We start from the raw sequence: 72,089 nt of genomic DNA, 5'->3' as shown, positions 1-72,089 counted from the left end.
GGAGCTGTACTAAAGGAATAGTAATTACTATAAAATCAAATGGCAGGAAAACCTAAGGATTTCTCTCTTTTTCTATAACATCATTAGCTGCTTTGAACAATTATTTATCCCTCTCTAAAATCTGTTGTTGAAATACTAACTCTGGATATCTAAATAATGATTACATGATAGCAAATAAACCAATACACTATCAACATATTTTTTGTTTAAGGAAGAATGATTTTAACCTGTATAAAAAGAAAATTGCCTCTTAGCAGTGGTTAAAGAATTTAGGAGACTTCATTCAATCAACAGTAAAGTAGGGGGATGCCATATTAAGAAAGTAAAGAAATATTTCTCTACTAAATTTGTAACTGGCCTATGGAAATCAAAGCTGCAGATGTTCATGAAAATAAGTAGTGTTACAGGAATTCTAGCATGCTATAATTTTATGACTAGTTAAACAAGCTAAGGCACTGAGTTGAAGTAACTCTATCTGCTGCCTCAGGATATAAGCTAGGGGTCAGAAGGGCACTCATGTTAATGCCCCAACAGTACCATAACATTATTGCAGAAGAATAATTTTGTTTGTGGTTGTTGTTGTTTTTTTTTTTCTGAGTGGAATTCACATTCCTAGAAACTTTAGCTGGCTGATGATTCTGGGCAGTTCAGTTTTGTATTTAATACAAACATTTCTGTACTATTTGTAATACCAGTCTGTGCTATTACTCCCAATTTACGGATGGGAAAATGGAAGATGAAGGGAGGTACCCAAAGCTACACAAGAAGTATAAGGGTGAGTGTAGTCATGTGTCACCATCGTTAATTATAAGTCTAACAAAACTATCAACATACAACAAGAGTAGTAAAAATATTTTTAAAAAATTATTATTAAAAGACTTTGCTAGCTTTTGATAGAATTGGTATTTCAGGAATGTAGACTTCTTAAACTACTATGGAATTAAACTTAGCAGGGTTTTGCAAGTGGCTTCCTGGATTGAGAAATAATAACAGAGAAAGTTACATCAAAATCAGACCTTAAAACTTCAAAATTAACATTTTCTCAGAGTACAGTTAGAATGAACCAAGAGTTACATATATAAAATATATATTCAGTATAAAAATAATGGCCTTTACAGACAAAGCTTCCCACATCTTTATTAAAGCAGAAGTTTTAGCTTTTGATTGCAAAAGTCTCTAAGAAATTGTTAAACAAAAGCAAGGAATATATAGTCACAAAGCAGTTCAAACAGCAGTTTTTGTCTGGAAAAACTGTTTTTCAGAAACTGGGGAAAAAAAAAAAAAAAGAGTTCAGAGTGAACACCTCCTCTTTAAGTATTTGATTTCAACATGTCTCAGAGGTCAGACTGAATCCCAGTTTATTACTTCTTACATTTACAGAGAAGATCATACATGAATAGTTGTTTATGTCCATCACATATAATCCCTCCTTTTAGAAACTAGCATAGAGGCTCCCTTAAGATGTCTTAGAAGCCTAGAGTACAAAAGGAGTTGTTTTTTAATTCTAGTTTCAGACTAGAACAAAAAAAAACAACAGTAGACTCAGATTCATAAGAAATTAGAAAAGCACTCTGAAGCCTTGCCTTTTTCATTGATAATACATGCCTTAATTTTTAAAATTATTAATATATTAAAGAACTCTGTTGTATCATCCCTGCTTTTATTTTCTTGAAGTGTAGTTTTTGGTATGCTCTGTCATGATTTCTTGTTTTAACATTGGACAGTTACAATTTTGTTTCAGATGGGTTGTATTTTTTCCATTTAGATGTAATGAGCATAACAGTACAAGGCAGCTTTTTGTAGATTAGTTTAGTTTTCAGCAACTTTTACTTCAGAGAAGTCAAAGAAGGTGAAAGCTACATCTCTTATACATCCATCTAAAATTATTTCCTTCTCAGTCTACAAGGTATTTATCTCGGGTATTACCTTAGCTTCAGATAATTGTCATGGACAGCTTTCTTAGGAGTTTAAACATTGTCTCCAAGTCAGACTGTCCGTTATGAGTCATTGCATTTAGAAAAAACAATCCAATGGGAAGCTAGTTTTGATGACATGTTATTCATGCCTTTGCAGCTCTCAATATTTCACCCTGTTGCTCAGTATGTTGAACTGGGCGGATGCTGCAGATGGCACAGCCCTTTCACTTAGCTTTCAGTTTTATTTAACACACCTATCTCATTGGCTCTGGCATTTGTCTCTTTTATAACCTACAATATGCACATATTCACTAGAACACAAGAAAGATAATACATATTTAGAAAAGTTTTAATGAGCTAATGAACTGTTAGCTTTCCTTTTTCTCCATCAACACAAGGAACCAGTCAGTGTGCAGTGACTGTTGGTGTGCACACATCTCTATGCATGCACACCAACTGTTGTATATAGGGAGAGATCGTGTATCTAGTTTGTGTCATATTTTTTTCCACAGGATAGATAGTTTTTACTAAAGTTACAAGTGCAAGAAATATATGTATTATAAAAGCAAGGAAAATCCTAGTTGTGCAAGGAGTTTGTTCCTGCATCACTGTTGCATGGTTTATTTACTCTCATTGACTTTAATATGACCACTCCCAAGCTTAACATCAAGTATGTGCTGGATGTTCAGATTCTGAGAGGAACCAGAGCATAAAAAATCTTCCCAAATTGAAAGCTAGTTCCAAGGGCTTTTTCCTTTCATAAGAATTTCCTAAGATGTATTTTACTCTGCCTGATGTTATTTCTGATATCTACAACAGTTCCTTCACATGTCACATGCATATGTGTTTGAAATAAGAGATGCATCTACTATATAAATACATTTTAAAGTTGCAATTTTGTATATTAAGAAAAAAAAGGCCCAGCATAGTCACCTAGCCTGAATATGCGTATATGGTACACAAGTTCCTATTGGCTAACAAAGTCTCATAAAGTCCACTTTTGTCTAGTAATAGCACATAATAAACTAGAGAAGGAACAGGTTGCAGACAGCTTCTGTGGGGCATGTGATGTGCTGCATGTTCACACCCTAGCACCCTGTAGCAGCTTGTTTGTACCTTTGTACCTACAGGCAGTAGAATCCTTGTTTCACCTTTTGCTCAAGCTTCATTTAATAGGTGCAAGCAGCGAGGATACTAGAAATAGAAAAGAAAAAAATAGTATTAAATTGGCTAAATTTATTCAGAATATCATGCAAAGCCTTCATGACTAAGGAAGTTAAAAATTCCTTATATGTATCAAAGTATGTATAAGGAATATTAAAGAAGCCAGGAAAATTTTAATATATAACCCGAGTCTTTATAAACAAGAAAATGGTGTGAACACCTCTGAGAAATGAAAATTTGAAAATGCAGATTCTGATCTCCTGATAATGTAATGTTTTGAGATTAAAAATAAAACCCAACAGACATAATGAAATGCAATAAAACACACAGATATGCATGTCTAGTGGTAGTTTCTTCTTGAAAGCATGTAATACTTCAAGAAGTACAATTGAAAAAAGCAGTGCTGTGGAGCAAAATAGGAAAGGAGTGTTTGGGAGCTGGGGACATAGCTAATTTTACTTTACTCAAACTTTTGGGGGCATCATTTGGTTAACATGAATAAAAGAAATGAAGACACAAGCATCTGAAGACACAAGTTTGGAAAGTGCATCTAGATTCTAATAACCTCTCTTCTATATACATAAATAATGGCAGCAGCACAGTTCGCATCATCTAAATTAAGGTATTTAACCAAGGTAGCTATGTTACTAAACTGGCTCCCCATGACTTCAGGAGATGTCTTAAATTAAATTAAAAGCTTAATACTGTCAAAAAGGACTTAGCTCTTCCCTCCACCCTCCTCCTATAACCCCCTCTGCTCTTGGGCACATGATCCCACTGCTTACCTTGAGCAACCTCTGGAACTCATCTGTTTAACCTGATAAAACAGAAAAAAATATCCTTGCCCACCTTCAAAAGGTGTATATTTTTGCCAGGTTAGTGAGTTTAGTTGCCTGACCTTGAGATCAATCAGAGAAACTCCAGAGGCAACACAAGAAAGATGTGGGAGAAAAGAAAAGTAAACTGGAAAGTGGGGACAAGACTGATGCCCTCCATCCAAGAACTGTTAATTTGGCTCAGCCACTCCTCACCCTCTAAACTCCCTGTTTAACCTGTAAAAAGAAGTAAGTCGCTCTCGCAGTTTGGAGGAAGGTCTTGTTTGTCTATCAGCTATATAAAAAACCGAGGAGATTACTTTTCCAATTTATCTTCTTAAACTAAAGATTTAACTTTACATGGTATAAATACCTTGCCTTCATCTTCCCTATTCCAAATCCAACCTCTGGAGTAAGCTGGAAAATATTCTATGGCCTTTAATAACTTTTTTCCATTGTTAATCTTTTCTGTTTGGCATCTCTCTCATCTTTCTGGTGACACTTTCTCCTCTCAGTACTCCTTTCATTTACATTTCCAGGTGTGGGGCTTTTTTTTCTTTTCCATTCATGCAATATTTATTTTGATGTTTCTTTCAGTGTGTGATTTTTTAAATAATTCTTCCCACTCCATTGTTTGTATTTGCAATGTATCTTTTGTTCTAATTATTACTCCTAACTATATAATTGCTTGGTGTTTGCATTCTTCTGCAGTTGCTTTGGCTACATCTGTTTGAATTTTCTACCCTGAATGCTGTTGGCTGTTTGACAACATTGTTCTCTCTACAGTTGCTTACTTTCTGTATAACATTTAATTTGGTGGGTGTTTTTCCAATTATGTATTTTTTTCTATTTCTGTCTCTTTTCCAGCAAATAATGTTGATCTGATAGAGTTTGGTCTGTTACATTTCCTTTCCTGTTTTACAGATGACTGAATTTTTCCCTTGGGATATGCAGTGAAAATTGAAGTAAGAGAGCTGGCTTTGGTCCTTCAACTCCTTTCCCAAAGGCAGATAAAAGTAAAATTTACTATTTCTTAGTAACAGGTTTAAAGAAAAAAATAATGTTGCTTCTAAAATTAGTTAAAATCAATAAGGTTCTGAGAAAAAAAACACCCCACGGGTGAATTGTGCACAGCACTACCATGAGTATCAATGTAGATTAGGCAGTTTTGCTCCTGGCATATGGATATTACTTAATGTAACCACAGTATCAAACAGAAGAGAGACAATAATAGCCAGCTTCCTTAGTGCAATGCAGAGATTTGTTTCATTTACTATATGGAAATAGCTATATCGAACTAATTTAATGGAATAAATAAGAAACAACACAGAGCAACATGTCTAGTTATTTGCATACTTAGTAGACTTCCTGAAGCTCAAAGTAAACAATGTTTATAGTATAAAAATTCCCTGCTTGCAATCTTCCTCTCCACTCTTCACTTGCAGCTTACTGTAAGCATCAAAGTAACAATGTCTTGAGGGTGGATTTAAAGTTAAATACTAATTAATTTGAGCAGGGTTTTTTAAGTTTAAGGGGTAGTGTGAAAGGCAGATTCTGGCATAAAGAACTAAACAGGCAGCAGAATCTGGTGTCTAGCTGGAAATATTGGGATGACAGGTGAAAACTACTGTGAAGGACCAATCTGATGGAGGCCTGTAAATGAAAGGGCAACATGAGGCCAAAAAAAGAAAAATGTTAGCAGAACCTCTGACTGATTTTAATACCATTTTTCCAAAGATTTAATTTAAAATATAATTTGTGTATGACTATTTTATAAATTTATTTTGCATGTATTCTGAGTAGTTGTGGTAACATTCTGGTTACTGCCAAAGCAAGAGTTGATTGTGCACAGTCAGTCCACAGAAATGCTTAAGAAATCAGGAATTTGAACTGTGGATGCAGAGCTTTTTCTCTCAGTTATGAAGTTTTCAAAGTTTGCTCACTTTGTACTTCTGTCCTCATGTGTGGTCCTTTATTGTGATGGTACAGCTATTTGTGAGTCTACATGGCTAAGCAGTTCAGGGAAATTATCTGTCTTTTAAAATAATCCTTCATAAGAAAAAGGGTTATTTTTAACAGAGATCAGTTACTTGATACGTTTCATCATGCAGCCCACAAGCAGTTGTATGAACCATTGTACCAAACCCCCAAATGTGGGCAGGAAACTTTTTAAACAGACTTTGCTACAGAAGATACAGGACATCAAGACAGTCCCTTCCTTCAATCATTTGAAAAGTGAATTTTTGTTTTCACACTTTTTCAGTGTAGAAATGTACTTTACTGCTTCTATGGAAGATACTAGGGAGCAGCAAATATTTCAAGAGTGGTCAGTCATGAATGTAACTGGTAAACTGATATAAAGAAGATCAGTCAGGTGATTACAGTAGAAGAAGCAGAAGTGGAACACTACTTGCCTGATTTTCTTGCAGATACATTCTGTGTGTTTTCTTGGTATACTTGTAAACAGACAGTACACATTTTCAGATGTAGTTCTACAGTTTATTTCTTTTTAGTTACCTTCAGAATTGTATTTACTCCAAGCTACTTCACAAGCTTGAGCAAGTGTTTAATCTTCATCACAACCCGCAGTTCAACAGCTTGAAAGGCAGGAGGCGTAAGAACAAATCATTGCTAGTGAGAAAGTTTCTCTAATTGGAAATTTGTCAGCCTTAAAATAGGAAGTAGATTACAATCTGCCACTAAACTTTTTTTAATGGATGTTGCTTATCCGTAAGTGTTCCTGCTGAAAAAAAAAAGAAAAAATCTCTGAACTGGCCCTTTGGTTTACATCAGCAGAGAGATGTGGAAGGACATGGAAATTAAATCTAGCCTGGACTATTACAGATTACATTTTATTTCCTCCATAGGTTCAGCCTTTAAGAATGTAATTTTACACCTTTAAAAATAACTCTTATTTAGGTCACCAGGACAAAGCTAAGTTACACTGTATTCTTTTGACTGTGAAGGGGGTGTGTACACACTAACCAAGCTTTGCCATAGCTGGGAGGCAGGAGTACTGTATTATAGTAAGAACAATGCTAATGGTTGTAGTCACAGTTATCTGAGACTGCTGTTCCAGACCACGTAGTTCTGGTGGGTGCACTCATGCATTGCCCAAATTAGAAGGGCAGAAAACCTCGGTAATAACAATCTGTAGAAAAGACTATTGTACAGTTTTCTCTTCCACAGTCCCATTTTAATATCACAATTTCATGAGAGTCCAGATATTTAATAATTCCATTTCCCAGATCTTGGATGACAGATTTTCCTAGCACTTCCTACCTTGTGAGAATATCCCAGCCTACCAGCCTGAACAAGAACAAAGCAATGGGAACATAAATGCTCTTTAACTTAGCCCAGGCTCTACTTTTGAAATTATTTGCTGATTCTGGATTTATGTTAGATGATTTCAGAACATCATTGAATCATCTAAAAACATGAGGCTTGTGTCACCAGAAAGCAATTTTGCACTATGGATGAGAGTTAAGAGCTTCATGCTGTCCTGGGGTTTCAGAAGCTCAAAAAAGATTTATTCTTTTTTTAGACATTCCCTGTGTCTTTTATAGGAGTGTAAAATTTTGCAAATTTTGTTTCCCACTTTTAAGGTATCTCTTTGGTCCACTGTTTTGATCTCCTGAAAACGTGTCTCAAAGTAATAAGAAACCTTCATCCTTTTGTTAATGGGATCATAAGCTTTCCAGTGAATGTGACTGAACATACCAAACATACTTGCATGCTGACAGGTGAGGTAGCTATTCTCCCCTTGGGGCAGGGTTGGTGGATCTTAGGTTGTGAGTAAAAACATGTCTGTTGGAGTGACTAATTGCTGCTGGGAAGAGCTTGCTTCAACAGCAGTTTTAGCCAGGCTGTTAAGGAAGCCAGCTTCTCTCTTTGTGTCAAATTAGGATTAAAAATAACAGAATCATCTGAAAAATCTTTTGTCAGAATCCTAACCAGACTGAAAAAAATAACTGGAGCTTTTGAGAATTTAGTTTCAGGTCACCAGAGGAATTGATAAGTAGATACTTGAAGTACAGCTTTCCTTTTTCACTGTGATGATCACTAGTTTTTACATGTGAACTAAAAATGAAAAGAAAATCACTTTGTTCTGGTCTTAGTTTTGCTTCAGGAGTTGGTTTCAGCATCTGGCCCAGCCTAACTTCAGCTGTCTCACAAGATCTCTAGACTTGTGTAGCTGCTACTGTCTCTACTAAGGATAAATAACAGCTCAGAGTCACAAGCAGGGACACTGCTTTGGATGGTTGCAGTTCACACCCACAGTGTCAGTTAGACAAGGATTTCTCCACTTTCTATGATAAGGTGTCTAATATTAATTGCTAGCAGGCTTTCACTGTTAAGCAGATGGCTAAAGAAAGGCTCTCCAGTTTTTTAACATTCTAGGTTGCCAGTTTCAGAGCATTTCGTTGAGCTACTAGTCATGCTTAGAAAATTGGTCCTAGTGAAAGGAAACCATCTGTTTTTCAGATAGGGAAGACTGAGTCATAGATTTTTACTGCTATACCTGAGGTTCTATATAAGAATTAAGTTGCAGATTGAATGAAACATAAGGTTTTAAGGTGAAAAACAGTCATATAAGAATTTAAGTGGTGGGAAGAGTCTCTTTTTAATTTTTATTGTTTTCTACAAGTAATGCATTTTCATCTTTGAATTTCCTGACTCTAAGTTGAAAAAAAAAATAATCCTGTCAGAAGCAAAATTTGGAGAATAGCATTTCTGGGGTGTGATGAACCTTAAATTGAGAGATCAACCAAGAAAAAAAGCAAAATGTAAGATACACTGAGAAAGTAGAGTATGGTTTCCAACTTTGTTGAAATGTGGATGAACATACAGACTGGATTATGAGGAATTTTGAAAAGCAATCTGTATTACACTCAGTTATACTGGATAGTACTCTGAGAAGAACATTTTGTTGTTCTTTTTTTACATCACAGACTTAATATGGAAGTCTAGGAACAAGATCAGGATCAAATAAACAAATGTAATTCCAATTAACATAAGGCCTATGTGTACACACAGCTGCTCTATCAGGGTGCACTGTTGTAAACCTTCAACAAGAAGGCCACAGGAGTAATTACAAAGTAATTCAATTCTTACCCATAACAAAGGACAAAATATCACACTTGATTACACTAGTCTTATTATACTCAAAAAGATATATAGATGAGTACTTCAGGCTGTGAAAATCTCTGTTCTTCTGTACTCACTGGTGTTATCCAGAGAATCTGAAATCACCTGGAAGCTTTTTTCCTGTACAGCTCGATTAAAACCTAGAGATTAGCTGAGATGGATGACTGTCAAGCTTGGAGAGTGCTGTTATCAATGCAGTAAGCAGCAGTGCCTTCCTACTGAATAGCCTTGTCTCCAATTACAGCTCCATCACCTGTCTGGATACCCAGAGGGCTTGTTTCCCTGCCACCAGTGCAGGAAATAGCTCTATCCTTAGGCAGGTGAAGGAAAAGGTAAAGGAGTCTTACTACCCTTTGTAAGAAAAGAGGGGAGTCAGACAAAAAGGAAGGTAAAAATTAATAGTTATGATGAAATTCTGGTTTTGGAAGTTCAAGGGTAAATTGACTGGTCCCTGTACTGGTGCCTGGGGTTTGTTTCCTTTCGTAGTCAGGTAAGGGAAATTTGTGTTAATCCCTTCTGTAATTTCACTGAGGTTCAAGGAAACTCTGGGTGAAGATTCTTACATAAAATATGACCCCCCATACAGCTTGCTCAGAGTTGCACAGTGTGATTGTGATATAGTGACACATTTATAGTAGCAGGTTTTTTACAGTAGCAAGAAGTTTAGAGAGTGAGGATTGCTTTCTATGACATAAAGAGGGATCCATGATATGTTTGACATACAGAAACTAAATAAGAATTTTGCTTCCCTCATCATGAGAACTAACTTCGGGTCTGAAGCAGCTGATATATTTATACGTATTTACCTTCCCAGTCCAAAAAGCTGTGTTGCTTTTTTTCCCCTTTGTTTATTCCAAACATGTAAACAAAAGCCAAGATTTATAAAAGGTTCCCTGAATTAGAAAAGTTACTGGATTTGTGCTTCCAAGGTTGGCCTTAATTACCAAAAAGGTCAGTGACTGCTGTTGATTCCTTGTATCTTGACACTTCATTGATGTCTCTAGAAAAGGAAACCTGAAGTTTAGGAGTCTAGAAGACACAGTACTGACATTGAAAGCTCATCCCTGTGAAACCTCCAGTTTAATTTTTTTATGACTGATTATTTATTCCAGTGACTCATACGCAGTTCCTGAGTGCCTGTGACAGAAGTTCTCCAGGAATTATCCTGAGATTTACCTGGCTCCCTCACAGAAGAGGAGACAGAAAAATTGTCTGGTGTTGCACCACAATATGCAGAGGTAATCTCTAACTTCCCTCAAGAAATTTTATTCTCATATGACAACATGATCAAATCATTCAGGCCTGCTGGAAGTCATCATATTGATTGTTACTCTCAACCTCTGAGAGGTCCTAAAATTACTCTGAGCAGTGCTACATATGAGCTAAAACCAGAAATACTGGGTAAACCATTTATACTGGTAAAACTGGAGCCAGGTGATGATTTCTGGTAATCTCCTACCTCACAAGTGAACAGCACCAATTGTGTATCTGAAGCTCTTTTTTTTCTGCTCTTTGTAAGTACAAGTTTCAGCTTATCTTTTTACTGTCTTCATCCATGTTCCTAGGCCAGCATGTGGTTAAGAGCATCCTGGACAACACTGTGCAAGGTATGAGCAGGTACCTGCTGCAGCTGCAGCACATCAAGTTGCAGCCCTGGGCAGCTCCTGTGATGAACCGCTAGAGGCTGCTCAACAAGCACAACCCACAGCCTCACCCCTTGAGGGTAAATGAGATCATGGGTAGGCTGAACACAAACGTTACTAGAGCAGTTGCCTAAGAGACAAGATATTTTTCCTTGTTGAGATAGTGAGGAGTTACAAGAATAGAAGTAAAAAAGAAAAAAAGTGGAGATTTACTTTTCTTATTTCTGGGTAATTTTATTTATTGTTTATGAGTGTTAATAGTTGAAGGCAAGACCTTTCTGACTGATGATGTTTCTGTTACACATAGGCTGTTTTGTATTAAGTTGAGGGGAAAACAACAACAAAAAAAAAAACGCAGGAAAAAGTTAGAACTCCAGAAAAAACATCAAGAGATATAATCCTTGGCCATCCTTCCAAATAAATACTTGGGATATAAAAGTTTACACATTTTAAATGTGTGTGTATATATAAAAATATATATGCATGTTGTTGAGGAAAGGGTTCCTAACAAATCTGTTGATCCTTCTGTGCTCTTGTTACTTCATCCTCTAAAATTTCTTGTTAAGCTCAGAGGAGAGAGATAAATTGCTTTATATTGACTGGAACAGCAGTCTCTTCAGTGACTACCAACAGATTATTTTGATGTTTAATAAGATCATACAGGGAATCACTGCAGGTATTGTACTAAACCCTGAATCTCTGAATTTCAAAAACATTATCTAGGAACTTTCCAGCTGAGAACAACAAAAGCTATATGAATATTATGAGCTCTGGTAACCAGAATTAACTGCATCTTAGAAATGTATAGCATTTGTCAGAATTTAGAGACGAACTCAAAGGAATAAAGTAACTGAGGCAAATGTGGTTTTAGAATTGCCTCCCAAAATGGAAGTCATCTGAGTCCCGACACTTTCATCAGTCAATTGAGTATTGTGGAGCTGAAGGGACAGTGGTCAGAAGCTTATTAGTAGCTCAGTACCCATTCATCTGAGGTGTTAAATGTTGCATTAGTTAAGCAACAGCAATTGAGAAAGAAGCTGTTTCCTGAAGATTAACAGGTGATGGGGAAGGCTCAATGGCCCGAGGCTGCTTTTGTTAATAAAGGATGGGATGAGGAAGAAAATAGCTGGCTGCATGGTATTTATTCATGAGCAAAGCTGGTCAACAAACAGGTACAGGATGTTTCTAAAATGACTGTTCCAGCCATCAGATTAGAGTCCCTTCTTGAAAATCTGAAACCCTTCGTAGCAAACTAAAATAATACTTCAAGAAAGCAACTCTTTGAGAGTAGAAAAAGGCTGTTTGAAAGTACACGCTGCTGCAGATGCATGTTCAGAACTACCTAAAAGGAACACTCAAAATACACATGCTTGTGCATCTGATGCATTGAAAGAGTGTGTCCTTCATATTATCAGGTTTTTGTGGTATTCTGGGAAAACAAGCACTGATGTTCTTGTCCAAGATCAGTTTGTCTCATACATGAATGGTATAAAAAGTTTAAGGGTAGTGCTATAATCTTTTTCCTCAGTTGTTTTATCTGTGCTATAACTATGACTCTAAAAATTAAATGAAAATGTAAAATTCCAAAGTAAGTTGAAAGTCCCAGAGACTGAAATAGTTGCTGTGGGTGTTTTAAAGTACTGTTAAGTAGCTATGAGTGCATCACCCATTAACTGATGAAGAGTCTGGCTGCTTACTGTTTAATCTCACTTTGTTGCTTTGTCTCCTGTACATGCATCTGAAGTAAGTAACTGTTATCTCTTTAGATCAATATAGTCTGTACTTATAAGAATAAATCCCATCATATTTTACTTAAGACACCTTAATTGTTCTTATGTCATCTCTTATACTAACATTATATTTGTTGACCCTGTAAGAGCATAATATCATAATCATCTTCGCAGCAGCTTGTAGGTAAAACAGCATTTTCAGCTCCAACAAACCCTCCAAAAGAAAAAGATTGTGACACTGCAACTTAATTTAGCTAAAGGATATAGTAAAGGTTTCTGAAAATTCCCCTCAAACTTTACTTGACAAAACAAGTTTTAAACTCCTGGTGACAAACACAAAATCAGCTTTTTACAGTGTGAAAGTGAGAGGGATGTTGCATTGAATAGCAGGTATCTGCCTTCTCTGACAGGAGATGCAAGGAGGCTGCACCTCCTGCTTAGAAGCTCTGGCAAGTAAATAGGATGTATTCTTGTTTTCAGCTGTCAAAACTGTTCACAAAGCAAAGTTTATCTATACCATGTCTGGAACCATTTTACACACTCTTATAGTTCTTTCAGAATGCTTTTGGCAGACCAACTATTCGTGCATATTTCTCTGTTAACTAGTTACAATTCACAGAAAGTATGATTGGCTGTAGGTCACATGAGAGCTGCATGAAGCTGAATTGTTTGCCTTCTGGATCATACATACAGATGCTTGACTGCCCTGAGCTACATACTAGAAAATGTTCAAGCAGAGGATGACACATTATTCAGCTGCAAGTCATGATGAAAGCTAAACTGAGCTAGCAGGTATTTCCCATTTAACATACATGATGTAGTGTTTCTATTAACAAACACTGCCACTGCTGATGTTCCTATAAACTTCCTCCTGTTTGTTGGGATTTTTTTGAGCAACTATTCAAGACGAAGTATTCCTTTTTTTTTTTTTTTTTCCCCTGGCAATTTGAAATACTCCTTTTCTCCTTCTGCCTTATTGAGACAAACAGTACAGTAGTATGTTTGTCCTCTTACCTTGGGTGTATTGTTAATTCACTGCCTAAGAACACTTTCAAAGGTCACCAAATTCTGGGTGAGTTATAAACAAAAATGCCTATTTCAAAAGGAAAGGGGAAATAATATCTATGGTCTCTTCAAGACTTCTATCACCTCTATATTATTAAAGTCTTGTATTTTATTCCTATGTGTCATTATTATATGTATATAAAATTACATATTTTATATTTAAAATTGGATGTGTCTGTTATCCTGTAGTTTTCTTTGTAGTGCATATGAAGCGTGAGACTTACTACTGTTTGAACATGCCTCCTGTGTTTTTCAGATACGTCTACTTGTTTTGATATTCTTCAGGATAAACAGTTCAAATTAGTCCAGAGAACACACAAACCTGGGAGAAAAGTCAAATCATTAGGTAGAATTTGACTCTCACCTTTTCAAGATATTAAGAAGTATTAGAATAAAGTTGAAGGAAACAAAGAGAAGGCAAATGATGCTGTGCAACTGTTGAGCAGAGATGTCTTCTATAATGTTTTGTAAAACAAACAAAAGCAAGAGTGTCTTCAAATTAAGTTAGTCATTTTAAGACTGACTTTGCAAATCTGAATGGTGTTTGGTCAGTACCGTGGTCCAACCACAGCAGTGGTCTAGTTATAGCTTAATGTTACATCCTTTTACAAATTAGTAGGGATTATTATTGGAATGAGTCCATGGTAAAAATTAATGGTGAGATGTCAATTTATAGCATTTCATGGTTGATTTGAAGGTAAGACAGTAAGTGCAGGGCATTGGCATGGAGTGCTGTGCCACTACCACCTGCCAGAGCATTTCTTATAAGAGGTTCATAGTTTCATGGCAAAGCACAAATGCATCGTGCTATTATGTCAACTTAAAGGCCTCCTGCACTAATTACAGCTTTTTAGAGCATACTTCACAGTGTGCCTAAGCCAGTGTATGACCTTGCAGAGATTAAATGACAGTTATGTTCCATTAATATAATTCTGCCCTTTAGCCATGGGTAAAGGGCACAATTTAGGAAAAATGAAGGTAAGTATTAAAAATAACTGAAAACCTGCATCCACTGCATATCTTACAATGGTAGAATAGAGTGCATCCAAATTGTGCAAAGTTGAAGGTTACATCAAGCATGAAACCAGCAATGCATTCTGTATTCAGAATGAATACAGAGGCCAGGAAGTAGAGTATAATTCATATAAAAATAATGGCAGTAAAGCTCTTCCTTTCTTGCTTTAGCTTTCAATAGGAATTCACCCATGTACTATTCAGGACTAGTAAATGAATCTTTACAATGCCCACTGGAGTCTTTTATCTGCTGTCTTCTATTGAGTCTGCATAGCAGGAAGCAGTAGTTGAACTTAAAAGCAACAACTTAGCTCAGTGCTGAATGCTGCCTTCACAACTGACATCTGTCCTGTTCTGATGAAACTTCTTGAGAAACTGTGCAAATGGTAAGAAACACGACATCTTCTGCAGGAATGTGGTTTACAACACATCTGGATCTTTGCATAGCCTGGGAAAAAATCAGTCATGATCGAGCTTTGGACTAAAGCCTGCCACTGGCATTGACTTGATAAACAGTTCTTTTCTACATTCTTAATTGATGAAAGTGTATCCTCATCCCCTTCCAAAAGCCCTGTAGAGGAGATGTCTTTCGAATTGTAGCTAAAGTATAATATCATGCTGTTTTCGAGTAGGAGCAGGTATCCTGAATTTTTGAACCCTCACAGAGATTTCTGCCAGTCGTGTCTTTTGTTGTATCAAGGATATAATATTAAAGGACATGGACTGCAGCTGTGGCTGTGTGCTGGTATATATGTACACGGAGGAGGAAGTAATGAGAGAACATGATATTATAGAACCATTCTGTGTATTACTTGTAGTTCATAACCAACATGTGCTGATCAACAGCTGCTTTGAGTCAAGAAGTTTTTAAGTAGTCTTTGCTGTAGTGGCATGGACTTCATTTTATTAGGGCTTTCAAGATGCAGCCTTATGGAGAGCACATGACAACAGCCTAATCTAGATGGAAAGCAATTATTAAGGACTACATAAGGAGCAACAGTTGCATAGATGTAGTATCTTCAGAGTGAAGCTGCCTAAACATGGAGGCATTGCTGGGAGAGGTAGAGGAAAGGTATCATAAGGAAGCATTTGCATGGAAGGAACATGTTTTTCTCAGGCAGTCTGAAAAAATAAAGGTCCTATGTGCTGCTGGCAGAAGAGTAAGAGTCATGTTCAAATGAAAGGCAAAATAGCTAAGTGTATAATGGCACTACAGCAGATGTCATTTTCATCCTATTAAGGCAGTTTTTCTTTTGAAGTGTCATGCCATTTCATTGGGAGGAAAGGGGAGACAGTAATGTTGGTATGTCCTGAATTATGTGTTAAATAGATAAAAATATTTTATTTATACTTGTAATACTGTTGTGGGAAACTAGTGGTCTCTACAGACATTTGGTCATTTGGGGTTGCTATATACTCAGCTAATATTTTGTATTTTCAGATACTTGAGAGAAAGTTTAAAATAATGTAAAGAAAAGGAAGATTGTAGGAAGCCAGAAATGTTAAAAGGGAACAGATCAAGTGTCTGTCTTTGGCTCAAACTTGAAAACTCAGTGAGCACAAAGGTGAGGAATGAAAATTAATGTATAACAAGGATCTATGTATATATGCAAGTAGATACGCATACATATTGGTGTATAATATGGGAGCATGTGTTTTGGTGAGCTTGCAATCCAAACATGACTATTACCTTGGTTGAAAGAAGGTGTATTTTGATCTAGGAAATACATTAGGAAACTAAACTGTTATATTTTGATTCTTTGAAATTTGAAGTAATTTAAGTGTTTAAAATGGTATGTAGATTAGCTTTCTATACCTTTTTCCTCTAAAGGGCTAAAGAAATTAAACAGATCCCTGATTTCTGATTTTCCTTTGTGCATAAACAGTGCTCTTGAAATAACTGTGTTTTTTCTCACTCGAAGAGAGTGGGTCAAATGAACCCCCCAGTGTTTCACACACACACAAATCTTTCTTGACACATGCTGAAGTTTTTGTTTCACATAAAAAATGAAGACAGCAATTGAGGCTTGATAAGTTTGAGGGCATTCCAATGCACATCCTTTGCCTCAGTGTTCCTTAACCACTGTGCAAAGTGTCATGCCCCATACCAAGCCAAGCTTACTGGTGAAGTGTACCAAATGCTTTTTAATTGTGTTGTGAAAAGACAAATTAAGACTGAAGAGTGACTTTCATATTAAATAGCAACACTTGACAATTATTCTTTTTCCCAAGAACCAGGAACTGTGGGCCCACCATGCAGAACTGTTGACTTAGTTGTCCCTTTTCCTGAAACAGAGTTAACACTTTTTGTCATAGGATTTTGTTTTTCAGCTCAGATTTTATAATCCTGCCTCCTTTGCCCATGTTTTACCAGTCCCTTAGAATTCTGCTAAGAAAGGGATGTTTTCTTTTCTACATAAGAGGAATAAAAGTCTCTTATGCAGCATTTTTTTCCATACAACAATGAAGAAGTTGCTGTTTGACTGAATGTGTGTATATATTGGTTTTGTAAATCCTTCTGAGCCTAGTCTTGAGAAGGGCAACCAATCCCAGTAAAAGGTATTGCTTCATGTGAAATTTCTGCAGAGCTGTGGTATCCATTCTTCCACCCCAGTTGCCCAGGCTGTTTGCATACTGGGGCTTTGGTTGGTAGTGTAGATAAACTGTGCAAATAAATGAAACTGGCTATTATTTGACACCCACTAGTTTTGTTTCACTGTGTATGTGCTCACAATCTCCTACTCCCCCATCTCAAATAGTATATTGTGGCTCTTAGGGAGACTGCAATGACTTTGAAGCAAAGAAGATGCATTCTCAAATGCGTTGTCTCCTCTACTGCTTTAACTCCTGTGCAACCAAGTTGTAATTCCTGGATTATGAATGCTTCCCCAATGCATTTGAGCCTACATCAACCTAATGTGTACTGCAGGCTTCATCCTCAGAAGAGTAAAAGTAACAAAGTAACTGATTCCCAAAATTTAATTTTCTGTACTTGTCTGCCTGTAAATACTTTCCTCTTTAAAGAAAACCTGGAGGAAACCTTCATTAACATGCTGTTGATTTTCTTTCCTTTCTTTTAATTGCTCTGATTACAAAATACTTTCACACCCATGAGCTGGAGGATTTTGATTAAGTTCCCACAGAGTACAATTACACCTACTCCACCTTAGTGCTGTGCTAGTAACTGTATCTTATTAATCATTATTATCATCCACCCAAGCCTTAGAAGCTACTATAATTTATAACATCACAAAACCTGTAAGAAACAGTGGCAACATAAAGTTCCAGTCATAGGACTTTTTTTTTTTTTTGCTGTGACACAAACTTCTACTAGACCATTTGCTATATGCAGTGGCAATACAACAAAAGATGGTTTTGTATCATGAATCAGAGGGAAAGGTAAGGGGGTAAATCTGTGAAACTATGGGAATGACTCATCAGTAAGAAGGCTTCTAATATGAGTGTTCTGTGTGCTTTAGGCATTTTTAGGCAGCTTAAGTTACAGCAGTGAGTTCTGTGATTGATATTTTTTTTTTTTTTAGTACTGAGTATGTGTGTTTAACAATTGTTTATGTAAGTATATTATGCTCAAAAAAACTAAAGATAACACAAAACTTCCTGGAATTCATATAAATACTGAGCACTGACAGGAATGACAAATATTTTTATGTAATAATTTAAATTACAGATGAAGCAGAAAAAGGAGGTTGCAAGTAATCTAGCAACTACACTATGCTGCTGCCTCAGTGCAGGGAGAGGGTTGTTTACATATAATGAACTATTATCCTGCCTGCTGGAACTGACAGCCTGCCATTACTCTAATACAGCATATTTATCAGCCCAGAGGGATTTGAGAGGAACCCACCAATTAATTTTCTTGTAGTCACAAAGCAGCCACCAGTGGAAGAGCTGGATGATTCAAGCCAATGAAAGGGTAAGGTAACATATTATCAGTATCCTAAGCATCAACTACTTTTGAAAAATACATCTCATGGTAAACACTTCCCCAGAACCTTGTGTGAACTGCTTAGCAAAAGCATGGGCAAATGATATGCACTGACGTTGCCAGCAGCCAAGATTTTAAGATCTAGCTGTTTATGCTTTTTTTTTTTTAACCTCCAATTATCTCTCTGGGGTATAGGAGGCTGCTCTTAAGGCTGCACTATGCAGGAAGTGCTAAGTGAGTTCATAAAGGTGTGGCTTAGCTCCCTAGCAATTCCATAGTAACAGGGGAGTAGTAAATTAGCCTTAAGTAAAACAAACAGGCTTTGTGGAAATCTAAAGTTGAGAATGCAAGCTGTTCCAATCTCTTTGATTAAAGCAGCAAGGCTTTGATTGAAGGTGGTGGGCTCCACCTTGTTCCCCTATACTCAACAGGTTCACAAGGGTTGGATAGATAAGGTCTTGTGGTTTCTATAGCAATGCAAAGGAGTGTTTTTGGAAGTCATTTTTTGCAAGATGTGCCGTGAGAAAAAGAAATTAAAGTTACACATTATTTTATCACAAACAATGTTAAGTAAGAGGAAAAGCCTTGCATGATTTATTAAAAATCTCATCACTCTGTACTAAATGGCTCATTTTACACTGAGAGGTACAGAGCAGAACATGTGATACTGAAAAAAATCTCTCCACCCTTTGTTATTCAGTCCTTTTACCTTGTCTTCCCCAAGGGAAACTGTGATCTTACCAGGAGGTGACCAGCACAAGTTCAGCTCTTACACAAGGCAAAGCAGATTGCTGATACTTTCATCAGGCTAGCGAGAATTTAATTTATAGACAGTGTTCCCTTCTCCAGAAATCTACATGGCAAAAGCACACTTTAATCTTACTGTAGATACACCCTCAGACAGGAATTCTTGCACAGACAGAAAGTAACTCAGAGCTCTGCACAGACAGGATGAGGGCCTGATCTTAACGGTCTTACATCCATACAAATAGGTGTAAAATGCTACCCAACATGACTCATCTGTAACAGTGATAATCAGCCAGTCTTCAGTGACAGCTGCAAGTGTTCAGAGTGACTGGCCATAGAAAAACTCCATATGCCCTCAAGCCATGGATTTATGGCACTCCAAGGCAGCAATACCCCTCTTGTTTTCCCATTCCCATGAGTCGCTCTCTTGTTTTTGCCAGGATAACTGTGGGACCAACCCCTGAGCTAAATGAGAAAACACATCCATCTTAAGGAATACCCTACCAAAATGAGGTGTTCAGTTTGGTTGTCACTGAATCTGATCCAGCTTTCTGAAACTGGATCAGTATTTCAAAGCTGATTCACAAAGTAGCCCTGCAAGTAGTAGCATTGAAGAAGCAGAGGGTACAATTAACTAGGGGTGGGATGAGAATGAATAGCTGAGGCTGGATGAACAAGGTATGCCTGAAGTTTATATTTATGTCAAACATTTTATGATGAAACCGATAGCTGAAGAGCACAATTTGTCATCTATGGCAGAACCAACTAACTCTGAACCATCCCCACTTCTTTAAAGGGATATGTTTGTGTATAGTACATATCAGGATTTAATCTATCTGAAAAAGTAGTGAGTAGATCCAACTCCTCTGCCTCCCTGCTTACAGAAAGGAAAACACTAGAAAATGGAAAGGAGTGGTTGACAGACAATAAGTTGAAGTTATGTCCTAGACATGTACTTCACCCAGAGTGTTATCAGTACAGTCACTCTTCTCACTGTGTAGCCACTCCTAGGATGTACCAGGCAACTTTCTCTTATGTGTGCCTCAAGGCTCTTTTCCTCACCATCATATATTTCAGTGTAGAAAAGGCAAAATCTTAACATATGTTAACCGTGTCACACTATCATTGAAATAATTACTTGAGAAAATGAAGAAATGACTGAACAAAAGGTGGCATTTCCTGTCAAACATGGGTGTGCCACATTAGCAGAGGGTTGTGGGATGGAGGTGTGGTAGTACTGGCACTTATAAAACAGCTCTGTCATGGTACATTATCACAACTCCAACCTATTGAGATGGGAAAGGGCAGAACTCAATGCACCTGCTTGCCATGTGCTTAATTATTATCTGTGTTTATAAAGCTATTCTGTGGTTATTAAGTGATAAAATGCACTGAATTGCATCATATGGCATCTTAAATTTAAAATTTCTGCAGTATGCCAAAGGGAAGAATCTAGGTAGAGATGGCATATTTCCTTTTTTTTTTTTTTTCCCCTTTCTTCTTTCTTTTTTTTGCTTTTTGTTTGTTTTTTTCTTGAATACGTTTACTGACTGCAATGTTTCTTTGAGAATCTTCTCTGGAATTCATATGATACTCTAGTATCAGCCAGTTGTATCAGTAAGGACATTACCTCTATCTTACTGCTGTGTATTCCACAGCATATCACATTTATCATCAGGCCAAAGGAGGAAGTGTATTTGCTCAACCATGTTCAGAAGTTAAAGTGAAGAGAGAGTTTGTTTAATAGAAACAAGGAAATCTTTTTTATAATGATTACTCTGCTGCCATAACTGTAACTAATAATACAATTCAGTGTAAACTAGAGTCTTCCATGCAAGCAATTGCATCTAGAGCTGCTGCAGAAAAAGAGAGATATGCAAAAACTGTAGTTGTCTTATCAAGTTGCAAATGGTAGAGTAGAAAATAAACTCATCTGATCTTCCTGGAAACTGGCATGTTAGTTCTGCTAGAGTCTGGCAGGGAAGAGTCAAGTAAGACTTTTTAAGGACCATGTACTTTCAAGACAAAGTAAAAACACAAATTCAAACAAAATTGTATCAGAGGCCTGACTCTTTAGGGAAATTGTTCCATCCTTGTAATTGGATGGAACTGGACATAGAGGATGTTTGAAATCCTCCTGCCAGATCCTAAGTATGTAGTAATTGGTGCTGGAAGTGAAGTGGGGGAAAGTAAACATAATCAAGATGAAAGAAAAATAAAGCATTAAATGATAGGTCTCCTATCATGTCTATTTTGGATGCACATGCATTCATAATTTTATTATATAAAATACTTTGATGAAATGTTTTTAAAGCCTAAGGACTTCATCAGGTAGTTAGTCTTCCTTAAGTTTTGCATGTATATTTTACTTCTGCTTATACTGTGTTGAGAAACAGGCATGCATTAGCATATCTGTATGTGGAATAAGTTTGATTCAAGTATAATGAATAAACAGGCTACAGCTAAATCAGAGGGAAAATAAATATTATAGGAACACAGCTTCATTTTTATCAGGGTTTTTTAGTCAGCTGAGAGCTTGTGACTACAGTCTGATTAAAAAGCTGTTTAGTGATCTCTTCCAAGATACTCTCATGAGGCCAGCATCAGCCAGCTTAAGAAAATGTAACTTGCATAAATTCATCATTAATTGTGTAATTCGTACCGTTGTTTTCTATTGAGCAACTTGCACTGGCAGTGCTGTATGTTTTATATGCAGTCTTTTGTATTCACTTGATGATCAGTTCTTTCCTCGCTGCTATATTGCTGTGATAATGAACTGATAATGGATTCTCAGTGTCCCCTATAGCACTAGACCTTTTGATGTGTAGGGAGTGACATTTACATTTCTTATGTCATCTCTTTGTGTTTTATTTTTACATGCCAGGTGACTGGATTGGATATCCAAAGTTCCAGATGGCTTTGGTCTCACTTTCAAATATCAATGACTTTGTGTTTCAGTGAACTTCTGAGAACTGATCTACAGTGTGAAAGCGTTTATGTGTGGAAATGTGGTGGGCTGAATATCATCAATTCGTTGAAAGAGTGTAAAATTATTTTGTAAAAAGTGAAAGGACTACTAGATTTCCTGTCTTGCTATTCCTATGGCTGAAAGTCTCTGAGTTGGGCTGTTAAATATGAAGTATAAAATGGCCCAAACCAGATGTTTCATGTAGACATCAGCCCATTCTCTTTTTCTGTTATGAGGAGTCAACCACATAATCTTTTCACAAGAGGATATCGGTATATCCTGTTGAACTTTAAATATGCGAAGTAATTTTAAAAGGTATTGTTTATAAAGTTAATAAGATTATTCTATTTAATTGCATTCAAATAGTAGCAAATGGAAGCCAGCATTTTCACTTTTAGCTTTTGCAGTGGATTGTGTTATCAATTTATGCATTTACTCTCTTCCCTAAAGTGTGGTAGTGGTGGTGGCAAGGGTGGTGGAAGTGGAGTTTTTTCCCATATAGTTGGTGTAACAAACATCACATTATATTAAAACTCATCATTAAAAAGCAATATTTTAGTTGGATGTGCAGTCGCATTGACAGACTTGTAAACTGCTATATCCTTTCAATGGACAAGGAGAGGATGGGTTAGTAATAAAGTGTTATAATCTAAGGCTGAACATCAATTTGCTTAAAAGCCTGCCTCAGGAACAATATTTTCCATTGAATTTCCATTTTTATATGATATCTGAGACTAGTAAAAAAGTGACCAATTGCAATGAAAATTTATTTAGGCAGATTCTAGGGGCTATTAATTTTCACACAAAGCGAACTTTCAATCACAGGTAGGGTAGATAGAAATGTTCAGGAAGTACTTGCATATTCAGCTCATTAGGTAACAGAAATCATATCTCATGGCTTGTCTAATTTACCATAGCTTAAAGATCCTGTCTCAACTAGTTGCAGTGAATTATTTAAAAATTTAGCAGTGAGATTGGATTGGCCACTAGGAGAAAGTTTCTCATCAGCAATGCAGTGCAGCATTGGAACAGGTCATCTGTGGAGGTTTGGAGTCTCTGCCCTTGGACGTTCTCAAGACACAGCCAGACAAAGCAGTGGCTGGTTCATTCTGGTGCTGGCAGTAGCCCAGCTGTGGGCACAATGTTGGACAAGAGGACTTCCAGAAATCTCTGCCAGCTAACATTTCAATTACTCTAATTTAAAAAAAGGCTAAGTAATTTATTTGAAGAAAAACCTTATTTCTGATCAGCGAAAAAAAATCTAAATTGTCTGTGTGCTTTTTGGAAACTGTGAATTTTAATATAAATCTATTATAATGTTAATGAAAGACACGACTATGCATGCATGTTTGATCTGTCCATAAATTTGATAAAAGAGTAAATGCTTAGATCTTCAAAACCTGATACCTGTAATCTGGAGAAATCTGGTTTAACAGCATATGCCTATACCCTGATGGGAGCTGAGCATGTATAAAACCTTTGTAGGATTAAAACACTAGATTGATTGTCGTCCCATAAAGGAGAGAAGCCATGTAAAACAATAAGGAAAGTAATTTCATTTTTATTTATCTTGGCTAGTCACCAATTTTGTGTTTAAATTTACCTTTGAGTCAATAGAAATTAAATTCCAAATGATACAGCTTTCTGAGTGAAAGCTTGCAGCATGGCTTGATGAAGCTGGTATCTGCAGGGTAACAATCCATTGGAAACCACCCTTCTGAAGGCATTTGCATATTGCAGAGTTTCTGTGAATATCCCAATGGAAATTATTCCAACGCTTTTACACTGAATTGTAATAATGACAGACCTACCTGGCAGACCAAAACATCAGATCTCTACAAACATCTGGACAGCAATCAAAGAACACTGCTAGGCAGTTGTTCCCATGCCCTTTCCCACTCATTCGCTGTTAAAGAAAGGATGCCAGAAAATTCTTTACATATGGATTTATGTTTCAGGAGTTACAGTAAGCTCCTCCTTAAGAAAATATTGCTGCAGTTACTTCTAATGGCACTCAGGAGCCAAGAATCATGAAACTGTGTAGTGTGTATGGTAAGAATGAAATTGTCACTACACATTTGTCTGTTAAAAGCACAATGCATTGAATGAGCTGCTTCAGTGTTCCCATACAGTCTAACTGTAAAACCATTTATAAAACCATTCTATTTTCCAGTTTTGTTTGTTTGATTAAAAAGAAACAAGCAAAATAATCACAATATTGCACTTTCTTAACAAGAAATGTCCATCTTTAAACTTTTATTCTCCACCCAGTTACATTTATGAGACATTATCCATGTATGGGGCCTGCAAACAAGAACATATATAAATATGCCTGCCCGGATTAAAGCTAAAGGTGAGCAATAACTTTATTTTAGCAAGATCTTGGTTACAAATTAACTTTGCTAATGCTCAGTGTACAAAGGCTTGTTCCGTATGTCGTTTCAGGAAGTGGATCCTGTTGCTGTTCTATGGAGACATGTCATTCCTTTAATTTTTTAGATAAATAACATTGCAGAGAGTGGTATAACCCAGGATTGCATGCAGAGAGATGGAGGGTTGTGGGTGGAAAGCGAGTGAGGTGATGGGAAACCAGTTGCATAATCTGATCCTTGAACATATCAGAAATCCTAGGAAAGCCAACATTGATTTAAATTTTCCTTTTAAACATTTTAGAATATGTTTGAAGTTCATTTAGCTACGATAGTTTTTATAAGCTACTAACAGTAGCATTATATCAGTCAGAACAGTCTAAGAGTAGAAACCAGATGGGTTTTCTAGGAAGAAATACTGCGTTTTATTAGCTAATGAGCTATTATAATTGTGAAAAGCACACAAGCATTTGGACTCACTAGCATTTCATACCATGTGTAGATTTCAAATAAGTTTTCAAGGATCTTTGGCATGGACTTATTTAATATGATGTGTTGCTGTAAGTCAATTATCACACCTTTTCTTTCACATTAGATCCTGAAAGACAGTGACATAGGTGTTGGCATTCTCTGTGCCAATTCACTGGAGCCTGGGAGCAGGAATAGATTATGTGGATGATCTTCTATAGAAATCTACTAATTATAATCCTATTTTATACGAAACTGTTACATGTTAGGCCTGTGAAATGGCACTCATGAAGGCAGCTAACCTGTAGCAGACTGGTCCTTTTTTTCTGTGAACATAGCTACAAGTGAAATCTGTGTTTGCATTTATGTGTACAGACACTGCTTCCCCCCAGATACCCCCCTGATGTATGTGTGTTTGGGAGGGGAGGAGTGGATTTGGGTAAGAGGAACAGTTTTCACTTGAAGTCAGTGTACTTTTTGTGGTTCTTACTATGGACCTAAGGGTTAAGAATCATCCTATACACAGTGATTGGGCTGTTATGCTGCTTCATTACCACTATATCCGAAGGATATGACTAACCAAAAGGAATATAAATGAGTTTTTGTTTTACCAAGGACTCCTAGAAGTGTATTGACAGAGGAAAACGTAGATGTTATGTAAATTCAGCAATGCCAGAAAATACACTGCTGACAACATTTTGAATATGTAGATATCTATGTGTATTACAGATTAAAGTTTTAATCTCTGAGTGTTTGGGAATCTACCCTTTCTATAACAATGATCTATCTTCAGATCTGCTTTTCAGGCAGCTGCACCTGTGAGCAGCAGAGACCACAGCTGAGAGGCATATAAGAACTATCTTCTAATGTTCAGTGAGATACACCTGTGCTCTGCAAAGTTCTCTGCATGGCCACTGCCAGGTAAATACTTGGAATACATGAATTCTGAGATAATTCACATGACACATCATCCTTGAACTGTAGTTTCCTTTCACTGAAATGAATGTAAGTAGTTTTGGTGATGGTGTTAGCATGGGAATCTGTTTGCTGAAGGAGGTCCATAATAACTGCTATAATTAACCACTAGAAAATTTACATGTTAAAAGAAGAAGAGAAAATGTGATGTTCATATTTAAGCCCATCAGATATTCACAGTTAAATGTTCAGCTCTCATTTGCCCATAATAAACATCAGTAGTTAATTAGCAACACCATTTTTCAATTCAGTGAAAACTGTGTTTCAACAGAATACTAATATTGAAGTACAAGCTGAAGATTTAATTAAGCAAATAAAAATTATGACTAGTCTAACTTGCAGCATTTGGCCTTTAAAGTTTAAATTAGTAACTCATCAGTGGTGGCCATGGGAAAAATAGTAATAGGGTCAAAGCAGTTGAGGGGATTTTTGATTTTTATTTCTGCTTTGAAATAAATTTGAGTTTGACAGCATCTCCCAAAATTGTCTCAGTCCCCCATGTTACAAGTATTACTGCTGCTCCCATTGAGCAGAAACTCTTAGAGGAGTATTTCTTTTTAGTGCAGGCAGCTAGATGGTGTTTCCCCCTTGTAGAGTCTCACCTGTGAAGCAAAAAGGTCTAGAGAAAAACTGCCCATCTTGGATTGCAGCTAATGGCCAGAGGATTGTTCTTTATTGAGCAGTTACAGGATAGAAAATACAGAGCTTTGTATTTCTGTTTTGCAAAACATCCTAGATACAGGCTTTCTCAAAACCAAAAATAGTTTTACTAGAGCCCCCTTTTGTAAACCATATGCAGCACAGGGCCTAAAATGCGAAGTGCTTTCTCCCTATAATAAAAAACTCCTGTATAATACTACACTCTTATTATACATTAACGCTGGGACGGGTGGCTCGGCACACACACAGCAGTGGGCACCAGAGGCAATGAGTGAGGGGCAGGTAAAGGCTTTTTTTGCATTTCAATGCGCCTTTCAAGTCATAGGTTGTGTTTCGGTAACCGTACGAATATATTCTTCAGATTTCCAATCACAGGGGGATCCGGGCTGAGTGCGCAGACCCCCACATCCCCCCCTGTGCGCCGGGCCGCGGGCAGCAGCGTCGCTCCGCGGGCGCGCAGCCGGAGACGCGCATTGTCTACGCCTGGCGCGGACGGGATCCCGCAAAACTGAAAGCAGGTAAAGAAAGGCACTTCCTGCAGGCGGAATTAAAGAGAGAGAAAAGGGAGTTTTCCTCTGATCTCCCTCAAAAACCAATCAGGCCAGATCAGCCAGGCGTTGATTCTCCGTCTGTCCCTCCTACACCTTTTCCAAAGGCCCAATGGCCTTGTCCCTCTGGGAGATTGACTAGAGTCACATGAGCCTCACCAAGGGCAGGTAACTCAGGAGAGGGGAAGGGGGAAGGAAAAAAAAAAAAAAAAAAAAAAAAAGGGACACACACACACAGAAAAAAAAAAAAGCCCAAGCCCAGGCTGGGCTTCTGCCATGATGTCAGAGGGAAAGAAACCCACAGCTTGCTAATTTCACCTCCCAATCAGCCCCGGGAAGGAGATCACCGGGAACAGGTAGAGATGCAAGTTTTCTCCGTTTTCATTTTATATTTTGTCTCGAACTCCCTACCTCCTAAATAGCTCCTTCTCTCTTCTTGATATTGTGACTCCTCGTTCGCTCCTTTTCCCTTTGATCACTTGGAGGTAGGGGGTAAGCCTTTATGGGATTTTTTTGTTTGTGTGCCTTTTTTCTTTTTTCTTTCCCCCCTCTCTTTTTTTTGACCTCTGCTTTTGATTGTAGTTGTTTCCCCCTGTGGTCATGACGGCTTCGCACAGTGACTCTTTGGTGGTGTTGTTTGGGGCAACCGCTGGTGCATATGGGGCTAAACTGGGTTCGGATGAGAGGGAACTAATTCTCTTGGTGTGGCAAGTTGTGGATCTACACAGCAAGAAGGTATGGCTTCGACACCCGGGCCGAGGGCGCGTTCCCCGGGCGCAGGGCGAACAGGCTGGCCCGGCCACTCGCCGCTTGCCCGGAGCCGTTTGTTCATTTCACAAATACACCGAGGGGAGGGAGCGGGGCCCCCGTGCCCGGCGGGTCGTTCACTCCTCCGGTTCAGTCGCTCCAGAGGGTCCTTTTTGTTCCGTTTTAAGGGAAAGAAGTAACTTAAAACAAAACAAAGTTGGGTCGCTTCCACCCCCTTGCCCTGTCCCACTTAAAAAGATCCGTAGCTTCAAAGTCGAAGATGTCTGCGGACTTTTGAAGCTTTGCAACGAAAAAGCTGCCCCAGTGCGCTCCAAACGTGCATGCTTTCCTGGGAGCTGTCTCAGGGTAACCGTTGGACCCTTTGCGGCCTGTTGCTGGATATTTTTTTTTAAATTTATTTTTAATTAACCAACGTTTGGATAACCTTTAAGAGAATCTTGGATTCCTTTAACTTTCAGGCCAATTAAAAATATACTCTTATTTTTGTTTGTATGTTTGTTTCAAAAGCCCTATCAATAAACAAGAAATCCCCTAGAGATGAAGGGCTTTGATGAAACAAACATAACTATCCATTTAAGGAATAGATTCAGGAAACTGCCTTAACATTATGTGATCTTCCTTTTACAATTAATAATTCCGGCAAAAAAAAAAAAAAAATAAAAAAAAAATCAGTGCTAACTGCTCAAGGCGTCCCATGAAACCGGCTCTGATTCACCGAAGCAGAGAGCGTGGCTCTCCGGGGTGGGGGGGGGGGGGGGAGGGAAAGAAACCGAGGCAAAAAGTTTCGATTTGTGAAATCTACAAATGCTTTTTCTCATTGTGATTGTTATCGGGAAGGTGATACTGCTCCTTTCTGATTTTTCTGAACGCGTGGTTAAAAAGAGCTGCTTCGGTCGTTCCTCACTTTTGCCCATAATTTCTTAAATGTTCTTAGGTAGGGACACTACACAAATCCCTGGTGAAAGCAGACAATTTGGACTTAAGTGACCAGTGTCGGGAAGTGAGTGGCTTAACACCAGAGGGACTGGGCAAAGCTGAACCATTGGACCGGGTTCTTCAACAGGTGAGAAGTAGGGGCTCTTCGGGGTGAAGCCTGGGGACGAGATTCATTGGATAACAGAAATAAACTTTAATTTTGCCTTTCATTTTGAAATCACTAGCGAGATTCTGTGCTTGTTTTAAAGCTAGCCCAAAAGAGGCCTGAACCGTTTACAGTTGGGACCCTGTAATTCTGAAACTGTTGTATACAACACCAGAGTATTTTAGCTTGTACTCTGGTCCTTGGAAGATCTGGCTTCTAATTATTTTGATGTGTCGATTTTATTCCAGATTTCTCTTACTTAAGGCTTAAAAGAGCAGGCTGATAATTTTGCAGTGCTAATCAAAATTCCAAAATTTAGGTGGTGTGTTTTAATCTACAGGTTCACTGCTAGAATGTGTCTTTAAAAACCTGGCCTTTTCTCACTTGTTATTCTTAAAGTTAGTTGAAATCTTAACAATTATACTTTCATAAAACATCAGTTGTGCTGATTGTGTATCACACTTGCCAGGTGAGCTTAGTTAGTTTAGTGGATTATAAAGTGATTGGATTATTTTCCTTTGATTTCTGTATTTTGCTCTTTGGCTCTCTTTATATTACAATAAGACAGTAAGTGTAAATTTCTATGGTCCTTGTGCTTCAAGAGGCCCTAAGTTACCTGTAAAAAACCAAACCAAACAGACAAAAAAAGTAATGCAAGTGGTGTATACATAGGCAGTTCCTGAAAGTTTGCTTGCATACACTGTTTTTTCTATAGATGAAATCTGCTTGAATGGAAAAATACAATAGTGCATTTTTGTGTAACATAGAAAACTGGCTTTCCACACCTTGTCTGAATCATTCGTAGGTGTGTTTCAGCAAGAAACTTGCTTAGGCAGTAGAACAGGTTTATGTTGCTGTAACTTCTGGTGACACAGATAACTTGGCAGACTAGTTCCTAACCCTCTTTGATAGGGTGGTTAATACTTCACTCTGTACTAAGTATCTTTGAAAACAGAAATGGGCAACTTTTATGTGTCTTGAAATCTGTCAGCATTAGTTGCAGTTGGCATTTATTCTACTTACATGAGCTTTTCCAGAGTCCAAGACCAAGAGGTGATTTTTTTTTTTTTCGGTAGTTTTTTTTGTCTAAGTTTCAAAATAACCCCTGAGAAAATGTGCAGCTGCAGGTTTGATCTTGTCCCAGATCTTGCACTAAAGACATCTGGAAGAGCTTAGCCTAGTACACTCTGTTTACCTTTATAACAGACATACTTTAATTATACTCAATACTTTATGAGAGATTGTATCTTATTGCTGTAAATTGCTCTGTAGGTGGCTCTGCTTTAGCAAATAAAAGGAAATACTACCTTTGTGTGTAGGTGGGTAGAGGCTCTTGAAAAACATCAATTTTGGCTTTTTTGTTCTTTTTGTTTGGCATATCTATGTAACTGAATAATGATTTTGCTGTTAATTGTTCCATGCCAGTTGTGATGTGGCCAGTTCCATCACTGGTCTTCTGGAACACACTTTACCTAAGCTCATGTCCCTTTCCCTGTGTGTTTCCAGACTCCATGAGAGTTAGGAAAGAATTAATTTATCCTCCCACTTGCAGTGGTGGCAGAAAGCAAAATTCCATGTTCCTTAATAGTATATATTTTTCTGTTTTTTGTTTTAAGATAAGTCCATTAAATATTTTAATTGCATCATGTATTTCAAGGATGAGTCAGGTGTCTGTCAGCACATACAGATGGGGTTTTTTTTCCTCAGTTAAGTGTTTTGATTAGCAAAATCTCAGGTGGGTGAAGTAGTTATTTGAAAAGGAGGAGGAAAAGGAAGTAGACTTGTACCTTGATTTGAGATAATGTTAAGAGAGTATGTGAAATTAGCTTTCCACACCCTGCTTGGATTGTGGTAAAAAAGTTGATGATGCAGCTAAAAATCTCTCACTTTAGCATGCGTCTCAGTCACGTAAATGAAATTTCAGTGTCTGCTTCTGACTTTTGCTTTGGGTTCCCAGCCTCTACACGTAAAGGGAAGTGAGAATTGCTCAGCACAAATCCATTGCAACTTTTATCCATGCTTCAGAGATCTTTCCCAACCATTCTGTGATTCTGGTTCTGTGACTCACAGCTAGTAAAAAGTAGATCAGCTACTGTATGTCTGGAGTTTTTCCATTGACCACAGAAAGCCTCCTTTTATGGTGATTTAGTTCACTTTCCAGCAATTATAATGTCCACAAAAAGTCTGTAATCTGTGAAGTCTTTGCTCTGCTTGTAACAGGGCTGTAGTATATGTTCTATACATTTTGTGACAAGTTTTTAAATACTGTACTTGTCCAGGGTAACAGATGCTAGTGCATTTATGGGATCCAGCTCTTATTTTCTGACAGGTTATGTACAGTGCTTTGATAGCTGGGTTTTGGTTGGGGAGGTCCTGGTAATGTACAAATATTAGGGAAATAGTAACTTGAAGGTCATAAAATGTATCCTTTGGAAGCAGTCTGCTTGATGTATTAAGCTATTAATGCCACATTGAACTAACCTCTTGTTAGACCAATAATGGTGAACTTAGAGCTGCTGGTTGAGATGTGTTGCTGTGGTTGCAAAATGGTACTGAGTAGAAAAATGTGATGATTTTATTTTTTTATTTTAACAATTAAGTAAAGAGCTCTTGTTCAAGTGTGTACTTGGAACTGTCTTGAGCCTGTGAGGTACGCATCTAAAGATGCATTGCCTACACTGCTTACTAAAGGGAATAGCTTCCACTTTTCTTCCTGCATTACTGGCACATCCTCGCTAGGTTTCATTGTTCAGATCCTCAAATCACAGGACTTGGCTTATTTAGCATGCTATTTACATTTTTCTAAGTAGTGGCTAAAGCTTTATGGTTTCCCAAGCTTTTAAGGGAGAAAATTATATTCAGGTTGCTCACTGAAACCTTGCAGGAATGGAAACTTGCTTTTGAAGAGCAAAACCAAAATGAACTTTGCCTTTCTCTCAGCTCCATTACTCTGTCATCAAAAAGCTGACATCTTCATGTGCTTCTCTGATTCTAGCCATGCGGGTTCCAAGTTAAAGATCGAATACTAAGTTGAAAGTGTTGTGGATTTCTTCATCCTTCCCATACAGAAAACCTGGCTGAATCAGCATGACTTGCCTTAAGACATGTTAGTTTCCTTTTGCAAGGCAGTATTTGCATGTCTCCTTGACAAAGGATAAGTTAAATAATTTTGGAGAGCTGTCTGCAGTATTTAGTTGTAATTACCATCTTACTTTAAATGATACACATAAAAAGGGAGAGGTTCTCATGAGAGCTGAGTCTGCTTTTGAATCTGTTGAAAGCATTCAAATTTCATCTACGGATGGACATTGAAGTATTAAAAAAATTTATGGAAGACTGTCCTAATCTTGCTGATCTTTAATTGCATTGTACGTTGAATCCAATAGATCAGTGATAGATTTGATCAACATAGAAACACAAAGCTGAGCCTTCCCCCTCACCCCTTTTCCTAAACTATGTATGCACAAACTGAAAATACTGAGGGGTTGTTACTTCATCAGGTGATAGTAAATTACTAGTTCTCTAAAGTATGTCTGGATGCCTATTGATTATCCAGCTGAGCTGCAGGTGCAATTTATTTTCCTCACATATCAACAGATTCAGCAAGAAACAAGCTGGTTAGATGAGCATTTGGAAACAAATGGGATGGGGGGAGAGGTGGAAGAACCAGTGAATTCCTCTAACCTGATAAACCGGTTACAACTTTTTTTTTTTTTTTCTTAAGAGAAACTTGTTCTGCAGCCTCTTCTTCACAAAGTGGTAGCAGAAAGTTTTCTTGGTCTTGCCAGCTGTCACACCTTCATTCGGGATAAATTATTTTTAAAATACTTTTAATACGCCTATGAACCTTCAGACTGTTGGAAAAAAAGTCTGAAAATGCAGGATGGGTTGGTTTGTTGTGTTGTGGTTTTTTTTGTGAGTCTCGTGGCTGATCTTCCAGCTTCACATTATTTGGTGAGTGCATTGCCTCAATAAAACTCCTAACAGAGTCTATATTTTCTGGGTCTGAGTTCTGAAGTTCTGGAGCAGGTGTTTGGCAAACCTTTGGCAAGTGTAACTGAGCAGGCTGTTCTCTCCACAACAAACACTTAGGGTGCAGTTTCACAAGATTTGGCTGCAGCAGTGAAGCCAGCTTCTTTCTTGCCCATGCACCATACTTTGCCATCTTTTTGTTGTGTCAGTAAAACTCTTTGTGAGGCTGTGCTGTAAACAGGATCACTGAAATGAGTAGGTAGGGTGGGAACTTCTAAGCTGCTTTGCTGTCCAAGCTCACGTCCCATGAGACTACACCCTTTGGTTGTATTTTCATGATCCAACATGTTTGATGGTGATACCAGCTTAAGGTATTTCTGCCCCCACATCACATTCTCAAGCTGCAGTTGTATGAGAACTTCTTAGTGGCACCTTTCACTTAGGTAGGTACTGCTGCATGGACCTCCCTCACCTGCATTCTGCCAACAGAAAAGTTTTTGGGGCTGCATATTAAATGGAGCAGGGCATTGTTCCGACTTAAAGGCAGTTCTGGTTTGGAGCAGTTCTGTCTGATGTGCAATGTGGCAGATTAGGTCGTTTTTCCAAGGGCAGCTATAGCACCAAGGTGTGGATAAGCAGAGTGGGTGAAAGGAGAGTAATGTTTTAAGACAGGTTGGCCACAAAGCGGTCTGTATGGTGAAACTGTGGCCTTGGTTTGGTAACAGCAGTGAGAGATGAAGATTACCTAACAGACACAAGGTGGCCTTCAGGTTGTCAGGACAGATAGGTGACAAACTCCTGCTCTTACAGGGGGCTGAGCATACTGTGTGCATGTAGCCTTGTGCAGCTACGTATCTTAGCATTGAATAGCTCCCTGTTTCCATTGGTATTTTAACCAATGCTCATCCAAGTTTGTTTGATACCTAATATTGCAATATTGTCAGTCTTAATTGTGGGGAAGTAAGGACGTGCTAATGCTTCCTGTGGCTGCTGGCTGTTACAACATGCATTTTTTTTCATTAGCAATGAAAATGGATGGCTAACTATTTTTCAAAACCTTAGCTCTCATTCTGTTGTTGGTGATATAGGTGAACTCTATTTCCCCTTAGAAATCCTCTGTGCTACCCAGCTCCCACTACTTTAAATTAAACACTTGTATCTGATATCTGAAAAACAGAGGAAAGTTAATCGCAGAAACAGTTCCTTTATTATGTGTATAATATATATGTATACATTAATATACATATGTAGATCATGTGAATGTATTTATTACTGACAGAATTTATGTTCTGTTAGGTTTATGGGAAAGCTTAGCTTCTCTGAAGGCTGCAATAATACTTTCATCTGAAAAGTATTCCCTTTAACCTTATTTTTGCTGCTATATTTAGGTCTGCTGCACTTCAGAATGAGCAGAGAATTAGATAAAGGAGTTTGTCTAGAGCTCCATATTCTTTTCTTTGCAAGCATAAATCTGTGGTAATGTTGGCTAGCTGGGCTGTTGTCTTGTCTTAAAATTAGAAATGCTAGTATTCATTAGAAGTGAATTTGTCCCAGTGGTTTTAGGATGAGCATGAGAGGACTTTTATGATAGCAGATGCTGCTGCTTGTTCTGGTGCAGTTAAACAGTAACATTCAATCCCTTACTAAGTCTGGGTGGATTAGAATGCATAGGAAAATAAACTTTACTGTGACATGTCCAGAATAGCTTGACATACCTTCACACAGTGTGGTGTTGTGGAGTGTTTGAAAACTTTGTCACTAGCATATTTGGATATTCTCACAGATATATGTTTTATCTGAATACTTGAATTTCTCCTGAAATCACAATTTCAGGTTTTTTTAGAACTCATTGGAAGACAGTAAAACACAGGGTAGAAGCCTTTTGAAACAAAGGTTGTTGGCTTACGTGTTCTTCAAAGGCTTTGAGCTTCTTTCCTCTAGCTTTTTGTAAGTAGGTACTGAAAAAATCACTGGAAATGTATGTGTCAATGAACTGTTGTTAAGATTTTCAAAAGTGTCTGAGGAATAGTAAATGAGGAATGAAGGGTTTACATTCTACCATTTTGACAGTAAGTATACATGCAGTGCATCTACCAGTTCTTAAGTGTTAACAAGGAAGCAGCTTAGAAAACTTTGAATACTCAGGTTTGTCTGCAGATGTCCACTGTTTACTTCTTCCTCTGGCAGCATTTTATTTGGAAGAGTTGCACAGTTCTGGCATCTGTGTATTGGTTTCCTTGGAGGGGTTTTTTCCCCTTTTATTTTTTTTTTTAACAAAACCTGAAACAATCAAACACCCCTAAGTTATATGCAGAAGCTCTTGAATAGCCAAGTGCTTCCAAATGAGGGCAACATCTCTGTCAACGTGTTGCAGCACTTCTTTGCTGAACAGTTAGGTTTAAGAGTGGCACATAGATGCTGGAATTGATGTTGCTACCAAAGCAGTATTGTGGCCAAATGTAAAAATGCTAATTGGAGATTAATTTATTTTTTTTAGCAACATGACGTCAGCCCTGTTTTCTTTTATAATTTCTATGGTTAAAATTGGAACTTTCATGTCTCTTAGTTAAAACATAAACAGTAATTCTCCCTCTTCCTCACATTCATGACTTTGCCATCTCCTGTCTGCTCTGGGAAAGCTTTTTTTTCTTCATAATAATTTCTGCTTTGCATAAAAACTGCAGAGATGTCATTTTCCTCCATGATCAATTTCTGCTAGCTACAACCTCATTTCAATAGAGAAAAATATTGATGCTGTGTAACACAACCGCATGTGTGTGTCCTAAGAATGTACTGAATCAGAATTCATGTTTGCTGTACAAATAATTATTTTGTGCTTTGCTCTAATAGATCTGTGTTGATGTTTTTTAACCTGTTCACAACTTACTCCAGTGTACTTCTATACAATAGTCTTTGTCCTTCCTTTGTTTATAAACAGATGATTTACTGATCTGTCCCTCCTTCATTAAATCCTCATGCTGTGAAGGTAGATGTGAATTACAAATATTACACAAGTTATTGTGAATTGAAATGTAGATGTTCATCACTTGTGATGAGTAACAAAAAAACCCAAAACAAACAAAAAAACCCCAAACCCACAGCCTTGCCACTTCTCCCAAACTTCCATTTAAAAATATAGTGGATTTTCTTTCCTCTTGCTGCCTTTCTCTGTAGAGCTACAGTGGGCAGAGAGGGGCAAAAAGTGTTGGAAAATGGCTAACGTGTTAGCACTAAAATATTGGGAAGAAACTTAATTTTAAGATTAAGAAACTGTTACTTTCTCTTTTGCAAAAACACGACTCCTGTGGTGATTTTGGACACCTGCTAGCTTGAAAGAAAAGATTCTATTACTTGAGTTCTAGGACAGTCTTGGAATTGTGTTATCATTCATCCTTAATTGAAATAAAAACTTGATTAGTCGTATTTCCATCTCTGCCATTCTAGATTCTAGATAATTTTTAGCATGTGCTTTAACATTACAATGAATTGTGTAGACACTGGCACTGTGTGAAGTTAAATGTCTATATAGAAATTATGGCAGAATTACTCTCCTGTAAGGCAATTCTGTTGCAGTGAATTGTACTGGAAGTAGAGCTATACTGTGCTACTTGGAAAATCAAAGAGCAAAAACCACTGGGGATGTTTTGCTTTGTAAGTTGATCTTGCTGTAGCCGTGTACCTGAAAGTTAATTTAGGAGTCCTTTGCAACTGAAGAGAGACACAAAACAGTGTACAGCACATCAAACCTCTTCAAATAACTACTGGATTGGAGAGGGATGCATGAGATTGGGAACTGGAAAATATGTAGCAGCTGCAAGAATGTGACAGAGTTTTGGGGTTTGCTTGGTTGATTACTGAGTGTGTTGGCCAGTGTTACTTCCTGCAGCAGAATTAAACTGTTACTGGCTGAACTTGTGCTTGTCGTAAAGCATGTGAAATGGCACTACGTAAATAAGAAGTGCAGAAGAAAACTGCTGTTCTGGTTGTAAGCTGAAAGATACATAAGAAAAATATAAATCCACCCCCTCTTGCTATAAACCTCAGACACTGGGAATTGATCACAAGAAACTGTGATTTCTTTCCTATTCCAGACAACTCATATCAATTTTTTTTCTGTCATCATGAACTCACTTTAGAAACAAGAAGCTACCTGAAAGAGACAATGTAGTTCTATAAGAGGACACAACATCTGTGGTGTCACCATTAATGTCCTTGTTCTGTACTGGGCAGGTTTAAATCTCATGGAGGGTCAAGCATAAATTCTGATCTTACTCAGTTATGAACTGCTATAATAATTTCTTACTCTTATTTTTCCTTTTACCAAACATGGTCAATTCTGGATGCATAGGGTTGCTGCCCTAATCTTTGACTTCAAATGTTCAGGGATTTAGGGACCTACTTCTGCTTCTATTTTGTTTTTGTGAAAGCATGTTGAACAAGAAAGGGAAAACTCCCCATTTCTGAAGCAGAAGTAGAGCCAGTTTATAGAAGTTTGACACTTCTTTTTTCTTTTTTTTTTTCCCTGATATTTGTAAGCTTCTAAGCAAGAATCACTTGGAATCTTATATAAGCAAAGATAGTTCATGCATCTTAAGGCTGTTATTCAGGAAAGTACATGGCTATGATATTCTTACAGTAGAAATTTAAAGGAGAGAGAGGAGTATGAGAGAATCTTGAGGGGAAACTCAATTTTGGATAATAGGTATGCCTTCTTTCTTTCTTTCTATGTCTCCTTTTTACTTTTCCTGGATATTACTACAAAAAGAACCTAAAACCCAACCCAATAGAAAAAAATGCTTTAGTTTTGCAAGTATTGGCTATTCTCCTCCATCTGGTTAAGCTTGCACTACAAACAATGAGGTAGTGTTGAGTAAATAGAGCAGTACCATGCATTACAGTCAATAGAGCCAGTGCTAAAGATCACATTGCTAATGAAAGTTTGTCCTTGAAACAGAGGTAAGTGGGAGTGGGGGAGGTATAGAACACTGTGAGAGAGCTTGTGCTTAAATCAAGACTTTAGGACATACTGCAATCACAGCATTAATTAAAACCTAAAGTTTGGCAAGTATGTTCAGCCTTGTCTCTCAGGCTGTAGTGGCTTGCTCTGAGAGTTGAGCTGATAGCAAGCAACCTGTGGGGAGTGTGAGGTACCATTGTAATCCTGCTTGAAATGTAGGTAAAAGGTTGACAGAGTATGGATTTTTTTTTTTTTTTGCATTACTAGTGTTCAGAGTTTCCTTTTGCTTAAAGACAGACTCATGAATGATCTATGCTAACAAATGAGAAGGTGTTCTGCAAGATACTAATATTTTTTGCATTGTTTTCTTGTTTTTGATGGCTAGTGGCCTCTTCCATACAGGTTAATTTAAAGGTGAAAACTTATTTTTATCTCAGCATGTGTTTCCTTATTTAGCAGTTTCCTGAAACACAATATAATAGTAAAGTAAGTCCAGAAACAGTGCAATTCTTATGTTGCTGGACTGGTGTACTTTATCTTACACAAGGCTAACTTCAAGTAGCTTATTTGTGGAGTACTCTGCATATTTCAACACTCTCTTATTAAAACAGATTGGGCTTTTGAAGATAAAAGCTGTGACCTGATTGCTGTGACATTTAGATGGCCTGAACTGTGGTCTTGCCTTTTATGCTTAATGCATTACCTGAATCAGATGCTGTAGATATCATAGCTGGAAAGCATGCATGTAATCTGGTGTTTCAAACTTCCATCTAAGAAATAATAAAAAATGGTCATAAAATGCTCAAGTGTCATGGCTTGCACAGATCTTTGGCTTGGAAGAAAGTTAGATTTTTGCATTCTTTACAAGGAAGAATAAAAACTTTTAGTAGCTATTGTTCAGTCTGTCACACAAAGACCTAGGCCAAATAAAAATGAGCTAAAGAAAGAAAAAATGTGGAAGCTTTACCCTTAAGACAGTTTATCACAGACCTGAGTCACAATGGTCTGTTTTGTATGCTCTACAGACTGTTACAGGACAGACAAAGCAAGACATCTGTTGCTCCATTTCTGTATTTCATATTTTACCTGTTATTAAACTATGCTAAGCAAACCTATTTTTATGCAGACAGCTAGCTCTGGGCTGCCCTCACCTAAGCTGAAAGTTTCCAGCCCCTCTGTGTAAATTGGAAGGTGGGTGATTTATTTTAAGATACTTTTGTAAATGTTTTGTTGAATGGAAGAAAGTGATAAACTTTGAGTACCTTTTCATCCCTGGATAAATCTTAAATAGCTTTAAAAGTATAATTCTGTGATTTTTAATTACTACTTCATTTGAAGACTTGTGATGTTTGGAGTTTTATGGCAGAACAAGATAATTGAGACCTTAATCCTGTTGCTTTTGTTAGCTGATGCCGTGTGTGATAATAATTAGGTTTTTTCTGTGAGAAAGGCAACAATTTGAGTTTGTGTCTATGTAGACACCCAGCGTAGGTGAAACTGGGAATGGTGGCAGAGCAGGATGTATGGAACCTGGTTTGCTGTTGTTGGACCTCAATTCAGGGAAGAATACAAAATGACAATGAGATTAGTAGGTAGTAAGAAGCAACATAATAAAGTTGAAGGAAAACGGTCTACACAGTGCTTGAAGTTCAGTGCCACATCCTGCATCTCCTTGAGACTGAGGAGAACAACCCTGATCTTACATTTGCAAAGTCCAGAGTTGGATGGAAATTCTGACTGGTTTTGAGTAATACATCCATCTCTCTCTCTTGCTTTTGTACATTTATGGTGGCCATTGTGACTGATTACTCATTCAATATCAAATAACTGAATGAGTTAATAACGCTGCAAGAGGCATAAGGTGATATGTAGCTTGACTGGTCATAGTGAGCACAGTTATTTTGTCTGTGGCATGCTGGAAGTTAAAACCATGCTTTTATCCAGGCTAGTCCTCGGTCACAAATAGTCTCAGTCATTAGTGTTCAGTAGAGCAAAAAATTGCTTTCCTCTTAATAGGAGAAATCAAACTGGCAATATGGTTTTTGAACATTTCTAGTGAGTGGACTTGGGCTGCCCTTGTCACCTTCTGCAAGTCTCCCCTGCAAAGAAATAAAAACAAAGGGCAATTTCATTTTCATGTATGTCTGAATAGTATCTAAACACAGTAATTTTTCCTTTCTTGCCAGAAGGAAAAAAAAAAAAGGCAGCTGCAGCTTGTGGCTGCACTGTGGCTTACACTTTTTTTTTTTTTCCATGCAGCAATTTTGTACAAGGTCACCATGTATCCATTATCAGCCCTGTGGAATAGCAGTTAACAGATGAACAAAGGCAAGGGATTACTATAGGATTCTCTGTTTAAAAAGTTACCTGACACAATAAAGGGTTATCATACTAGTAAATACTGCTGAAATGCAGTCTGTGCTCCTCCCAGTCATATTGACGTGCTTTAAATTCCTCCATTGCATGGATAAGGCTGACATTATCACCAGGATTTGAAGAGTGAAGGAGCAGAAAGCTGCCCATGGAGGGTATTGTAAATAAATGTGAAACTCTCATGGGTGCAGTGTCTGAGACACAAAGTGCAATTGAAAATATTTCCCAAAGTTGACTTGGCATAATATGTTGTATATGTTCAAACTTTGTATATGAAACCTATGGCTGTTTACTCTTGATGTTTCTCATGTTCTGTTAGAGCCTTTAAGACTTAAAGGGAGACTCCAGGGTTGCTGGATGTTTGTTTTTCAGTGGTGCTCCAATCTTGCTTGTTTTGTTGACAGGAAGTTTTGTGTTAATCAAATGCTGCATATCACCTCTTGATTTCCTCCCCTTCCCTCCCCCAGGCAGGAGTCTTTCCTCAAAGACACATGCACACATGTATACACCATGATGACACTGATGTAATGATCAATGGTGTAGCTTCAGAGTAGGCAAAACAGAGGGACACCAGAGAGATCAGAGAATAGCACAATAGCTAGAGATGTCTTCTAGAACCCCTAGAAAGCAAGGTCAGCTAGAGCAGGCCAAGGACCATGGCCAGTTGGGCTTTGAATTCCTCCAAGGACTGAGACTTTGCAGATTCTCTGGACAGCCTGTCTTAGTGTTCAGTTGCTGCAGATCTCCTTTCAGGAACTGTATCTACAACTGTATAATTGGTTTGGGGTGGTCTTTGGCAATAAAATGCAGAGTACTTCCCATAAAATCAGGCTTTGAGGCAGGGACTGCAATATCTTGGCCTGTTGAAGCAGAACCTCTGGTAGAGTGTCTTCAGTGACACCTTTTGGGGGACTGTAATTTGTTTTCTGTGCTGCTCTTACCTGAAAGGAGACAGGTCATTGTCATATACTCTATGCTACAAGCAAAGAGTGGTCCACACCAAAGGCCTAAGAGACAGTCTAAAGTTCTAATGTAGTGACTTAGTCATGTCTATTAAGTAACAATGATTTAACACAAGACTGGGTATTATACATGTTTATAAACAGTATGGCTTTAGTCAAATCACATGTGACCTCTGTTTCAAAGTGGTGTAGTACATATGATGTTATAATGTGATCTCCTGGCTAGGACAGCTGCAGTTAGAGAAGTTTAACTTCTCTTTTCGATTGACAATTCACATATGACACGGTGTGAGAGCATCCGTGAGAGTCAACACTGATACTTCTAGATCAAAAAAGAAATGCTGTATGTGGTTGCTACTTAAGTTGTTTTCACAACATGAAACACTGTATGTGTGTGAGCCTGTGTGGATCTTACAGTATTATTGATTTGTTTTGGTAAATGCTATTTGGTAATCTGCATGATAGACTATGAACTGTGCTTCTCAAACTTCATTATACTAACAAAATGTAAGGTATTTCAGGACTTAAAATGTTGAGAAATATAATTAATTGAAATTTAGAAATAACTTGATACATTTAGAAAGTCTGAGTTGCGAGATGTGCAAACATGGAAGTTCAGCTGATACAATGGTATGGGTTTTTTTGTATTATAACTTGTGTCACTATATAATTCTATTCATTAACATAAGTGTGCGTGCACAGAGACATATATCTGCATATTAGAGCTGCCTGTCTGTAGTGATTTCTATGCTGCCTTCCACTTTTTTTTGGGTAATAATTACTGGAGGAAGTCTCTTATGTAGGTAAAAAAAAAATTGAGAAGGAGATCTGAAATAGATCTCTAGTTTCCGTTTCACATGGAGATGTGTGTTGGTCAGGGTGGAAATTTATTCTTGATTTCTTAAAATTAATATGGGGAAAAAGCAACCCACATGTGACTAGTTTCCTAGGTGTGAGCAAACAGATTTTACCATTTCACATTTGTGTACCTCAGATAAATTTTTTTTTGGTCTCAAACAGTGTATTTTACAGATCTGTGGAGTAATATTAGTAATATGAAATCTTGACATTCAGAGGAACATATTGGAATATATGATACAAAATAACTTTTCTAAGTTATTCCTGAGAGATTTCCTTTTAGTTGTGACCAAAAGATATTACTCCTGAATGTCTGGGGTTTGGTTTGGTTTTTTTTTTGCAAAAAACTCATCTGGAGTGCTAAGCCTGTTCAAAGTTTTTTTTATAGGTTTTATCCCAAAACAAGTATCATCAGTCTGTCTCACAATTTTTGGCTAGATATGTGATTTGTCCTTCCACCTAAGTCTAAAGATGGTATGGAAGTAAAAAATGAGCACTTTTTAAGATGTTAACTTGGTAGAAACTTGCTAATATATTCATGTGTAATCACCAAATTGTTACCTCTAGGCAATTTAGTAAAGTGTCTGTCGATACCACTGATTTTGAAACCAGGTCCCCACACAGTGAGGACCATGCTTTTTGCAAAGAACACTGATAAATCCAATAACCCATCTTTCTACTTGGAAATAGATGCTTTCCTAGTTTAAGTGTGGAGTACAAGCTAAGTTTCTTTCTGGATTTCTGTTTTATGTTTTAGTATATAGCATTCCAGACTTCGTTAAATTGCAAGGATGCCTTTAGTTCTGAAGCTTTGTGAATGATTTGGTGTCTTGTCTGGTGCTGTGAGCTGTGGTAGGTCTGTAAGGCTGAAAGAAGCAAAACAGAGGCACTTTTCAAGTCAAGAAAAGAAAGGATCCCATTTTAAAAATGCACTAGGTGCTGCTGGAAGTCTAATGAGTAAGATCATAGAATCCCAATTTTTCTGTTATTTCTCAGAGCTAAATTAAAGAGGGAATCCCCCAGAGTGTCTTGGAGTTTTAGAAATGGTTCAGTTGACAGCATGGATGTGTTCTGCAATTGAGTTATCTCAGTATTCCATTACCATGCCAGGCACAGATAGAGCACACATGCAGTGGCCTTTCTCAAGGATGAGAGCTATTTTTAGTTGGGGAAATGGGAATATCCAAATAGCCAGAGGTTTATTTTAGTGTTATGTGCATCATAACTAAAGAAGGAGCTTAATGAGGAATCTTCTTGTTTCTCTTAAGTTTTGCAGCTTTGTTCGGTTATAGTTAAGGCAACATGAAGGGGGTTGTGTCATTTCAGCCACTTGGGATTCATTTGCAGAGAACACAGCAGTTTGTGCTGGCTTTCATCCAGCTTTGCTGCTGGCAAAACATGTCTCTTCGCTCTCTTTGTACTCTCAGCTACATGACCAAGATCCTGTTCAGCCAGTTTTTCAAACTGCTGCTCAAACTCTGTCCTTCCCTCTCACCACCTTTACTCTTAAGAACTGTTTTAGGTTTTGAGGAGGTAAATGTACAGAGTAACTTGTTTGATGCTTCCTCTTCTCCCTGTTCAGTTTTTAATCTCAGTATTGAATTATCTGTATTCCTTTAAATATGGAATGATTCATCAGAGCTCTATTACACTGATCTGGTGGAATAAGCAATAAAGGGTGATGCCAATACACTGTGGTTCTTGCAGTTGGAATGAGGGCTGGTTACAAGATGCAGACAGTGGTAATTAACACTATATAACTCTGTTGCTATGAAAGAAGTAGATTAACAGGGGAGACAGGGTGTGTGAGCTTGGTGGAGGAAGCTGTAAGGTGGGGCAGCTTTGCATGCTAAACTGGTGGAGTGCTATGGAGGGCAGAATGAAGATGAATGACAGGAGGTAAATAGCTGAGATGGGTTTTATTAGTGGAAAGAAGGAGATGTGGATGGAATTTACAAAATGACAGAATTGTGGACAGCTTGTTCAACATGTGAGACAGAAAAATGTAATGTAAATCTGGTACTGGTCTTAACTTGTCCTTAGCTTCCTACATTTGGGTGTATGCTGGTTCGAGGTTGTTTTTTTGAGATGCTGCCTGAAATGGTTAGTGCAAAAAAGGAGGCTGAGGATGGCTTTTCTGAAGGAACACTGAATTGCTTAACTTATATTTCAGTGTGGCTTTATAAGCACATCTGCACTGGCTGCTTCAACTCCTTTTGATATACGTGATAGGCTGTAAGAACTGAGGATCCAGTGTAATCTATAGTAACAAGAGCTGGTCCAGAGCCATGTGTTTCATACTTAACATTTCCAGAATTTGGAGACACCTTGTGTAGATGAAAGGAGCCAGTTCAGGCTAATCTCCAGTATCTATCATTCTTCTGTGGCAGTGTTATGCTTGCTATATATTGCCCCATGTTCTTCTAGTGGATCTTCCCAGTCACAGGCTGCTACCCCATTCCTCTCCTCAGTTAGCCCATGTGATAGCTATTCTGTTTTGGGTAGGAAGGGTTGCTTATGTGTCCTGACTATTCCTCCCACGCTCCTTTTGCCCTCTTCTGGAGCAGTACACCCCAAAGTTTGAAGAAGGCTGTTTTTTAAGATAGAATCTTCTAAATAAGCACTCAGCAAGGCCTGCTAGCCTTGTGGCATTCTATCTAAGGCACTTTAAGCTGCTAGACTCTAGTAAGAAAAGTGGAGAATTGTTTTGACACGTCGACTGTCCCATTGCAATGAGTTTGCAGTGTTGAATGTTATCACTGACATTTAATAAATATGCAGTACACATACTTAGGCTCCATTTAAAATAAAAACAAATGCTGCCTCTCATGCCTTCTTTAAACCTTACTATGTATGGAGTATTGGGCTTCTTAGTGTCTTTATGCAGTATTTTGTTCTTTTTGATGTCTTGTTACCAGGGGCTTCTGAAAGCAGTTACATTGTGTATCTATCAGCTGCACATTGTGTGGGAAACACCGTCTAAAAAACTGAATATTTCAGTGCAACAGTCTTGAGTTTTAATAGCTTGACTTAAACTACTTGGCTTGAGTATGTCCTTCCTTGTCCAAACATTTTTCTCCTTTTGTTTTCTTGGTGAAGATTTTTTTGAACTACAGTTCTTAAGTTTATTTGTAAAGCAGGAGACTGTATATGCTTGCTGCTTCCCTCAAATGGTGTGTGTTTGGTTTCTTCTTGTATCTGATCAAAATAGCTCCCTGACTACACTCTTTATATGGGCTTTTGTGCATCTTCAGAAGCACAGGGTACAAAGTTGAAGGTTTGGGGTGTGTTTTATTACTGATCATCAGTAAGACTTGGATCCTTTTGGCAAGAATGCCTATACACCTTCTGGAGGCTAATTCCTATCACCATTTCCAATCCCTTTTTACAAATATTTGCTCTTTACTGTGCATGGAATCAGAACAGAAAGTAATGAGGTGCTGCATTTAGTAAGAAAGCAATTATGCTCATGTCTGCTATGGTGGTGAGAATATTTGTTCCTGGTCTGTGACTGTGGCAGTCCCCAGAACTGCATTTCTGAAGTGGTTCTTTTTGAGTTCTCCGGAGTTCTCTTCTTTTTCTGGTGTTTACACATCAGCTTTGGTATTTTGAGCACTCTCAGATCTCAATTTTCTGACTTGAAATCATCCTTAAACAATTACTTGCTTTATAGCCTTAGATTCTTCAAGACTTCAACTTGTGGTAGGAACACAACCCGAACTAGCAATCAAGAGGAAACTGGCTTTCTGAATCTGCAGGACTTTGGGTTTTGTTTTGTTTTGTTTTTGTTTGCATGGGGGTTTTTTTCTGGGGTGTTGTTGTTGGTTTGATTTTTTTGTGTGTGTGTTGTTTTTTTTTTTGTGTGTGTTGTTTTTTTTTTGTGGGGGGGTGGAGAGGGAGGAGGGGTTGTTTGTTGTTTTTGTGTTTTGGTAATATGCGAAGATTTTTCATTTTGATCATTTCTCCCTTGTGGAGCCATACCTTTGGGAAGCAGATGCAACTTTTGTTCACACAGTGAATACTGTGTAGCTGTGGGATCAGATCATTAGGACATTATCTTTCCTGAGTAGAGAATGTAACCATGAAAAGTGTCACAAGTGCTTATAGTAAAACAAGACAGCCCTCTTTTCCTCCCATACACAGGATAAGACAGCACAAAGATGTTGTCCAAGTTTCAAATCAACTTGTAATTTGCTTTTCGGGCTGGTTGTTTTGGAATTGTGAGCTGTTGCTGAGAGCAGTGGGTGGCTCCTTCATGATGATGTTAATTATTGCTTTGTTTGTGAGGTGATACTTTCCTGGGAGGGAGTAGCATCAAGAGGGAAGCTTAGAATAATTATATTTGTCCCCCTGAAAGTTACCTAACAAGCTACTATTTACTGATTTGATACATGTTAAGTACTTTAATACATTATTGACTGTTATGAGCAAGGAATTTAATACTGGTGTGGACTAATAAAAGGCTAGAACCTGTTGTATAAGGATGGAAATTAACATTGAGTGAGACAGATGAAGCCCTTTTCTCTTGAGAATTAACCTACTGGGGGTTACCCATGCTACAGACAGGGAATAGTTTTGTCTAGTGATACTTTCTTTATAACATTGTTTCTCTACTAAGAACTTTTATTGGCTTGCATCCTACTTGAGTATAATTTCACTTTTGAAGGTATTAGACTATGATTTCTTTGGCTTCTCCTAGCATATAACTTTTGAAACATTAGTCAATCCTGAGAGGTAACTTTTTCCTTTTTGAAGTTCAAATTAAGAATAAAAAGAAATTAAGGACATAACCAAAGCCAAAGGAGCCATAGGTGAAGAAAAGCTATTGCAAAATCAGTATTGTGATGGTTCTTGAAGCAATTTTTTTTAGTTCAGCTTTTGAACATTGCCATTTTAGTACCATGACCTTTTGTATGAACTCGGGTATTACAAATAGCCAAAGTATTTTATCCTCTAAAAAAAAAAAAAAAAAAGTATCCTAACAATGGTAAGTGCTCATTTTATGGAGTTATTTGTATCACTTAGTACCATGACATTTATCACTTTATTTTTCAGTTCAGTCAGCTGGTGTCCAGTGATTTGAAAGTGCTTGGAAGGAGTTCTTACACACTCTGCAGTGATGGCCAGCTACTCATTCGACAAGTCCTCCACCCAGAAACATCTAAGAAGGTATGAGATCAGAACTGATGCAGAAGGGCATGTGCTGTGTTTTAAGCACATCAAAGTGAGTTTGAGATTAGCATCACAATTCAACCCTGGTAACTGTAGTTTTCCAAGAATATTTAAGATTATCCCCTCCCTGTCTCAGCCCTGAGTGACAGACTAGTTCTTGGCACTTGCTTTTGGAAGTCAGCTACTCTACTTGAGGACTCCCAGACGAGTGTAATGAAATTAGGAAAGACAGGATAGACCAAGAACAATACAAGTACTTTGAACTCTGTGTCTCAAGAAATGGAAGCAAAGGCAGAGATCTAACCTCAGCAGAGGTGATGGAAAACTATTGCTTTGTTTAGGCTGGAGTTAAACCACGAGTCCTCTGCAGAGCCACAGGTTTCTACCAGGATCTGAAATTGGTAGGAGCCATGTGTCAATGTCCTGTGTAAAGTAAACACATGGACAGTGACTTGCCCTGCAGAATGGCAGTGGTTTCTCATCTGCATTTATTCAGCTGAAAGTAGTGCTGCAGCTATTTGCTGCTCCTGCATGATGCAGCAGTTTCCACTTCAAGTTCCTACAAGAGCTTAGAGCAGGCTGCCTTGCACAGGGAGAAGGATCTTGCCTTTGTGCAGAGTGGTGGCTCTTGAGTTATCCTGCTTGGCAGGGTCTGCAGGAACCCCACAGGAATGGAGCTGCTGACATGGAAAGAGTTGACAGATCAGCTGAATTTTTTTTTCTATATAAGGGTATTGGCTAATGCTGAGTTTCTACAAATATTCATTTGACATTTGTGTTATATTAAAACAAAACACTATGACTTTTAATGAAAATTACATGTTTAGGTAGAAATGAAATAAATAAGGAAACAGGAATGATATTTAACATTCAAACATGATAGTACTTTTTTTTTTTTTTTTTGGTGGGCAATTCCTTTATTCCCTCTTGAAACAAATGAACCAAACCAAAACAAACACTGTAGTGTTGTGGAAGAAGTAATTGGCTGTAGCAGATCAAGAAATAGATCTGATCAAGTGTTGAGTCTCTTTAATACTGCATTTCTCTCTCTTTTTTGCTGTTTTTCTTCTTCAATACTTTTTCATATGTGAAAGTTTATTCCTCCCTACATCTCAAATGTTAGTAAGCCTCAGACCTTAGCTCTTGCTGTTCCTACCATTCTAAGAAGGTATTACTTTGTGACTTTTCTTAATTCTTTATTTACAAAGGTGGTTTTGGCTAGACTGAAGTCAAACTTCTGTATAGTAAAACAGTTGGAGAGTGTGAGAGAGAAAGTAGTGAATTAGACCAGAATTGTTTGTTTTATTCCTTGAAAAAATAAGCTAATGTCTAAGTGAAGGGCTGATTAAAATTTTGCTTAATAATATTATATAATTAAGTTCTTATACAATACACAGCAGTAATGAATAAATGTCTTTAAGTTGCTGGAAGATTATTTTGTACATTGTAACAATATTTATTTAAACTTTGTTATCATGTTTTGGTACAATACTGCTTTTCGGTGCAGCCACAAAAGAGAAGATACAGTATCTTAAATGGGGGTGTTAATAAAACAGCAAAACCTAGATATATATATATTTTTTTTCCCCTTCCTCAGCTGTCTTCTCTAGCTGTTTTGCACAGGTCTGCCTCTCAGAAGCTATTTGGGTTTGCTCATCTAGAGATCTAATTCTGTAAAGGCTGTGGAATTTGAACTGTGTTACAAAGGGACTAAACTGGTCTATCACAGACGAGTTGATGACATGTAACTATGTGATTTTTATTTTTTTTCGTTGAGACTGTCTCATTCAGTCCAAAAATGTTAAATGGAGTTTAAAGGAATGGTGTGTACAAAACAAACTTTTTGCCTTCCTTGTAGAACTTCCTGCTGTCAGACTGCTTCTACTCCTTTTACGATCTGCGCAAAGAATTTCACACTTGCTACCCTAGTTCAGCCGCCGTGAAAGATCAGACTATCAAGACCATGGCAGAATGTATCCTTTTGCTGCAGCTTTTATGTCAGAATCAACTACACTTCCTTAGGTTTTAGATCTGGGTTTTGTTCTTCTAAACTAAGACATGAGTTTTAAAAGCTCCCAGGTAAAATGGAAGGAATTTTTGCTCAAGTCTGTGGCAAGTGGCTCTGCTTGTAATTTGAATTTTTTTTTGAATTTGAGTCCAACACTGAGTTAAACCGTATTTAGTAAATGCACTAAAGAACAACATCACTTCTTGTATTGATACCTGATGTTAAAGGAAAGGCTTAGCTGTCAATGGGCCTTTTCAGCAACAAAAGGCCTGCAAGCTTCTACTGTTTGCAGATAGTAATAGTTATCTTGTATGGACCTGACTGAACTGAGTTTAAACCAAAAAGAACAATCCTAAAAACCTCCAACACTCTACATCTAAGTTTTAGGAGGATTGTTGTGGTCCAGCTGAACGTGGTTAAAGTCCAGTTATGTTTGAAGTGACAGGAACTTATTCAGCTACTTTTTTTTTTCACTGTTAACTCTGAAATTATGTAAGCTATCAATACCTTTTAGAATGTTGACCGTTAAAGTGAATATTAACTAGTTTATGAGCAGAGTAACAAATATCAAATTCTAATGGTCATGTGTCCCTGCTAAGACAAGTAAATTTGATTACCAGTTCTGTGTTAATATCAGGAAAGCCTTATGACTTGTTTACAAATGGTTGCACAAGTCTGTTATTTTCTATAATTACCTGTTTAGATCTAGGCTTAGGGACAGATGAAACAGAGGAGGACTTTGGCGTGTGGCAAGTGAAAACCATGGTGGCTATCATTTTCAGCATGCTCTCTGAAAGTTGTAGTAAGTGAATTACTTATACAGAATAGTGAAATCTTGCTTTTCTGTAAGGATTGGCAGTGATACTGTCATTCTTAAGTAATCTCTGCCCCTGGTTATATTTAAACTTCCTGTTTTGTTGCAGATCAAGTATTTACTGAGCCTGAAACTGTGAAATACAAGTATGAAACAGGTCCTTGGTAAGTGCCCTTGTCACAGTTGTTTACAACCAAAAGATGAGTCTTAGGTACAGCAAGGAAAGCTTGTGAATATTTCCCCACGGTCACTGTGAAAGTAGGTTGGCTCCTGAGAACTGTAACAGTCTAGCAGGGGCAGACTAGAGCTGGTAAGTTAAATGCTGTACTTTAGTCTGTCTCTTTAAAGTCACTGCAAGTTAAATGCTCTTTGTTCTCTAGCTTCTGTTTTGCATGGCAGTGAGGCTGACTTATCTTACCCAGTGGTGAAGAAATATTTGTGAACTTTCCCTAAGTCAACAAGGGTAATGGCTGGTGCACCCCATATGCAGCTGAACTACAGGCTGCTTCTGAAGAGTGGTCTAATATGCTGCACTGCATATTGGGGTTAGGGAGAGAACAAACAGAAGGTTCTTTGTTTCCAAATACTAGGGAATGAACTGTGTTAAGCATAATAATACGTGTTCAAATTTAGGACTGCCTTGTAACCATCTATGTTGGATTGTTAGATCTTTCAAATTAAATTAGTCTGGTACCTTTATTACTTCACTTTGAGACAGTCCTCCTATTTTATTTTTTTTTTAAGGAGCTGCAATGAGGTGGCAACACAGTGCATTTTGTATGCAAAAGGATTATCCCACTTACCTCTCCTCTCTTTATTGAAGTGCATAACAAAATCAGAAGAGTCTCAGCAGCAAATATACTGTTGATTTACAAGTTAAATTTGTGGCAAACTGAAATTTGGTAAGATAATGAAAAACCTGGATTAAAGGTTAATTTGCCTTCTTTTTTTTTTCCTCTTCTCTCTGTGCAGTAGTAAATCTGAAACAGTGGACAGTGAGACAGTGATACGTGCCAGAGGTTTGCCATGGCAGTCTTCAGACCAAGATATTGCTCGATTTTTCAAAGGACTCAACATTGCCAAGTGAGATACTAAGAATTCGTCTTGCTTTAGCACTTTGTCTTTATTATAAAGTTCTTTTAGTATTTGTTTAACATGCATTTCCTATACCCTCCTCTGGAGTCCTCATTTCTACTGTCTTTCCCCACCCTGGCCTCTTCCCACCCATGGTCACAATAACTGAACAGGTTTACCAGCCTCAGGCATGCAATAAAGAATTTTGAAGTGTGTAAAGAAGAAAAGAGACTTAGTTGAAAATCAACTCAAGTTCATTTATTGTTAGGACCTCTTATTGCATTATTGAAGGAAGAGTCCAAGATATACTAAAAGCTTTGTTTTTGTGCCAACACTTCAATATTCTGCTGTACCTCCTAAACAGGCCAAATTCAGAAACCTCCAAGTGCTGTTTTGAAAAAATTGTGGGCTGTGTGTACATCTCTGTGCATATGTATAGAGGGAGTATGTTTAATTTAGCATACCTGTCACTTCATATGTGTTCCAGATTCTCAACACACAAAATATTTTTTTTTCTTATTTAGAGGTGTAGGGAAAATCAATCTGCATCTCTGAGAGGATAGGAAGGGCTTGCAAACTTGTATCTGCATGGAAATTGAGAAAGCGATGAACGACATGAGTCCAAAGATCTCACTGAAGCAGATTCTGCATTATAATTTGTTACATTAAACAGGACATGAAATTATGGATAGTAGCCATTTCTTTTTCTGTGTGTAAGCTCAGTGTTAAAGCCTGATTTCTCTAGTCTTACACTGTTGTTTATTAAGTGCTTTAAGTATTCAAACTAAGTTCATTTTTGGTGATTTTACCTTCCAGAGGTGGTGTGGCTCTTTGTTTGAATGCTCAAGGAAGAAGAAATGGGGAGGCACTGGTTCGGTTTGTCAATTCTGAACAGAGAGATCTCGCACTGGAAAGACATAAACATCACATGGGCAGCAGATACATTGAGGTAAAAAGTAGTGACTTGGAATAAATCTTTGGAGAGTAACTGGAGTATTTTAGACTACAGGGTTAAATAACAAACTCACTTCTGTTTTTCCAAATACTTTACCAAAATACAATTCTATCATATGTGAAAGAGTGTGTGTGTGTCTTTTAGAGTTGAATGTCGTAATTTTCATGTGTGGTTTATTTTTTTTTTTCCCCTCTCTTTCTAAGGTTTACAAAGCAACTGGGGAAGAGTTCTTAAAAATTGCAGGAGGTAAGTGATGCTGTAGTTCAGTGTAATTTCTGAAGTTCATAGGGGTGTAGTTCTGGTTGATTTTTTTTTTTTATTCCCCCCCCCCTTGGCTAAGCACACATAGATAATGAAGTAGCTTTTCCTGTTTTGCCTTCCAAGAATACTTGAACCTGTCAAATTCTGGTTTCACGTGGTTGAATTTGAGCTGTGAGCATCTGGGCTGTGATGTTCACAGACAGGTCTTGGTGTATGGGAGGAAGATGATCCTTTGCAGTGGAAGCATCTGTGTGCCTTGTATAAATTAGCATTAATCTCAGCTTCGCTCCAATTTCATTAAAATACAAAGGGAGGTTCACTTCAAAACAGGTTACTGCAAGTTAGCAGCCTCTCCGGTCTTCTGTGTGTTTGTTGCTAGCTACTTACCTCCTGTATAGCTCCTTAATGCTTTGCCGTTCCTGCATCCTATGGAACTGACTGACCAGCATGACCATATGTTGTTGGCTGACTGTTTGTTATCTTTCTACCAGGCACCTCCAATGAAGTGGCCCAGTTCTTATCGAAGGAGAATCAAGTTATCATCCGGATGAGAGGCCTTCCATTCACTGCTACTCAGGAGGATGTCTTGGGGTTCCTGGGGCCAGAGTGCCCAGTCACAGGAGGGAAAGAGGGACTTCTCTTTGTCAAGTACCCAGATGGCAGGCCCACAGGAGATGCATTTGTGTTATTTTCCTGTGAAGAATATGCACAGAATGCACTTAAAAAGCACAAAGAAATACTTGGAAAACGTTACATTGAACTCTTCAGAAGCACAGCTGCAGAAGTCCAGCAGGTTGTAATATGAGCTCTGAGGCTCAAAACTTAATTGTTAAAACATTTCTTCTAACGCTTGCATACAAATATGTTGTAGACAACCATGAAAGTCTATTCTACTAAAGATGTCAAGCTCTACAAAGGGCAATATGTGCTTCCTGATTGGCATGGAAAATTGTTATTTTTGACTGCCACTGCTTGTTGAGGTTTTTTTAACATCCCTCAGATTGTAAATTAAAAATAGTTGGATAATTTTCTTCTACTTATAGGTTGACTGAAATCACGAAAATAATTCTAAAAGTATACTGGATTGATAGTACTATAGTAACTTATTGAAAATCTGCAATGTTGTCTTTAAATTCTGGTCTCCATCTGCAGGTTTTCTAACATTAAATCCAAATCTGAATTTATTAAATCAGCTTTTCCCACAACTGCTTTATTGGAAACTAAGAATTACCAGGATATATATGATTTTTGGTGAAAGGAAGTGAAATGTTTTTCTTGAGATAATATATTTCACTATTTTCCCTATCCCTATCTATTTCTTAAACTGAAAAACCATTTTATTTTGGCACCAGCAACTCAAGCCTGTGAAAAATAGATTATATTTTTTTTCTGCCTGACACAGGATCTTTCTAGACTGATAATGCCAAAAGGAACCATTGTGATATTTTATCTGGTCTTTGCATAACCACTGGCCATAAAAACTTAGTACAGTTACTGTTTCAACCTATGCGACTTGAGAAGTCTTTTCCATAGAAGGGATGGGACAAGGGAAGGAATATTCTCACTTGTAGACCTGTCATTTATCTTTAACAACTGTGATGTGGAGATTAGGAAAGTCAAGAATCTGGTATGTGTATTGTGAAGACTAAGTGAAATGGCATGGTCTGTCACAGTGACCATGTCTTTGCTATCACTTTTGCTAGGGATACCTGGATAAAACATACTCTATCAATATGTCCTTACTTCTTCCTCTGACAGCTGTCTTGGGTGACACCCTGATTTTTTTTTTTGCTGCTTGAGCAACAGATGACTTTTTAGGGAATTACAGGCTACTTGTTTGAGTAATTACAAGAGGTAAAGCCACCTCTCATCTACTTGGTGTTAGTATGAAGTAATTGTAATCTTCTATACACAAATGAGAGAGAAGGTTTCTGGCCTGAAATGTGCTACAAGTAGATTCTTGAAACAAGGCTTCTGTTGAGACAAACTCCCTAGGCTGAATCATTATTGACAAAACTAAAGCTTTGCAATCTCTATTTTGCTAACTCTTTCAGTGGAATGTGTTTCTTTATTTCTGATAATCACCATCAAATATGTTTTTCAGTAGTAGGCCTCACTGGCAATTTATGTTTGCTTTGTCATTTGGGAATGAGCCAAGAGAAAATAAAATGTTGAGATCAAGGTTCTTATAGTTCTTAGTCCTTTTTCTTTCATTCTTTCTTTCTTCCCCACCCCTCCCATCCCCTTCTAGAAACCCCATACTTGGAGATGAGCACTCAGGTTAAAAAACAAGCACCCTTACTTAACCAGTCAGGTTTTATGATTTAATTAGAGGTAGTATTTTTACTTACTAGTTATTTCTAGACTCTGTTATTTTAAAATTACTGTTTTTAATTACCTTAAATTAAGTAAGAACTGAATGTGACATTACTGGTTTATTAGCACAGATGTAGTTTTCAGATGTTCCTTTTTGGGTTATTTTAAAATGAACTGTAATCTGCTTTTAACTTTTTTTTTTAATTATATGAGAAACGTCTGTTACTCGGGTCTAGCAATTTAAATTTGTAAGACTTCTTCTCTCCCCTTCTGAGTTTGAAACTTGCAAATGCCCAACAGGAAACTATTTACAGTAACTTCATTTAAGAATGTTTTGGGTTTTGTTTTTCTCATGTTGGAAGTGGATTGATTTAAATGCGTGAAGTAGAATAGTGAGAGTTGACTTGATGTGTAAATGTCAATGTGCTTTTTTCTGCCAACAGGTACTTAATCGATATATGTCAACACCTCTTATTCCCACTCTCCCAACTCCCATCATTCCTGTCATACCTCCACCATATTCCATTGCCACGGGCAGCATACGTGACTGTGTTCGGCTCAGAGGCCTTCCTTACACTGCTGGCATTGATGACATCCTGGAATTTATGGGAGATGCCACAGGTGATATCAAGCCCCATGGAGTTCACATGGTACTTAATCAACAGGTAAGAGCGTTTTGCATGGGAGGACTAACTTTCCAGGTATTGAACAGGGTTACAAGTCAGGGTAGCTTACCTGTTCAATGTTAACAAACTGCATGAAGGAAAATCCCAATTGAGTGAAAAGCAAAAAATCACAATGAGAAATTAGTTTAAGCACCTGAACAGGTTCCCAGAGATGCTGTGGAATCTCCAGCCCTGGAGATGCTCAGATTTCAAGTGGAGAAGGCTTGATGTAACTGGAAAGTTAGCCTTGCTTTGAACAACATTTGGATTAAAGTCCTCCAGACTTTTGTTTCCATGCTAAGTTATTCTCTACTTCTTTCTGCAGAAGATGAAAGTAGTGTTGTTTTAACTGGGCACTGGTTACATGAGTCTTGCCTTTCTGCTCCTGAAAGTAATTGTGGAGTTGTTAGTCACTGTTGCCAGATGAGGAAGAACAACAGAGACTTTCAGTAGATATTTGATCTTAGTACTTTCTGCATTTCATGTGCCCTGGGTGTTTTAATAACAGCTTGATTTATGATTATTTCCCTCACTTCCCTAGGGACGACCATCAGGTGATGCTTTTATCCAAATGAAATCTGCTGACAAAGCCTTTATGGTGGCTCAAAAATGTCACAAAAAAATGATGAAGGACCGTTATGTGGAAGTATTCCAGTGTTCAGGAGAGGAGATGAACTTTGTTTTAATGGGTGGCACTTTAAATCGTAGTGGCTTATCCCCACCGCCATGTAAGTTACCATGTAAGTCTCCAATTCTTCTGCTCTCTGCTGCTAAAGGCTGATATGTGGTAGGTGCTGAAGCTTTATGGCCTTTCACCTTTTGACTTGGGTTTTGCCTTGATCAATAATCATCCATCTGTAAACATGCTGAGATTGGAATTGTTCCTTTTGAGCAATATTGGGACTGATCAGAGGTATTTTTATTGTATTTTCGGTGGTGAGTAGAGGGCAGCGAGGCCTTGCCAGTGAAATTGTTGCACACTTTCCTTTTTATGGGTGTACTGTTCTTCTGAGCTCTGCAATAGACTTGTCTCTAGTGAAACTTATTTGAAATTAGAGGGTTTTTTTTTAAAGGGGGAGAGATTCTATATTCTAGCTGCCAATGAGTGCTCTTGCTATCTTGCCTTTGAGCATTGAGAAGGTACTCTATGGGCTTATTTTTAAAAGAAGTCACCCACTGGAATAATATAATAAACCATGGAGTGGTGAAATTGGATGGATTTTTTTTTTTTATTTAAGATTACAGTGAACCTTATTGTGGAACTCTAATGGAACTTCACCATTCTAGTTAGTCTCACTACCAAATCACAAAGCAGATGCTGGTGTGAATTTGCAAAAGAGTAAAAAGCTGCCCAGTATAGTCTATAAAATCAATTGGACTGCACACCAAGACAAACTTAATGTTCCTATACAAATCAAGTGTTTGTTCATCAAGATGCATCAGACTAGTGATCTAGTGGGGTATTCTTTTTTCTATTTGCTATATCCCAAACATATTTTTTGAAGTTGCATGAGGCTTATACATGGAAGACTCATGGTCAGCAGTTGTGGATGCCCACATGTAGCTAATATGGTATTTGTGTCCCACAGAGTACAGCTTCTGTTAGAAAGAACAGAGAGTGTGTTGGTGTGCACGCCTGCTTTCTCTATGCACATGGCTTTATGCTTTCTTTGAATAACTCTGAAGTTCCCTACTTTCCACTTACATATGGACAAGGCTGCTCAGCTCTAGGAGTTGTGAACTCATAAGAATTGCTCGTTTCAAATGCCCCAGTTGTCACTTGTGGTGATGTAGCAGGGGTCACCAGGGGAGAGGCTAGAGAGCAGTCTTTGCACAATTGTCCATTAATCATGGGCAGATGGTATTGATCACATTGGAAATGAATAATTTCTTTCCTATAGCAGAGATCTCTCCATTCTGATATTTTTTGTTGTTGTTGCTGTGTCCTGGTTTGTTTTTAGGTCTTTCTCCACCAGCTTATGCTGCTTTCCAAACAGCAGCTGTGATCCCAGCTGAGGCAGCACTGTACCAGCCACAAGCCCTCTTGCCAACCACCAGGACTCCCCAGGCCTCCACGGCTGCTCCTCCAGCAGTTACCTACTACCCAGCTCAGGCTGCTCAGCTTTACATGAATTACACAGCTTACTATCCCAGGTAACACTAGACTTAGCTGCTTCTCTGGACGTTTCATCTCAGTGGAGCAGGCAACTGTGCAGTCAGCTGTGAACAGCTCTTGAATTTGCACTTGGTGTTGATAGTCCTGGGAACCTGGTGTTCATCAGCAGGGGCAGCAGCCGTTTCAACTGTTTCTCTGTGGCCTTGTGATGAAATTCAGCTTTTCAGTAGGTCCTGTTTGAATCTCATGATAATGTTGGTCTAATATTTAACCGTGTTTTTGGCACTGAGGCAATGTCATCAAGGTGGTGCTGTTTCTTGGCTGAATGGGAAGCTGTGTCAATATGTGCCTCTACCCTCATCCCTGAGTTTGTTCTTGTACTTAGAAAACTGTTTCCATACCAAAAGACTCATCATAGGTGTGTACTAGGTTTCATTTCTTGTATCAGTGAGACCAAAGAACACTTTACATATGGAAGTGAAGCAGGTCTCCAACTTCTCCCTTCCCATAGATAGTATCTGTCTACTTGGATCCATGGGGAAATAGCTTGTTCATTGCAGCAGGCATTGTAAGTGCTCGTGGCACTTACTAGCCTGAGTATCTGGTAAATTGCTAGACAAGCCCTAACCAGAGATGCTACTTTACTCACTATTTTGTGATACAGAAGTGCCAGATTTGGGCCTGTGCCTGCTTTTCATACTATGATTTTTCCTTCCACTTCTATGTGGTTTTATTAACAATCTTAGATCAAGTAATCTGCAGCTAATATTTTTCTCCTCCCCTGTGAAATAACAAATGCCATTCTTTGTCTTCAATTACAAATGTTAGCTATTTTCCCTTCCCTCCTTTCTTTAAAAATAAATTATCAGATGCTGAAGAGAAATGAAGAAAGTACACAGAGCAGTCCACATCAGGGCTGCTTATTTTTGAGTTCTTTGATCTTATTCCTCAGCTGACATTTTCAGTTTAGTCTTTGCCTGTTTTGAGTACTAAAACCAGTAATTTGGTTTCCTAACAATTTTGCCCCTCTTTCTCTTTCAGTCCTCCAGTATCCCCTACCACAGTGGGGTATATTGCAGCTCCTCCAGGAGCTGTAGCTGCTGCTGCCACTGCCACCCACACTCCGATCCTGCCCCAGCCTGGAGCATTAGTCCGTATGCAGGGCTTGCCGTATAACACAGGAATGAAGGAGATACTCAGTTTCTTCCAGGGGTACCAGGTTAGTATGCAGTCCCCCTCCTTGATATTGTGTTTGGACCTCTGACTAAGTCAGTGGGGATCAAACTGAGCAAGCCAGTGCTTTTGGAAACTGCTGAACAAGTGTGCAAGCTCAGGGCTGTGTATTTAACTGGCTGACTGAAGTGTAATACACAATTAGCCTTATTTCTTATATAATAAACATATCCTAATTTGAAAGCTGTGATTTAGTGTTTAGGGTTAGGGTCTGAGTTTGGAGATTAGTCAGACCCCTAGTGTTAGTGGGGGTGCCAGAGGAAGCTGAGAGCTGCCAAAAGCTTTCAGTCCTGGCCACTTTTTGGTGGGAGCTGTAGGTAGGGTCAGTCTTTGACCTTCAAGACTTAAGTGTTAAAGTCTCCTGAGGGCAATTTTGTAGTACAAAAGGCTGTGAGGCAGGTGTGGTGACTTGCTTGCAAAAGACAGATGCCTCTGCCAGACACTCTCTCAAAGATGTAATTATTTTGGTAACAGGCAAAGCTGCATGACATAGCAAACTAAATGAAAACTCTATTTCCCAAACCATTTTATACTGATTAGCAGATATTCTATGTGCTATAGGTAACTTCATTCACTATGTTCTGATTCAATGCTCTATCTGTGAGCAAAACACATAGAAACAAATCTTCTTGAGGAGCATTAAAAAAAAAAAAAAAAGCACCATGTACAAACGTTTTTCTCCAGCAGCATTTATTTAAATGCATGGAATGGGTCTTCTCATGTCTTCTGCCTTTCACCTCAGAGGATATTGTATCTATATTTGTGTTTTTTCATCATGTTTGCTCAAAGGAAAGATAATTCATTATGGTGTATTCTGATGAGTATTTGACTTCTGTGAATAACAGCACTTACACAAATACCAAATCTGCATTTTGGTACTACTCAGAAGCCCTGACTTAAAATTGTCTTGGTGGGTTTCAATCCACTGTTCAAGTGGTACATGTGAAAAGAAGACTGTTTTTGAGTGTTTGTGCTTCAGAATTCTATAAGTTGGATAACAGTGGTATTGCTACAGGGTAAGATGCAGATGGATTCTTTGCACTGCATTGCAGCAGTTAATATGAAACATTTGGGCATGCTATGTTTGCTTGTTTTCTTTCTTTAAGATTCTTAGAGGACAACAATGGGCTTTGATTTGTAAGGCAGATGCCTGCTATGTAAATGAATGTAGACTGAGAACAGATGCTTAAATGGGTATTTTGGGTATTGAGAAGATACAGTGCTCTACCTGTTGTGGTTTCCTGTCAAATATTACATTTATGTTTGAAAGTGGTTTCACATACTTGGTTTTTCAGTGGAAAAAATTGAAGTTTAGTTTATAAAAAATGCAGTGAATTTTGACAAGCATGAAAAAGAAACTAAATTTCACGTATTTCAGGACATTTTCTTCAATATATATTTTCAGAGTGGAAACCAAATGCAATCACTTGTGGCTTTCATGATTTCTAGAGAAACAGTAGTAATCATTTATTTGTTAGCCATTGATATTTTTTATTTTTTTGTTTGTTTGGTTTTTACTTTTCTACTGACTGAGAGCTCTTGATGGATGAATGGTGGGTGTATTAAAACCTTAAGTGAGGAAGATTATTTTCTAAATTAAAAGTCAGCTAGAAATGTAAGTGCCCCATTGAAAAATGTGACCTGAACCTGTGTCTGCATCAAACAGGTCCGTGACAATGTCTAGTAGCTCTGTCTTCCACTAAATCTTCAGTTTGGTGAAGCTGGACTTTGTGTCTGGTGCTGCATTTGCCCTTTGCCTTGTTTCTGCATTTGGAGAGCAGTTCACAATGTTTGTATTGCACAGTTAGTGTCTCAAACGAATACAAATTTTGCCACAAGGTGAAAGATACATTCTTCTGCTGCAACCACCTGTCATCATCAGTTACTGTTATTAAATTGGTGACCTCTTTGATTTCTTTAGAAGATGTTGTCCAAATGAGATCGTGTTCAGTATCTTATAAAGGAGCCAAGGAATTATTTTGAATTGTTCTTGGAATCCCGCATGTGGTAATGCTAGTTTTATACTCACTCATTCCTTCAGGGGAAAAAAGAGGTGGTGACTTACTGTCCTGGGACAATATTACGCCTCTGGAGCAATAACTAATTTCTTTTTTTTCTTTTTTTTCTCTTCTCTCCTCATGTTATTTTTTGTTCTTCTACTGCTCCCCAAGGATTTATTGCACGATGCTTCTGCTTGTTTATAAAGTGAGCCCCTAATAATTGTCAGTGGTTTGGGCATGGTTTTAATCTCTGTGTAACTAATTGATGTTGGTGTTCAATGGGCCTAAATGTGGGTGTTCTGGGAACCAGATTGGAGATGCTGAAATTGAAGGGTGATTTTTTTGTCTTTGTATGTCTTTGTCTGCAAGGAAGAGGTTTTAAGTTTTAGTTCTTGCTTAATTATCTTCTGTTTTCTTCCTTCAGTCTTCATGGGCTCTGTATATTGCATGTATGCACATATTGCTATTTAGGTGAAAGCACCTTTCATACCAGACCTGCCTCTTAACAGATAGACTTTGCTTATCATGGGCTTCAACAAGCTGGTCTCAATATCAGTACATGCTTATAATAATAAATAGACATCTGCAGATCAGCATTTTAAATTTTATGTAATTTGATCAGCATTAGCCTCTTGTTTAGTGGTTCAGCAGCTTGATTTCTTCTTGTAGTTCTGCTTTCTTGTTTTTCTTGTTGAAGATTCCTTCCAGCTTGCATGTGTGTAATATATCTTACATTGAACAATCTTGAAAAATCTGTGAAGAATTTTGAGTAAATCTTGAAGATGGTAATTTTCCCCATCATCTTCCTGAATAATGTCAGTGTACTGTAGTCTTCAACAGAGCTAGTATTGGTGCTCTCTGATTCAGTAATTAATTAATGTTAAACTGCTTTTTAGTTATACTATAATGCAATAGGTTAATTGATTTTACTCCAGTCATATACTGAATACATAACTAAAGGATACTTTAAAAAGTGACAACAACAAAAACCAAAACAACCAAAACCACAACAAAAAACTCCACCATACAATTTAGATAGGATGTCAGTAATTTCTTTGAGACGTGCTAAAACACCAGCTGCTCAGCAGATGCTGTTCTTTGGATGTTATGTTGAAATAAGGGATCTATAAATGTTTACAAGAAACTTCCCTTATAATCTGAAATATGTGATTGTGAAGAGACCCTTCCAGAATTAAAAATCATTAATATATTAGATCCTATGGGAAAAAGTCTAAGGAAGAAGTAGCAAAAATAGTAGTTACATGCAACAGACTTCTCAGTGTTACTTTGGGCCATCACTCAGTACAGTTGTAGAGCAGTGAGAGAAACTAAGTAAATAAGGAAGAAACAGGTGTAGTAGTCAGGTGATGGATTTATGTGAAGGTTTTTGTACATATCAGAAGCATATCTTTTGCCACTATCAATAAGAAGTATTTCTAGTCTCCAAATAATTACCTTTTTTTTTCTTTGGAAAACACAGGTTTGTTGCTGACACTAACAGAGTTAGTATTCTGACAAGAATTAGGTTTATGTACAAATAGATGCAATGTAACTGTGTCCATGGTCTTAGCTGACCAAAAGCTAGTTCACAACTCTCAGCTAGGATTCAGCATGTGTTTAGTAGTTGCCCTGTTTCTTGGATGAATGCAAAGTGAACTCCTGTCTGCCTGAAAAAGACCATGTGGATTAGTTCTTAGAAGGCACACTTGCTATGTAGGTAAGTTGTGTAGAAGTATAGTAGGATGTTTCATTCAGAACTAGTAAAAAAATAAACTAGGAGAAGACTAGGTCTTGGGAGCCATGGTCACCATCTAAGCTTTATTTAAAGACTCTTGAATTTGCTGAAAAAGGCTAGGATGGAAATGTAGGATCTTCTTTGTGTACATGTGCTTATGTGAGAGAAGCTTAAAATAAATACTATTCTTTAAACCTGTACTGAGCTTAGGTGCCTTTTATTTGCAGCTAAAAAGAGCTTTTGCAGTATATTAATCCTCCAAGTCTTCAGAGACCCATAATTCGAGACTCATTGTTAAGGAGGGAAGAGGTTGGCTTTTGCCTAAAACAGTATTAAGGAAATGAAGGGAAGTGGATGGATGGCTAAATTCCAAGACCATTAACAACATTTCTCTCTGGTATCAGGACAGCAGGCTTCATTGTTACTAGCTTTTTAGGGATTAGCTTTTTTCTCTGAAATGCATGCTGAAACAAAGTATTCTCTGTTTCCTATGGGTTCCTTTTGAAATCTGATGCTTTGAAGTGAGAGGGATACCCCAGTAGTCTATGTGCCAATTCCAGGCATAGCACCTTCTGACTAGGGAAGGGAAAGAGGATGTGGTAGAGGAAGAATTCCCAGTTCTTGGTATTTGAAGTCATCTGGCAACAAACGTTATTGTAAGCTCGCCCCATGCACCCAGAATATAACGTGCTGCTGGTTTTGCTGTATTCCCAAATTTATCTTCTACCTGGAAATGTTGCCTGCGTGGAAAAAGCATCTGTGAGACTGGGTTTAGTAAATTGGTGGTTACTTTCTGTCTGTTGCCTCCCATGCTTGAAACAAGAAACTAAAGTGACACCATCTTCAAGCTGTAATTTTGGGAGCAGGCATGATGTATTTCATCATCTCTTCCACAAAACATTCAGGTGGTGTCTGTTTCATGGAGCGTTCAGGTGGTTGCTGGTGCTTTTATTAACACCCTGAAGGGACAATTGATACACTTTATTGACATAGTCATCATATTGGTTGCTATGTTGCAGACTTAGACTTTGGAAAAAAAAGTTTAGATATACTGAGAGCTGGATTTCTTACCTTTGGGAACTGTTCTATGACAGTTTATTAGTAGGTTAGGTTAGAATTGCAGTTGAAATTTGAAATGGCCATTTTGCCTATAGTAGGATGAGGTGAAGGAAAACTTTGACAGAAATTGTATTTCCTATATTAAATACTGGCTTAAAAACCCAAGACTTGCTACTGCATCATTCCAGTAGTCCACTGTATTTTAATACTACTGTAGACACTCTGAGAGTAGGTGGAAGCCCCTGGATCAGAAAGAATCACAGAATGTTTTAGGTTGGAAGGGTAGTCCAGCCCCCAAGAGTTGTGAGCTCAAAGGGAGGAGGGAACAAGGCAACAGCTGTGAGGAAAGAGGCTCTGTTTCTGTTCAGAGCAGTAAAGAAGGTGGAAATGAGATGCTAGTGGGATTAAGAGGATGGATAGTGGAGGCAGTAGCAGTGAGGTCTGCTTTTATTTTGCCTAAATTTGAGGGGAACTATTGCAGATTTTGGTAACTTCTTACCGGTTACTTGTGTGTTAGGAGTAGGTATTTGAAAATATAACATGAAGCTTCATATTATCTCAGCATTGTTACACTGTCTCAGGTCTCAATAACATTTGTACAGGAAACAACCTGCTAGAATCTAGCTCAGTGAACTTGTCACTGGTTATACTGGGGGGTTAAATCATTAGGCAGTATTTTTCAAAACTAAATGGAAGCAGAATTTGGCCTGCTGCATTGCAGCTGTAGCTAGCAAAACTGTTTTCCATTTTGAGCAATAAATGTATAGGTTTACCCTTGGCTTTGCACTGTGTATCCTGTGTGGCTAGATGTTTGTTTAGTTCTTATGGGTTTCTGAAATGCAGACAGAATGAGAAGGATTCATGGTCATGTGCTTCCTCAAGCAAGGTAGTTTAGTTTCAATTTCATCCACAAGGAATATGAATTCCACCACTTTATTTCCTTGCTTGGTTTGCAGTGCTACTTTTTGGAATCAGTAACTTTGAATAATTTATTCATCCACAACATCTGTTTTAATTAACTGCAGTCTCTTACCTATCTATCCTGTGATTAGAAGTTGCTTCTACTGCTAGGTATTTTGGGTTTTTTCCTTTTTGCTCTTTTTTTTTTTTTCTTTTTTTAGGCCTAGGCCTAAGGTCTGACAACTGTGACACTTCTGTGTAGGGTAGTTTTACCACTTTTGTGTTTTCCTCATTGTTTATGCATTTCAAGTGTAACCTTTTAAACACTGCCCCTCACAAGAGAATATAGACCTTTACCTACTGTACATCTACTGATAATCTTAAGTATGTACTATCTTGAGACATTCCTTCCAAAGAGTAAACTTACATTTTGTAGATTTGTTTCAAGGGCAGGTCTGGGAACTGATAAACCTAATATTTGCACGGTCTGGTTGCCCTGGCAGAGACTATCTAGAAAATACTTCTTATATTTGTCTTTTATTTAATGGCATGGGTCTAGATGTGAAGGTGGCTAGAATTCAGTAGTAAAAATTCTGGGAGGTTCTTTTCTTTTATGTTCTCTGGGCTCTTGGTTGTTGTTCTCTGTGGAAGGTGTATAATGTGATGGTTGTGTTTGGTTTGTTGTTTTTTTTTTTCAACTTCACTTTGGATGGATACGACATGTCCTGTATGCCCAAATATAATGCTCTTTTCTCCCTAAGCTGGCAGGAGACTTCTTGTATTATAGAAATATCAAGCCTAGTGTGTACATTGTGTGCATTTGGCAATCCTCTAAAATGTTAGTGCAAACCAGCCATTTTAGGGGGGGACAGGAAACTCTTCTTGCCACTAAAAGGATATTTTATAATTTGGGTTATGCTAAATATTTTGCCTTGTGGATTACAGGAGCCAATCCAGGAGCATGTGCAAGTATGCTCAGCCCCTTTCCAGGAAATGTAACTGGGGAAACGTTATCAGAGATACGAAACAGTGATTCATATTCCCCAAGATGTATTTACTGACTGTAGCTTTCATATTTGTACCAGGCCCTCCAATATCATGCATGATTACTGTGCAGATTCAGGATCTCATGTATTTCTTAGATAAGATATACATGTGGGGGTTTTTTTAACTTATTGGAGTGACTATAGTGTGCAGTCATTATTTTGATTTTAATATTCTTCTACTACAAGCCTCTCATTATACAGTTATGCTGTATAGTTAATTTCTTTTTCCTATATGGAAATATCCTATACCAGTATTAGTGCTGTCTTGTCTTGGCATGAATGCACTTAAAATATATTGTTTTCTTTTAACTGCACTGGTGTGTAGTCCATGTAATTCAAGTGTTAGGTGCAGCTGAAGTGTTTATTACTACTCACTAGAGAAGTTGCAGTTTATTTCCATGACTGCATAAAAGATCTGAATGGGATCCAAACACCTCTTCTAATCCCCCACTGCAGCACTGACGTTGAAAGATGCTCAGCTGTCCCAGTAAGAGTCAGGATTATGGAAGACTGGAAGCAGGATTATGCAGATCTAAGAATTTTGTTACTCGATGACACTGTCTCATGAATAGAACGAAAAAAGAGCACTTCATGGTCCGAACTATTTCCCTTCCTTGCTAAGGAACAGTTCAAATGCACAGTTTAGAATATTCCCCACATGCGTTTACATTAAATCTATTTTTACAGCTGATAATTCAGTGAATGTGTTGTTTTTTTCACTTGCACAAAAATAGTATCTGTCAAATTCAGTGTCTCCTGCCAGTTACTATAGCTGATGCTCCTAATTATGGTTGCAAATGATCTTCTGTGTGGCTTGCTGTACCAAAGCTGTTCCTTCTCTTGCTGATTATCATATATCACACTTGTACTGTAGTATGCACCTGATGACTACAATGGCCTTATTCAGCTGAGCGATCAAGCAAGGAGTGTGTTACAAGCACCGAAAGAGTGGGTCTGTTTGTAACTCTTTGTAACTTCTGAAGAAGGTAAGATGGGACTGGCATAAACTGGCTCTGCAGTGGTGAATGGGAAGGGAAAGAAGGACTTGGTGATACCGAGCTTTTTGCTTATGGCTTTCCCCCCTTAGCTTGCATTGGGATGCTTGCATTAAGCTTTCTGCTTATGTCCTGTTAAAAATCAAGTAACCTAAAGAAACAGGCCAGTTGTGATCTGCAGTTGCTGGGGCAGCAGTGGTGGAGGTAGCGCGGTTGCCTGGTTCTGCTCAGATGGTGTGTTAAACTTTTGGAAGGTTTTGTTAGTGTTTGTTTCTCATGTGAGGCTCTTGGTCCAATATTTTATTTTTATAAGCAGTGGAAGATGATTTTTTTTCTTTATGGCTACAGTGTGCACACAAATGTATGTGCAAAACCACTCAAACCTCTAGCTTTCTCTTTCCTGTATCACATAGCTGTCTAGAGCTTATTTTATCTGTTTCTTTATCTCCCTAATGCGATGTGAACTATTACTTTACTTTTAAGATGATGTTGCTTTGGTGTAGTGGCTTTCTAATGCAACTAACTAAATTGGCTAATGGTAACAAACATTATGACCTGCGTGGAGTTTTGTGACTTTCCAATGCTATTCTATTCAATTTAAAATGCTACTGATTAGTTACTGATTAGTTAGTTTTCTCCTGAAAAAAAAACCGCACCCAAAACTTTCAATACAAAGGATGGCAAACAAATACTGTGCCTTGATAGATAGAAGTAACTTCACAGGTAAAGCTACGTTCACATAATCACCACCAACTCAGTAGTTTTCAAATGAATTGGTTTCTCCTGATACTGTTAAATCTGCTAAGGAGAAGAGAGATTAGAGGCTGCATGGTCTGGTGGTGTTCAGAACATTTACATTGTGACCGTGGACAATCTGGCTCTCTAGTTTTATCCAGATTAACTGGAAAACCAGATAAACAATAGGGATCTTCTACTATGTGAGGTGAATCAGTCTTTGACTAGAAATTAATTAATGGGGCAGCTCATTCTGAATTCTAAGCCATCCAAAGTAATATCATACAGATACCACTCTTTTTTAGAACTAAACATTAAAGATTTGTACAGGTTTGAATCTGTTTTTTAAAATATATTTACATAAAGAAAATCTACTTCTATCTATAAATCTGTGTAAAGAAGAACTTAAAACTAGTGTGTCTTAAACTGAAGAGTTTTACCTGAATGCTTTCAGTTATGTTGCTTGCAGAATGTGTAGACTTCTCTGCTAGTTTTCTATGCAACTCTTGTAACATGAATTTCCAAATCTTTACGCTGGTATTACACCAAGGCTGCTATTTAAACTACTTTTTAAAGCTCTCCTCTGTGCTCAGAGGTCTAACTGTGCTCCACGTGTGTTTTCAGCTGACTCTGAACTGCAATATTAAACTTATATTCAGGACTGATGTACTAAATTTCTTGATCCCATATCCATTAATAGTGAAGATCTGATTTAGAGCAGACAGTCTCTACACTCAGATTTGCTCCTCAACCCAACCTGCTTACAGCTTTCTCTTTTGAACACATTTTATTCTGAAATAAACCAAACTTCCAAACCTGAACTGGGCTTCAGACATGATGTTTTATTTGTCTTTTAATTTCTTTCTGCATGTTATTTCTTGACTAACTTTAGTTCTGTGAGAAGGATTTGTAGTGTCTTATACATGCTGTGGGTTTCTAAAAGTACTGCTGCTTACATGTTAAGAATACTTTTACTCCCTGCTAAGTGTTTGGGTGAGTTAAGCTCTGGCATGTACTTGCTTTTTTCATAGTTGATGTTCATTCATGTTTGATTGTAAAGCTGATCAGGAACTGCTACTGGAAACAAAAAAGGAGTGTGATATTTCTTGCAGTTTACCAGGCTTGCATAAATTCTACAAAAAGTGAAACTCTTATTTAATCCTTTTATAAATCATGAGGATGTACCTCCCATGAACTGAATTTGAATTGGGTTGATACTCATAAAACTGGTTCATTTTCCAGCATTGACCGTATGTTTTGTCTGGCATTGATTTCTCCAACAAAATAGTCTTGTATGCTGAGCTTTTGATCCTACAGTGTTTGGTTTTGAAATGTTGCTGAGATCCATTTCTATCCAACAAACAGGACTTCTGAACTTAGCTTGGAAGGACTTCCAGCATGTCATGAGCAATGGCTGGGGTACCACAGGGCAGACAGAGATGTCTGCTTTAAACTCAGCATTTTGAAACTGCCTTTTTTAAGAAATCATGAGGGCAAATGCACTCTGAAGTAAAGCAACTCCAACAACTAAATGATTTGATATCCTGCTTTTTTTCTTAGCCGTAATGAAATTACAAAAACAGTTTCTTTAATTTACTTGGACTGCATCAAATTTTACTTCATTTTATCATACTTTTATTGCACTGTATACCTGTATTAAGTTCAGCTCAACCTCCCAATGCAGAACTTTCATACAGATGTAAAATTTTGATTTTTTTTTTTTCTAAACATGTATTCATATGCCTTGTAGCCTTTGTCACTTGGCCAGTAGTTTGCACAGTACAAGAATTATACACTGAATGCCTGGACTTTCTTATCCCATTTACCCTTTATTAACACTTAAGTCTGTCTTATCAGTCTTTCATCTGATTACTCTCTAGCAAAATCTTTGCATGGAATTATGTGTACACCATTCTGCTCAGCACAACAGCAGAATAGGAGTTGATGCTGTTCTCCAACCCAGTCTTTTAATCTTCAGTCCCTTCTCCTCCTTCCTGTTCTCGCATCCAGAATCTTCTTGATACAGATACAGGAGCAGAGTGGACCATATGCACAGCATTAAAAACTGCATTTCTAGGTGTAGTCTCTGGTCTCAATAGCTGTGTTGTTGTGTTTTTTTTTTTTTTTCTTCTGTCTTTTTGTACCATTTCAGCTCCATGCAGATTCCATCCTCGTGCTTTACAACTTTAGTGGCCAGCCCAGTGGAGAGGCATTGGTGACTTTTCCAAGCCTGGATCTAGCTAGGAAAGCAGTGGCTGAGAAAAACGGACAGCTCCTGGGAAGCCACTCTGTAGAACTGTACCTGGTCTAACTAAACACTCTTTGGGGGACGGGGAAGGAACGTCGCACTAACCACCGTGCCTCTTGAAAACCAAAAGTCTTCCCCTGCCACCCAGGCAGCAGCAAATGTGCCTTTTCAGCATAATGTGTTGGAATGTAGAGTGGTACTTGTCCTGTGTTTAATTTGAAAAATGGCATATCCTATGCCAAAGATAAAGTGAAACTAAAAATGATGCGGTTAATTTTCTTAATTTCATATGTACTTGTTTAAAAAATAAGCAAACCCACCCCTGGCATCTAGTTAATTCTGAAGACAATCACTTCGGCTATCGCAGCCATGGGAGAAACCTGCTCAGTAGCATTTGAAGTGGAAAGCGAAGCTTGAGTCATTCAGATTCTTCTGTGTTTAGTTTTTAAGAGTTTACACTTGACAAAGTGTCTTTTTTGTAGAGTTTAAATGTCTTTAGAAAGGTGTTTTGGAATGCATAGCTTTCCCAGTTCAAAGTGTAGATCATATTGATTTTTTGTTTTGTTTTGTTCTTGACTGGAAAATACCAGGATACTGGATCCCAGATGCAGTTGTGCTTTCTCATGTTTTCATTATACGTTGTTTTGCAAAAGCCATATTTGTCTGTCTTACGAATGTACTGCTGCCAATGAGTAAAGCAAAAAAAACAAACCAAAACAAAACAAAGGCAAAACCGGGAAAATCCTCCCTGCCCACCCAAAAATCCCTGCCCTCAGCCCCAAACTTTTAATTTCTACAGGACAAAAATGGCACATAAACCTGAGTACTAATAAGTTATATTTTTTTATTTAAGCATAATAGCTTTCAGATACTGTATTAAAGATTTTGCTCTAGTTTATGTGCATGCAATTTGTTTACATCTTTAAACTACTTTATTTGTATATTATGAAACATGAAATCCAAATCCTCTAGTGCATGCTTTTTTCTTTTTCCCTGTGTATATACATAAGCTAGAAGAAGTACTTTTATGTCATGTAGCATGTGTTTGAAAAAAGACATCTGCTGTAGAAGCACTAAATGACTTTGTTTTTACTGTGCCTTACTTCAAAACCATTCCAAGTGCAATACCAGCAGAGCAAAATGTAATGAATCCTGTTGTGACATGTTCATGGATGTCTGAATTGATCTTTTTGTTAGTGTACCATTTGAGTTGTACTTAAAAGAACTGAATGATGTATGCTTCTTTATATTACAACAAATAAAAGAGATGCTTACGATGTGTATTGGCTTTTGAAAGTAACTTATGCTTTAATGTATTTTCATGGGGCATCATTCTCTGATAATTAACCTTTTACTCATTTTTCTCTTTCTCCTAGATTTGGGTCAGCATATGTACCTTGAGAGAGTGATGTGGTTTTTCTTTTTTCATAGAATCAAAGTATCATTTTGGTTGGAAAAGGCCTTTAAGATCATCAGGTCCAACAATTAAACTGAAATCCAGTCCACCACTGAAACATATCCCCTAAGTACCATACCTACATGTCTTTTAAATCCCTCCACGGATGGTGACTCACCACTGGGCAGCCTGTCCCAGTGCCTGACAACCCTTTCAGTCAATTTTTTTATTATCCCATCTAAATGTCCTGTGGCACAACTTGAAGCCATTTCCTGCTGTTCTGTCACTTGTAACTGGCATGTGGTTGTAAGCCAGAAATATGCATGATGTATTTTTGTCTTGTAGTGGAACACTTCTTAGGCACTGTGATGTTATTGTTTACATGCTTAGTTCTCTCCTTCTAGTGCTAGAGAACACAACATATGGAACTTGAAACTGCATTCATGTTTGGATTTAATTGGCCTAATGGGTCACTCCCCTGTCTGTGCAACGTAAAATCACAGAACCACAAAATTGTCAGAGTTGGCAGGGGCCTCTAGAGATCATCTAGTCCAACCCCCTGCTAAAGCAGGATTGCCTGGAGCACATCCCACAGGATTGCATCCAAAGAGGTTTGGAATGTCTCCAGAGAAGGGGACCCCACAACCTCCCTGGGCAGCCTCTTCCAGGGCTCTGTCACCCTGACAGTAAAGAAGGGTTTTTTCCTCATATTTAAATAGAAGTTCCCATGTTCCAGCTTGTGCCCAGGAACTACTGAGCAGTCTGGCTCCATCCTCCCTGCACCCACCTTAGATACTTGGAGGCATTGATAAGGTCTCCCCTCAGCCTTCTCCTCTCCAGGCTGAACAGCCCCAGCTCTCTCAGCCTTTCCTCATCAGGGAGATGCTCCAATCCTCCAGTCACCTCTGTTGCCCTCCCCTGGACTCTGTCCAGCAGTTCCCTGTCTCTCTCGAACTGGGGAGCCCAGAACTCGACCCAGTTCTCCAGATGTGGCCTCTCCAGGGCAGAGTAGAGAGGGAAAAGGATCTCTCTCAACTCTCCTGGCCACACTCTTCCTTATGCACCCCAGGAGTCCTTCAGGGCAGCAAGGGCACTTTGCTGACTCAAGGATAATTTACTATCTACCAGGACTCCGAAATCCTTCTCCTTGGAACTGTTTTCCAGCAGGTCCACCCCTACCCTATATTGGTGCCTGGGGTTCTTCGTCCCCAGGT

General features: G+C 38.0%; 2 protein-coding genes across 4 annotated transcripts in view; both read left to right on the top strand.

Moving 5' to 3' along the window:
* Positions 1-7,590, top strand: part of LOC127389020 (leukotriene B4 receptor 1-like) — a 17,000-nt gene extending 9,410 nt beyond the window's left edge. Inside the window, exons 2-3 of the mRNA XM_051629096.1 lie at positions 4,820-4,860; positions 7,501-7,590. The gene's annotated coding sequence lies outside the window, so the exon portion shown is untranslated. The remainder of the gene's footprint in view (positions 1-4,819; positions 4,861-7,500) is intronic.
* A 19,809-nt stretch (positions 7,591-27,399) lies between these two features.
* Positions 27,400-70,760, top strand: ESRP2 (epithelial splicing regulatory protein 2). 3 transcript variants are annotated; one of them, XM_051629075.1, is made up of 17 exons: positions 27,400-27,532; positions 27,759-27,911; positions 28,879-29,007; positions 47,203-47,316; positions 49,178-49,292; positions 50,031-50,129; positions 50,251-50,305; positions 51,114-51,224; positions 52,032-52,164; positions 52,374-52,416; positions 52,923-53,224; positions 55,191-55,412; positions 55,954-56,140; positions 57,374-57,566; positions 58,570-58,747; positions 66,376-66,487; positions 69,384-70,760. In XM_051629075.1, exons 2-16 carry the CDS (start codon positions 27,777-27,779, stop codon positions 66,463-66,465), a joined length of 2,106 nt encoding a protein of 701 aa, XP_051485035.1. In that variant the 5' UTR covers positions 27,400-27,532; positions 27,759-27,776; the 3' UTR covers positions 66,466-66,487; positions 69,384-70,760. The 3 variants fall into 3 exon arrangements, with proteins under 3 accessions (XP_051485035.1, XP_051485034.1, XP_051485036.1); XM_051629074.1 differs by having other exon boundaries at positions 55,954-56,152; XM_051629076.1 differs by lacking the exon at positions 66,376-66,487 and having other exon boundaries at positions 55,954-56,152.
* Positions 70,761-72,089: the final 1,329 nt, after the last annotated feature.

This window comes from Apus apus, chromosome 11 (genome assembly GCF_020740795.1).
Source record: "Apus apus isolate bApuApu2 chromosome 11, bApuApu2.pri.cur, whole genome shotgun sequence".
Taxonomy (NCBI): domain Eukaryota; kingdom Metazoa; phylum Chordata; class Aves; order Apodiformes; family Apodidae; genus Apus; species Apus apus.
The sequence above is the reverse complement of the archived record's forward strand: the minus strand, read 5'-3'. Positions and strand labels throughout refer to the sequence as shown.

Bases quoted from the DNA above. Each gene is read 5' to 3' on its own strand.
- ESRP2 (XM_051629076.1), top strand. From the start codon at position 27,777: ATGACGGCTTCGCACAGTGACTCTTTGGTGGTGTTGTTTGGGGCAACC. The intron at 53,225-55,190 runs GTTGTAATATGA...TTCTGCCAACAG, and splicing joins CAGCTGCAGAAGTCCAGCAG to GTACTTAATCGATATATGTC. The intron at 57,567-58,569 runs GTAACACTAGAC...TTTCTCTTTCAG, and splicing joins TACACAGCTTACTATCCCAG to TCCTCCAGTATCCCCTACCA.